The 72,089-nt window shown below is 31.0% G+C and overlaps 6 protein-coding genes and 1 long non-coding RNA gene across 8 annotated transcripts; 4 read left to right on the top strand and 3 right to left on the bottom strand.

Annotated features, from left to right (window-relative positions):
• Nucleotides 1–12,620: 12,620 nt before the first annotated feature.
• Nucleotides 12,621–19,906, top strand: LOC133031964 (uncharacterized). Its single transcript, XM_061105766.1, has 3 exons — nucleotides 12,621–12,892; nucleotides 13,206–13,789; nucleotides 19,820–19,906. The coding sequence occupies exons 1-3, from the start codon at nucleotides 12,621–12,623 to the stop codon at nucleotides 19,840–19,842; spliced, it is 879 nt and encodes a 292-aa protein (XP_060961749.1). The 3' UTR covers nucleotides 19,843–19,906.
• A 3,525-nt stretch (nucleotides 19,907–23,431) lies between these two features.
• Nucleotides 23,432–25,369, top strand: LOC115706195 (ylmG homolog protein 2, chloroplastic). The gene is made up of 3 exons (XM_030633765.2): nucleotides 23,432–23,964; nucleotides 24,054–24,256; nucleotides 24,884–25,369. Exons 1-3 carry the CDS (start codon nucleotides 23,668–23,670, stop codon nucleotides 25,152–25,154), a joined length of 771 nt encoding a protein of 256 aa, XP_030489625.2. The 5' UTR covers nucleotides 23,432–23,667; the 3' UTR covers nucleotides 25,155–25,369.
• A 449-nt stretch (nucleotides 25,370–25,818) lies between these two features.
• On the top strand, nucleotides 25,819–27,222 carry LOC133031720 (uncharacterized). Its single transcript, XR_009684807.1, has 2 exons — nucleotides 25,819–25,958; nucleotides 26,055–27,222. It is a non-coding gene; the product is annotated as an uncharacterized LOC133031720 (long non-coding RNA).
• LOC115706203 (uncharacterized) lies at nucleotides 26,844–28,910 on the bottom strand. The gene is made up of 2 exons (XM_030633777.2): nucleotides 28,700–28,910; nucleotides 26,844–27,598 (listed from the first exon to the last, which is right to left on the bottom strand). Exons 1-2 carry the CDS (start codon nucleotides 28,797–28,799, stop codon nucleotides 26,994–26,996), a joined length of 705 nt encoding a protein of 234 aa, XP_030489637.2. The 5' UTR covers nucleotides 28,800–28,910; the 3' UTR covers nucleotides 26,844–26,993.
• Nucleotides 28,911–30,407: 1,497 nt separating this feature from the next.
• On the top strand, nucleotides 30,408–33,213 carry LOC115706228 (uncharacterized). Its single transcript, XM_030633809.2, has 7 exons — nucleotides 30,408–30,650; nucleotides 31,508–31,547; nucleotides 31,637–31,707; nucleotides 31,851–31,945; nucleotides 32,348–32,415; nucleotides 32,594–32,704; nucleotides 32,822–33,213. The coding sequence occupies exons 1-7, from the start codon at nucleotides 30,473–30,475 to the stop codon at nucleotides 32,961–32,963; spliced, it is 705 nt and encodes a 234-aa protein (XP_030489669.2). The 5' UTR covers nucleotides 30,408–30,472; the 3' UTR covers nucleotides 32,964–33,213.
• A 171-nt stretch (nucleotides 33,214–33,384) lies between these two features.
• On the bottom strand, nucleotides 33,385–40,425 carry LOC115706219 (F-box/LRR-repeat protein 15). Of its 2 annotated transcripts, XM_061105307.1 has the most exons (18): nucleotides 40,292–40,425; nucleotides 39,535–40,182; nucleotides 38,852–39,113; nucleotides 38,618–38,750; nucleotides 37,350–37,449; nucleotides 37,071–37,268; nucleotides 36,720–36,990; nucleotides 36,520–36,618; nucleotides 36,344–36,432; nucleotides 36,152–36,251; nucleotides 35,890–36,060; nucleotides 35,426–35,578; nucleotides 35,099–35,259; nucleotides 34,808–35,006; nucleotides 34,282–34,730; nucleotides 34,134–34,197; nucleotides 33,870–33,956; nucleotides 33,385–33,766 (listed from the first exon to the last, which is right to left on the bottom strand). In XM_061105307.1, the coding sequence occupies exons 2-18, from the start codon at nucleotides 40,008–40,010 to the stop codon at nucleotides 33,686–33,688; spliced, it is 3,093 nt and encodes a 1,030-aa protein (XP_060961290.1). In that variant the 5' UTR covers nucleotides 40,011–40,182; nucleotides 40,292–40,425; the 3' UTR covers nucleotides 33,385–33,685. The 2 variants fall into 2 exon arrangements, with proteins under 2 accessions (XP_060961290.1, XP_030489658.2); XM_030633798.2 differs by having other exon boundaries at nucleotides 39,535–40,414.
• A 13,773-nt stretch (nucleotides 40,426–54,198) lies between these two features.
• On the bottom strand, nucleotides 54,199–59,221 carry LOC115706237 (cytokinin dehydrogenase 7). Its single transcript, XM_030633821.2, has 4 exons — nucleotides 58,354–59,221; nucleotides 57,988–58,263; nucleotides 57,103–57,365; nucleotides 54,199–54,937 (listed from the first exon to the last, which is right to left on the bottom strand). Exons 1-4 carry the CDS (start codon nucleotides 59,029–59,031, stop codon nucleotides 54,613–54,615), a joined length of 1,542 nt encoding a protein of 513 aa, XP_030489681.2. The 5' UTR covers nucleotides 59,032–59,221; the 3' UTR covers nucleotides 54,199–54,612.
• Nucleotides 59,222–72,089: the final 12,868 nt, after the last annotated feature.

A 72,089-nucleotide genomic window follows, 5' to 3' on the forward strand; every position in this document is an offset into this window, starting at 1 on the left:
TAACTTCCAATTTTTTGTATGGTTTTATATATATACTATTACTATTCCTAATTCAATTCTAATTATCATTTTGAATTAATTTAATTTTTTTTAATTTAATTCAAGATATTAGTGTAATTTGAATTTGAATAGAACTAGTATTTATCTTTTTGCTTAAAAATCTATCTTATTTTTAAATTTGATTATATTTTTTTTAAATTTAAGGTCAGATTTTTTTTTTTTATATTTAAAATATCTTTTAAGATATTTATAAATATCTTATCTTTCAAGATATTTATAATATCTTTAAAAGATATTTATAATATCTTATCTTTTAAGATATTTTAAAAATATCTTATCTTTTAAGATTTTTTAATTAAATCTTTTTAGATATTTTGACCTTATTTAAATTTAAAATAAGATATTTATAATCATGTAATTTTAAATAGATATAAGATATTTTGCTAACTTTTAAATTTTATTATTTTATTTATTTAAATTAAATTTAAAAATCTGAAAAGATATTTTATTTATCTTTTCCATTTTTATTTAATTTTTATTTTTAAAATAACATTTAATTTTTAAAAGTAGTTAGCAAATTTTGAAATGATATTTAGGTTGGTTGAAACCTAATTTTTCAAATAGTAGGTTTAATTTTAAATATTTATTTTTAAAATAATTTCGAAATTTAAATTTATTTTTATTTTATTTTCGAAATTAATTAATTTTTTTTTCGAAATTAATTAAAATTTTTTTTTATTATTTATTTTTCGAAATTATTTATTTAAAATTAAATAAATCCTACTTCCAACTATCCAGCGAACCTTGTTGCAGGAGTATGTGTTTGTAGCTTGTGTGTAAGTTTTAAAAACCTATTATTACTTGATTGCAAATAGCCATGGATACTTTTTGCCAGATCTAATGATCTGATGGCTCCCTTGGTCAAGTAAATAATTTGTAACAGGTAAATTTTACAATCTTCTTTCATCTGTGTATGACCTAGCAACATGATAGGATCCATCCAAAGTGTGCCTGTGTGAGCCTATATGTTTATTTTGTTTTAATATAGATACATATAGGTTGTTGCTAAATAAAATGTCACACCATGATAGATTTTATTTAGGTCCATTTAGTTATTGGACCTATTCAATTAATAACAGTTATTCATTTTAAGGTTAAATTCCTCTCTTTTGGGCCTTGTGTGAGAGTTGGGTGCCATAGAAGTGGGTACGACATACTGAACCCAGCACCCCCTCACATAAACTACCCCAATTGTGAAGGCCCATTTGCCTGATTTGAATAACTGTACTAGGTTAATTACATTAGTTTGACCTAATAAAATTGAATTAGCAACATAATTAACTTTTAAAATATATGAAAATTTATTTTCATTTTAATATTTTAAAGTTAATTTTAAGAAAAACACTTTTAGTTTAGATATTATTTCTAGATAAACTATTTGTATTTTTCTTGTATTTAATTAAATATAGAATTTTAACTAACTAAGATTCTTTCTGGAGCTTATTTAATTAAATATTCCTATTTAAGTTATAAATTAGTTGTATCAACTGATTTTTCTTAACTAACTTAAATTTGAATATTTGATTTAAATTTTAAATCAAGTTGAGGAATCTTAGGCATTAGTTATTAAAGATTCTTAAGATATTTTTTTTAAGTTAATATCTTTTCAAATATTAACTTGAAATGGAATATCTTAGATATTTTTTTTTGGTTAATATCTTTTCAAATATTAACTTTAAAAAGATATCTTCAAATTAAGTGGTTACAACTTAATTTGTGATATTTAATTAAATCTAAATTTGAAATTATTTAAGTTTTAGATTTTTTCTATATAACTTAAATTAGATATTTTTCAAATTTTGAAAAGATACTTAGTCAAATAAGATATTTTCTAGATAGTAATTTCTAGACTACTTATTATTTCTAATATTTAAATAGGAAAATCATACTTTGTGAAATTAATTATTTAAATAATTAATTTTGGTACAATTTTATTAAGTATATTTTTCCTAGTATTAAATAGAAATTAATAATTAAGCCTTCTCTACACTTAATTATTATTTCTTGAATTTAATACATTTAATTAAGTTAAAAAATCTAAATATCTAAGTTGATTTTCATAATGATACTTAAATATTTATTGATTTTTCATGACACTTAATTAAATAGAAAATTATTTTTAGGTTGAAATTTAATTTTTCAACTTAAATTTTAAATAATTTTCAATATATATATTTTTCTTTATTTCATTAATCAATTTCGAAATTTGCATTTTAATTATGCAATATTTTCGAATTTTTTTTTGAAAAATAGATTGAGTTGTAAATTAATTATTTATTTTAATTAATTCTTGGACCAACTCAAGTCAATGATTTTTTCATTTAATTGATTAATTTAAAATAAGTGAATTTAAAATATATATATTATTAGAAATTGAATTAACTAGTCAAAAGAATATCTAGATAGGTGATATTTTTGCTTGAAGTATTTCTTTTCTATTTTTTTATTATTTTCGAAAATTGTATATTTTTATATACTTTAAATTTTCGAACCCAATAAATATATTCTCAAAGGAAATTTTTAAGTTGCTAATTATTTATTTAATTCAACTTAAATTAATTTCCTTAATATTTATATTTAAGATTATTACTAAGATGGAAATAATTAATTTTATTTCAATCACCATCTAAGTATAATTTTATAAATATTATATTAAATTCTTATTTTTTTTTTAATTTTAATTCTTAATTTAGAATTTAATGAGATTTATTTATTAGAATAATAAAGAAAATACATTTTAAACAATGAGCTTTATTATTATTAAGATATTCGATCTCCATTGTGGGTTTTACACCGCATTTGTTTTAGTGAGTAATCCTCCCTAATGGAGGAACGTTCATTAGCAATTTCGCACCGTTTAATCTCGCATGATAAGTGGTTTGTAAGTGTTTTATATGGTAAAGATCACCCTAATGGTGGCGACCATATTTGACTTGCAAATTGCGAAACAATGGTAGAAGCTCATGAGATAGAATAGCCTTGACTCTCGCCTAAACGGGACAACGCTGGATTCTGATCTTGATCGAATAAAAGGTTGCTAGAATGTTTAACATTTTAGATGAGCTGACAACTCTATTCAATGGATGGTAGCTTTGACTCTCGCCTAAACGGGACACTGATATCAGTTTGTTGAAAACCTTGGAAATTATTTAGGATTGAATTTTTAAGTATTTTCTCATATCATTCCTACTTGCTATGTGCTTATAATTTCTGAATTGATTTTGTGTGTTAAACTATCATTAATTTCTATTTGTTGATTTCTATTATTTTGTAGTATCCTGTTTGTCAAAATGAATCCCATGTTATCACTGTTGACTGAAAATAAGCTGAATGGATCTAACTTTAATAAATGGAATGAGAACATTAATATTGCTCTCATAGGAGAAAGTGCCTTGTTTGTTTTAACTGAGCCGTCACCTGAAGTGCTCAGGACAATGCAACCAAAGCCGTGAAAGAAAAGTATGAGCGTTGGCGAAGGCAAATGACAAAGCTCTATACTTTATGCTTTCTAGCATGGTTGACACCCTCAAAACTCGGTTTTCTAAAACCGAGAAGGCTGCTGAAGTTATGACGAAGTTAAATGAGCTATTCGGTAAGGCATCACTTCAGTCACGCTTTGACGCGACTAAGAAGTACATCAATGCACGGATGGAACCTCATCAAAACGTGCATGATCATGTCCTCCTCATGTCCAGTTATTTCCAAGAAGCCCAGGATCATGGTGCTGAAATGGACAGTGCTACTCAAGTAAGTCTTATCTTGAACAGCCTTACTCCAGCATTTCTACCATACACATCAAATTATGTCATGAATAAGAAGGAAATTGACTTTCATGAATTAGTCAATGACCTTCAAACTTATGAAAATTTGATTGGAGGACCCAAGAAGAAAGGGAGTAAACCTCACAATCCTGGTAATGGTAATGGGACGATGAAACCTGAAGCAAATGTCGCCTCTGCTTCAAAGCCCAAATCGAAGAAGAAGTGGAAGAACACCAAGAAGCGAACAAAAGTCATGAAAAAGGCTGCTTCTTCTGGTGATGCTACACTTAAAGGAAAATGTTTCCACTGCAATGAAAAAGGTCATTGGAAACCCCAGTGTCCTAAACTTCTTGCAAAGAAACAAGGTATTTCCTTTCATAAACTTTAAGAGTTTTAGTGAATTATTATCCAATTGGATTTATGATTCTGGACTAACTTTGTTTATTTGTTTTCTTCTTCTTATAGGCCAAGCTACTTGAACTCAATTGAGTTGGATCAGCAAGCTGGACCAAGGGTGAAATCGTCCAGATGAAGATGAAGCTCTTCAATTTATTTTTGAATTAATTGTTTTAGTTTAAAGACAATTTGGATTTCAAATTTTAGTTAGGGATATTTATCCCTGTTTTTCTCATATTGTTGCAATATTTTTTTTAATAAAGTTTTTTTTTCGAAATTCCCTATTGCAAATTATGAGATTGAGCTTCATTTAATTTATCTTCATCAATTATTACCACATTATATTTGTATGTTTGTATGTGTAAGTGTTTTTATTATTGATGCAAATTTTATAATATTTACAACTCTTCATAGAGTTATATTATATAAACACTAGAAATTATTTCTTTGTTTATCAATAATTGTTAATTCTCAAACAATTATTAAGAATTTGTTTAATAAAAGGATCTTATGATCTGATAGGGGTGGAGAAAAGTTAAGAAAACTATGCAGTTCAACGATCTTTTATATCTAATGAACTCTGGATAGTATTCAACTCCACATAAACTCTATCACACTAAGAGAATCATGATCTTTACAACCTTTAGGGGTGGATCATAATCTCTATATACTTAGGGGTGGAGGTTATCCATAGTACCCTATATGTATATTCTTAGGGGTGGAGTCTATTCCACAATTCCTTATGTAACACATATCTTCTTTAAACGTGGAAGTAATATAATGAGTCAGCTATTGTCAATATAAATTCTTGATCTTGATTGTATGTTCCATTTCGATTTTACTGTTGTAAGTAAAAGTTTGATACCTTTGAAAGTTCTTTGTTAAAGTTTCACACTACCTTAATTGAGTGGGAGAATTTTAAAGTTCTATACCCATCTTCATTAGGTTGATAATTGTGATAGGTACTTAAGAACAATACTGAAAAGCAAATCTAACCATTCACATGGATAGGTATAGCTTATCAGAATTATGAGAATAAGATAAAGAACTCTAGTTCAGTCCATTCGAATGACTTGAACCAAGAATTCTTAATCCTCATAAAATTTGATGGTATCTTAATTTTGATTACTTTAATCTCTGGCATGTATTTTTCACTTCAAATACTAGTCTGCTATGTTGATGACTTAGTCTTGACTTAAAGTTTCAGACTAATACAAAAGTCACAACTAGGTAACTCTCTAAACAATCAGAGGTTAAAAGTATTATTTAACCAGACATCTGCTATTGAGTGGGAGCTATCTGAGATGTAATCAAATAGAGAACATTAGAAGATATTCAAGAAGGATTTATGAAAGTGATCTATATGTCAGATATTAAAGAACTGTGTATCAGTTGTCTTTGTATCTCACCATCTAATTTCGATTTATATGAGATGGTGCTTACTTTGGGGGTGGAGGAATTATTGTATAATAATTCAAGCTCTACCAGAGAAGAATTATAACTTGGTCTATTCGAAAATACCAGAAAGTTATATCACTGAAGAAAAGTCTACACTGTATTATCTCAATTACATATTTTAAAATATGAGAGATATGTCTTCTGTTAATTCAGATGTACATTTAAAACAGTAAAGATTTCAGTATCCCTTGATGAGTAAAGCATATAGTAAAGGATGTTTCATAAGAGTTTTTATGAACTAGTTCCAGAAGTTTGGGTGGATTCAAATATACTACACTTGATCTGAAGATCAAGACATCAGATTGACCTATTTGCACAGTTTGTTTTATATTAGTGCAAGTGGGAGTTTGTTGGGTTTTATGCCCTAAATAAAACTCTTTACAATCTGATTAGTTATCAATATAAGAAATTTGAAGTGATTGATGTTTGCATGAATTTTACATGCTAATGGTTTAATATGTTCAATATGTTTATTACATTCATACACACAAAATCAGTTAAATCTAGATCATATGTTTATTCACAATTACAGTATCGTCAACACAGTGGAATGTGATTGTGATCATATGAATCAAAAGTTTTGGTCCCTGTTTCATCAGTGTTATTGGATTTACACTGATGTGATAATCAGCGATGATGTGTACTTACACTTGGAGTAAGTGTTATGTTCTTTCCAGGACATTAGTAAAGTATACTAGTTTCGAATGTATGGAGTATACATTGGACTGGACCGATATTGCAACTAAGTTAAGATATTACAAACTTACCGTTATACATATCTGTCCAAGTCAATATCAGTAGTTGATCTTAAGATTGAAAAGAATCTAAATCCTGATATGCTTGGGCTCAACTCAGGAGTGCTATTCATGTTCTTAGATTTATTAGTTAAGCCTACTTTCGGGTCAGGGTGATACGTATATTTCGAGAACATGATAGTATGATTGAGTGGGAGTGTTGAACATAAATATGGAATCTATAGCTTCTACTGGTGTATAGAAGTTAAGTGATGATTCCCTTCGAGCTTAGCAAATAGAAGTAAATGGATGAGCTCTTGTTTAACTGACTAATTATTAGATCACTAAACACCATTTACAGGTAGCTAAGTGTTTTAAGGGGCAAAATACATTGAGGGGTGAGAACGGTAAAGAAATCCCATCTCGATGTAAATCATCTATATAGAGGATCTTTAAATCGCAATAAGGTTATAACAATGGTTAAATGAGATAGTATATTGGTATCGTGAAACATACAATATGCTCTATATAAGTCTGAGAGTGCAATTCTAAGTTCTAAGAGTGGATTCAATGAAGAATTAATAAGTAGGAATTTACTTGGTAAATTTGGTTCACTTATTGGAAGCTCAGCATATAGATCCATGGTCCCCATTCTAGTTGAGAACATTCTGCTTGTAAGACTCATTAATTGATTCGTGATTGATCAATTATAATTCTAAAGTTAGACTATGTTTAATTTTATGAATTTTCACTAAGCAGGGGTGAAATTGTAAGGAAAAGAGTTTTCTAGGTTTATTTATTTATTAATGGACTTTTTATGTCTAATTAATAATTAAATTAAATGACAATATTATTTAATAATGTATTTTAATTATTAAATAATTAGTTTTGGCATTTAAAAGGTTAGAATTGGAAAATTGGCATTTTTGAGAAAATAGAGATAAAATTTGATAAAATTGCAAAATTAAGTGAGGCCCATTAACACCATATGGCCGGCCACTTAAGAGGCTTTTTCAAATTAATATTTTCATTATTTTAATGCCAAATAAATCCTAACCTAAACCTAGTAAGTTGTCTATAAATAGAAAGTGATGGCTCATTCACAACAAATGCTTTCATTAGCTTTCTGACAGAAATTTCTCTCTTCGGAAAAACTGAGCCTTCCCTCACTCTCTACCTTGGCCGAAATACTTCTCCCTCTTTTCCTTCATCTTTTTCGTGACCCTAGTGAAAGAGTAAGTGCCCACACACAGCAAGCAGTAACTCAATCATAGATTGGAAGACTGTGAAGGATCAAAGCTTGAAGAAGAAGGAGATTCGGGCTCAGATCTTGATTATACTCTGCTACAGAAAGGAATCAAGGGTTAGAGATCTGAGTGGAAGGAGACATTTATTCCGCTGCATCAATGTAAGGTTTTCTTAACTTTATATGTGTTTATTTTATCGTTTTAGAAAGTTCATATTTAGGATGTTAATAAACATACTTGTGAGTAGATCTAAGATCCTGGTAAAATAATTCCCAATATTCAATTCCCCCTTTCCTTTTGCGTTTCCCAGCCATGTATGATGAACCTAACCAAATTAAAGATAAACAAATTTAAACGTTAAGGACTACATATTTCAGCAAATACACTATATAAAAATAAATAATTGACCAAAACACAATGAAAATCGTGCATTGTAATCACCTAAAATCACATCAAATCAACTTAACCATTCGGCATTGAAAAAATTCAGATTTCAAACACACATTTCATGCTTCTTGCATGTTACACATTAAAGTACATTAAAATGATGTGAAACTCTTTTCAACTAAATGATTTCCACAACCAAAACAATGAACAAAACAACACTTAACTACTAACTCCCATAACCAAAAAGTGGTACAAACGATTTGGTACAATCCGTGAGAACCAAGAACATAAAGCACACACATGAATAGACAAAATTCCCCCAAACTTAACCAATCTGGGTACCTTGTACCTCTTAATTCATAATGAACAGAGTACAAAACTAGTTGGAAAACATTTAATATCAGAATTAACAAAACAATGCTTCACTACTAACTGTCATAACCAATTTCAATAACTTCTCCAATAATTGATATACACAAAAAATCCAAACTGCCATAGTTTTTATCAATAGTGTATCTCATTAACTCATGAATCTTGTGTCTAAACCATCCAATTTTTCAAAACAAATTCATAACAATAGTAAAATCCAAACTACAACTTCTAATTAAAGTACAACAATCACTCACAACAGAGAACAAAAAATATCACATTTGGTAAGTAACATTCTGAACTAAAAAATTTAAGACCATAGTTTCTTTACCTAACTCAACACATGACAGCCATCACCATTCCATTGTTTTCCTTACTTTCAAAATTTTTTTTTGGGTCAATAAAATTACAATAAAATTACACTTTCACAATAAAATTACCAAATTACCAAACAAAATTGATTTTCAAAAACAATTATTTTTCAGCAACACTATACATACCAATGTTTACATTGCTTTTCTTTCTTTCATTACATTCTTTTCTTAAAATTGTTTCATTGTATTAGGATTGTTAATCCTTCTGTTCATGATTCAAGAATCATGGCAGTGACAATGGTGAAAATAGAGAACGAAATCCAATCTTCAATAACTGAATATATTGAGTATTATTGCATATATTCAGAGTACAATAGAAGAGTACTTTATATATTCATTACACACCATAACCAAAAAAAATTAAATGCAATCTTCACTAACTGAAAAATAACAACCACTTACAGTGATGAACTAACTCTAACAGACTCTGAACAAAGACCCCTAATACACAGGGTATAAATTAATCCAAAACACTTTCACAATAAAAAAAACTAACAAAAAGGGTACACACATGTAACTTTGATTTTCAGCACTCTGAGAATAAAAATATTGTTCACGAAGTAGATTTAAAGCATGTAGAAAAGATTAAAATTACTCAATAAACAAAAAATGGAACACAAAAACAAAATAAAATGCACATACACGGTTGAAGAACAACACTTCTCTTTACAAAAGTTTAAATCTTTCTTTAACAATGTTAGACAATTTTTCACATCCCCAAACTAAAGAACGAACAAACATACAAAAGAAGAATAAAATTGGTACATTCGGAGAAACTTACTTGTACACCGAGGTCGGAGACGGAGCCGGAGAACCAGAAAACGAAGTACAGTAACTCCGAACGTACTGCAGTTTCCTCCCCCAAATTTGAAAATAATTTTAATCACTAGAACAAAATGTGAAGAAGAAAAAGAAGAAGGAACTGTGAAGAAGAAGAAGAAGGAAATGTGAAGAAGAAGAAGAAGAAGAAGAAGAAGAAGGCAATGTGAAGAAGAAGAAGAACGAAATGTGAAGAAGTGTGAAGAAGAACCAAATGTGCCCTAAATACCCCACAAACCCACTATTTAGTGACTTTTCAAAATTGGTAACTGTCACCCGTACATCAAACGTCAAACGTCAATCGTCAATCGGTGTCAGTTTTTTAAAAATTAATTAATTTAAAATACAAAAAACCAACCGGTTACCATTTTCCCCCCTAAATACCCCTACTTTAACCCCAGCCATTAGATCATGCCACAATTCAATCCAACGGCTACAGTACAATCAGGGATTGTATTCCCTATTTTGGCATAACGGGACCAAATCCTGTCCCTATATATATATATATATCATAATATGACAAATGAAGGATTAGTTAGTTTAGGAACTTTCAATGTAAATATTTGAGTTTAACTTTCAATAATAAATAAATATTTAAGTTTAATTTTTAACGATTATACTACTTAAATTATATTTTGAAACTTTTGTAAGTAACTGACCGTTAAGTGTCAAATTATTATTTTCTTATTGATATCTTTAAATTAATTTTTAAATAAAAAATAAATACTTAATGACATGAAACAATTAGAGACTGCCACAAGATAATTTACTTAATAATTAATGGTCAGATACTTACAGGAGTTTTAAAATTATAACTTAGATATTATTACCATTAAAAATTAAACTTAAATATTTATTTACACCGAAAATTAAACTTAAATATATATGTCGCAAATTACTCTATAACTCATACTATTTGACCCCAACTTATTATTTCGTATCCCAAATTACGACTTAATTTAGGTTACTAATAGTTTTTTAAACAACTATTAATAAAATCTTTTTTTTTAAAAGAAAAAGTGTTTATCAATAAATAAAATTAAATCTCGCGGCCATTACAAAATAAGTTTGCTGGAATGGAGTGTAATATCCGCTAACTCCGAAAAAGGTATTTTTGTAATTTTATTTAGCTGAGAGTATTTTTATTATGTTACATATTTATGGATTTAAATATGTATGGGATTATTTTTATGATGATATAATATTTAATTTTATTGGCATGTGCATAATGCCTAATAGATATATATATCTGGATATTATTATTATTATTATTATTATTATTATTATTATTATTATTATTATTATTATTATTATTATTATTATTATTATTATTATTACTAACGTTTTGTTATTGATATTATTATATTATTATTATTATTATTATTATTATTATTATTATTATTATTAATAACGTTTTTTTTTTGTTATTGATATTGTTATTATTATCATTATTATTATTACGATTATATTTACGTAATGTTATATACGAACTATATATACACGAACCGAATGCTTATTTTTGTGGAATGGGAATCGCTCCACTTCGGTTCAATGCGATATTTTGCTTGGGTTTAAACACGATAGAAAATAGGTTTTAAGCTCTATTTTCGTACACCCAAAACAGAGAACCAACGAGAGAGAGAGAGAGAGAGAGAGAGAGAGAGAGAGAGAGAGAGAGAGAGAGAGAGAGAGAGAGAGAGAGAGAGAGAGAGAGAGAGAGAGAGAGAGAGAGAGAGAGAGAGAGAGAGAGAGCGTATACGGCGTATACGATACCGAAAATTTTCGTTTCTTCAAGCGGAGTGCAACCTGGGTGAACGTGGGGGTTTGGGATCACTTATATACGACCTAAGGAAGCTTTTTAACGTGGTATAAGGGGCAAAAGTCGTCGTTTTAAGATTCGCCATTTTTGAAGCTTCAAAGGTGCGGCTTAGTTACGGACTCGAATTCGAACGTGTTTAAGCTTGTTCTTGGGTCAAGGGAGGTTATATTTGAGTGCATGGGACCCTAAGGATTGTTTTTGACGTAAAAAAACGAAGCTTTAACGTCCAAAACGAAAATCCAAAATTTTGACTCCATTAAAGACGGTACACCGCCAACGAAGAAGACAACCCCGATCTGCCTTCTCGGACCACTTTTCTTGATCGTTTTGAGGTCCTGAGCATTGTCGAGAGCTTCCCCAATCGAAAGGACGCTTCAAGAGCAATCGGAGACAAAGTTACACTTTACCGGCGACGAAACCGACGAGAACTCCGGCGACACTCCGTTCAGGGGTTTCTGGAGGTTATTTTTCGATTTTCTTTCAGTTCTTGACTTGTGCTAGGTGTTCTGAGACTTAATGTGTGCATGTGAGAACAACATGCGTTGTGGATATATTTATGGAATGTGAAATACTGTTGATTAATATTAAAGAGCAAATTATGTCAAGTAACTAGTTAGGAGGGTTATGTCCTACATAGCTCTTCTTACTGGGCGTTAGCTCACGGGTACTCTGTGTGCAGGTAAGGGTAAGGCTAAGCAGTGAGAATGAAGAGCTCGAGGCGTGGACCGCATGTTAGGGGGCTGGCACAGTATTTTGCTTTTAATGTTTTTTTTAAACTGCTAAACATTTTTGGAACTATTATTTTGACTTAACTAGTTCTTATTTAAGTTCACAGTACTAAAAGTATTTTGTTTTAAACAATGAGATCTCATGCTTGGATATTTTTCAATAAAGAAGTATTTGATTGTCTTTACCTTATTAAATTGTTTTATACGGACTATCCTATGTGACATCTCGGGAAATCGGGGTGTTACAATATGGTATCAGAGCAATACGGTCCTAAAGAATGTGGTTAGCCCTAACATGTAAAGTCATCGCCATGAGACGAGCTCGACTCACTGTACTGTAAGTGGTTATTACTTATAATTAAGTTGCCTTAAATTTCTGCATGTGAGAGGGTAACATTATTTTCATGTAAAATTGATGATCAAAATGATCTTGATGTGTTTTGATTTGTGTGGTTCAGGAGTTTAGAAATGCCTCCTAGAAGGTCAGTTAGAGTGAGTCGAGGTCGAGGTCGAGGTCGAGGCCAAGGCCGAGATGATGGAGGGATCAATGAACCACCTCAAGCACCACAGGGATGGGAAGAGCGCATTGCCGCACTGGAAGGAATCATTCATAGGCATGATGAAGAACTTCGTCAGCTGAGACGTCAACCGGAGCCGCCAGTCCAAATAAGGCAAGATGCAGAAAATAGAGACCCACCAGCTGCAGTGGTATATCCTGCTACAGAGGCTAGACATGAGTTGTTAGCAGAGAGATTTCGAAAACAACACCCACCTGAGTTTGAGGGAGGCATAGACCCGGTAGTGGCTGAGGAGTGGATAAGTCGCATAGAAAGCATTTTGCAGATGCTAAGGGTGGATGGGAATGACCGAGTGAAGTGTGCATCTTACATGCTGAGGAAAGATGCTCGTATCTGGTGGGAGGTGGTGGAACAAACAAAGGATGTAGATACCATGAACTGGGACGATTTCAAAAGGGTCTTTAATGAGAAGTATTATAACTCGGCCAGTTCTAAGAAGAAGGTCGATGAATTAAGCTGGGTTAGTCCAATGGAGTCTTACTGTGACTGAGTATGCACAAAAATTTGATAGATTGGCGAAATTTGCTCCAGATCTGGTACCTACTGATAGAGTGCGAGCACATCGATTTGTGGAAGGCCTGAAACCAATGGTTGCTCGAGATGTGGAAATTGTGTCAAGGGGTCAATTCAGCTATGCTCAAGTTGTCGAAATGGCTCTTACGACTGAGCGGAGTGAAAACAAAATTTGGAAGGAAAATGCTGCCAGGAGAGAATCGAAGAAAGGTGGAGCCAATTCTAATGACCACAAGAAACGAGGACAGGACCAGTCCGGGCAGCCAAGTCAAGACAAGAGGTACAAAAGTGATAACGACCAACGATTTAATGGCAGCAGTGGGCGAAACATTCCAGAATGCCCTAAATGTACCAAACGTCATCTCTGCGAGTGTCGCGCAAAAGCATGCTACAAATGTGGAAAAGAAGGACACATCAAACGCAATTGCCCACTGTGGGGACAGACTGGGAATAGAGCAGAACCCAAGAAAGATGACAAGTATGTTCCAGCCAGAGTTTTTGCCATCACTCAAGCAGAAGCTGAGGCCAGTCCTTCGGTTGTATCAGGTCAGATTCCTATGGCCAACACCACTTGTAAAGTTTTGTTTGATTCTAGTGCAACTCATTCCTTTATTGCTAGCACAATTGTAAATCATATAAATGCACCGAGTGAATTATTTACTGTGGGGTTTGGGACCATGTTACCATCTGTGGAGGTTGTAATCTCTAGAAGTTGGCTTAGGGGTATACCTGTCAGGATAGATGGTAGAGAATTATTTGTAGACCTGATTGTATTAGATTTATTTGATTTTGATGTAATCTTGGGCATGGATTTTCTTACCAAATATGGAGCATCAATTGACTGCAAGCAAAAGAAAGTTGTTTTCACACCAGAAGATGGAGAGACTTTCGAGTTCAGGGGGGTAGGAAAGAAACCCCGCACTCCTATTATTTTGGCAATGAAGGCTGGGCAACTATTGCAGCGTGGGTGCTTAGGGTATCTAGTTAATGTGGTTGATGACACCAAGAAAATTGAAAGAAAGCCGGAGGAAACACGGGTAGTTGCTGAGTTTCTCGATGTATTTCCAGAGGAGTTACCCGGGTTACCACCACACAGAGAAATCGAATTTGTGATAGAATTAGTGCCCGGAACAGCACCAGTTTCCCGCGCACCATATAGGATGGCACCATCTGAATTGAAAGAACTCAAAATACAGTTGGAAGAATTGCTTAAGTTAGGGTTTATCAGACCTAGCTACTCTCCGTGGGGCACACCAGTTCTATTTGTTAAAAAGAAAGACGGTACTATGAGAATGTGCATAGATTAGCGAGAACTGAACAAGGTGACTATAAAGAATCGGTACCCATTACCGAGGATTGACGACTTGTTTGACCAGCTTTAAGGGAAAAAGGTGTTTTCTAAGATTGATCTTCGTTCAGGATACCATCAGCTAAGAATCAAAAATGAAGACATACCGAAGACAACCTTCAGAACGAGATACGGGCATTACGAGTTCATGGTGATGTCATTTGGACTTACAAATGCCCTGCAAGTTTTTATGGACCTCATGAACCGAGTCTTCAAGGAATATCCGGATCGTTTGTCATTGTATTCATAGATGATATACCGATTTATTCTAAGACAGAGGAGGAACATGAGGAGCACTTACGCTTGACCTCCGACCGAGAGAACATCAATTGTATGCCAAGTACAAAAAATGTGAGTTCTGGTTGTCCGAGGTTGCATTTTTGGGCCACATTGTCACTAACGGGGGAATAAAAGTAGATCCTGCCAAGGTTGCTGCAGTGAAAGAATGGCCTAGACCAAAGACCGCCTCAGAGGTTCGAAGCTTTTTGGGTTTAGCAGGCTATTATAGAAGGTTTGTTGAGGGGTTCTCAAAGATAGCCACACCCTTAACAGAATTAACTAGGAAGAATCTAAAATTTTCCTGGTCAGACAAGTGTGAGCAAAGCTTCCAAGAGTTGAAGAATAGACTTATTTCAGCACCAATCCTCAGTTTACCAACAGAAGAGGGACAATTTGCGGTATATTGTGACGCATCTAAACAAGGGTTGGGTTGTGTTCTAATGCAAGAAGGGAAGGTTGCTTACGCTTCAAGGCAATTAAAAGAATACGAACAGAGATACCCGACACATGACCTAGAGTTAGCCGCAGTGGTTTTTGCACTAAAAATTTGGCGTCATTATCTCTATGGAGTGAAATGTGAAATCTACACCGATCATAAGAGTTTAAAGTACTTTTTCACCCAGAGGGAGTTAAACATGAGGCAGAGAAGATGGTTGGAGTTGGTCAAAGACTACGACTGCGAGATAATGTACCATCCCGGTAAAGCCAATGTGGTAGCGGATGCACTCAGCCGTAGAGGTCCCGGACTAGTTTCCACTTTACAAGGAGTATCAAGGGAATTAGTGGAAGACATGGAACGAGCTGGTATAGAGTTTATTACAGGGCAACTTGCAAATGTCACACTTCAATCCACTTTGTTAGAAAGAATTAAGGAGGGGCAGACGACAGATCAAAAGCTCAGTGAACTAAAGCAAGAAATTTTGAATAGTAACGCCAAAGATTATGAAATATCAGACACGGGATTAATTCGGTTCAAGGGACGAATTTATGTGCCCGATAATGATGAGCTCAAGAAGGGGATATTGGTAGAAGCTCATACTGCACCTTATTCAGTTCACCCCGGGACCACTAAAATGTACCATGACCTGAAAGCATTATATTGGTGGCCTGTATGAAAAAGGATGTAGTTGAATTTGTGGCCAAATGCTTAACATGTGAACAAGTTAAAGCAGAGCATCAAAGACCAACAGGATTACTAAAGCCACTAAAACTCCCTGAATGGAAGTGGGAAGAGATTTCCTTGGATTTTGTGACTGGGTTTCCTAAGACTACAAAGCAACATGACGCCATTTGGGTAGTCGTCGATAGGTATACAAAATCTGCCCATTTTCTACCAGTACGCATGACTTACTCCATGGACCATTTTGCTGAACTTTATGTGAATGAGATTGTGAGATTACATGGGGCACCGTATTCTATTGTTTGTGATCGAGATGCTCGGTTCACTTCGTCTTTTTGGGAAAGCTTACAGAGAGCAATGGGAACTCGATTGAAGTTCAGTACTGCATATCATCCAGAGACAGATGGTCAGACTGAGAGAACAAATCAGATCTTGGAAGATATGTTGAGGGCATGTGTGATAGATTTCCAAGGATCATGGAGCAAATGCCTGCCTTTGATTGAATTTTTCTTATAACAACAGCTATCAGTCTACTATCGGTGTAGCACCCTATGAGATGTTGTATGGAAGAAAATGCAGGTCTCCACTGCATTGGGATGAGTTGGGAGAGAACAAACTCCTAGGGCCAGATGTAAGCTTCAAGACACCAACAAAGTTATTCAGAAGATCAGGGCTAGAATGATCACAGCGCAGAGCAGACAGAAATCTTATGCAGACCTGAAGCGGAGAGACATTGAGTTCGAAGTGGGTGATCATGTGTTTCTTCGAGTGACACCACGAAAAGGACTCTCGGTGAAGAGATTTGGCAAGAGAGGGAAACTAAGTCCCAGATATGTTGGTCCATTTCAGATAGAGTGGGCAGTGTAGCTTATAGAATAGCTTTACCGCCATCATTATCTGGGGTGCACAATGTATTTCATGTATCTCAACTCCGAAAATATGTGTCAGACCCATCGCATGTTTTGAGCTATGAAACACTGGGTTTGCAGGAAGATTTATCCTACAATGAACGTCCGGTAAAGATTCTTGATCAAAAGGATAGGATTTTGAGAAATAAGACAATTACCTTGGTGAAAGTCCTATGGAGAAACAGCGTGGTTGAGGAAGCTACTTGGGAGCTAGAGTCTGATATGCGAGAACAATATCCAGAATTATTTGAGTAAAATTTCGGGACGAAATTTTCTTTTAGAGGGGGATAATTGTAATATCCGCTAACTCCGAAAAGGGTATTTTTGTAATTTTATTTAGCTGAGAGTATTTTTATTATGTTACATATTTATGGATTTAAATATGTATGGGGTTATTTTTATGATGATATAATATTTAATTTTATCGGCATGTGCATAATGCCTAATAGATATATATCTGGATATTATTATTATTATTATTATTATTATTATTATTATTATTATTATTATTATTAATAACGTTTTGTTATTGATATTATATTATTATTATTATTATTATTATTATTATTATTAATAACGTTTTTTTTTGTTATTGATATTGTTATTATTATCATTATTATTATTACGATTATATTTACGTATTGTTATATACGAACTATATATACACGAACCGAATGCCTATTTTTGTGGAATGGGAATCGCTCCACTTCGGTTCAATGCGATATTTTGCTTGGGTTTAAACACGATAGAAAATAGGTTTTAAGCTCTATTTTCGTACACCCAAAACAGAGAACCAACGAGAGAGAGAGAGAGAGAGAGAGAGAGAGAGAGAGAGAGAGAGAGAGAGAGAGAGAGAGAGCGTATACGGCGTATACGATACCGAAAATTTTCGTTTCTTCAAGCGGAGTGCAACCTGGGTGAACGTGGGGGTTCGGGATCACTTATATACGACCTAAGGAAGCTTTTTAACGTGGTATAAGGGGCGAAAGTCGTCGTTTTAAGATTCGCCATTTTTGAAGCTTCAAAGGTGCGGCTTAGTTACGGACTCGAATTCGAACGTGTTTAAGCTTGTTCTTGGGTCAAGGGAGGTTATATTTGAGTGCATGGGACCCTAAGGATTGTTTTTGACGTAAGAAAACGAAGCTTTAACGTCCAAAACGAAAATCCAAAATTTTGACTCCATTAAAGACGGTACACCGCCAACGAAGAAGACAACCCCGATCTGCCTTCTCGGACCACTTTTCTTGATCGTTTTGAGGTCCTGAGCATTGTCGAGAGCTTCCCCAATCGAAAGGACGCTTCAAGAGCAATCGGAGACAAAGTTACACTTTACCGGCGACGAAACCGACGAGAACTCCGGCGACACTCCGTTCAGGGGTTTCTGGAGGTTATTTTTCGATTTTCTTTCAGTTCTTGACTTGTGCTAGGTGTTCTTAGGCCTACTATGAAGTTTGATAATTTTCTTGCAATTATTTGATTTATTATGAATTATTTGGTTTATTTGTTAAATTAATTATGGAAAATACTTAAATTACTCAGAAAAATCTAAATATATTTTATATGATTAGTTATAAGATATAAACTATTGCAAAATTGGTAGATTCGAATTTCGGTTAATTTTGTATTTTTCATGAATTATTTGTGTTATTTATTAAATTAATTATGAAAAATACTTAGGTTGCTCAGAAAAATCTACATTTATTTTATATGATGGACTATGATATATAAACTGTTATAAAATTGGTAGATTGAATTTTCAGGTGATTATGTATTTTTCATGAATTATTGATGTTATTTCTTATTTTAATTATGAAAAATACCTAGGTTGCTTAGAAAATTCAAAGAAAATTATTTATGACTTATTACAGATTATAAAGTGTATTAGAAGAGTTAGATTTGGTTTTTAATCAATTTTGGTATTTTTCATGAATTTACTTAATTAATGCTTAAGTTAATTATGAAAAATAGATAAGTGTTGTTAAAATAGTAAAATGTATTTTTGTAATACGATTCACTGCCTATGATATCAAATGGAATAGGTTTTATTATTTATTGTTTGCTGTAGGTATTTATTATAATTATTGGTGATTAATTAACTATTTATTTGGACTTTAATAAGAATAAATAGTATTTTAGTAAATTTTACGTAAAAATGTATTGTATGAATTCATGTTTTACGTTAAGAATGTTTGTTTGAGTCCATGCAATATGTTTGTGTGAATCAAAATAATAAATGCTTATGTATGGTGTGTCATGCAAGTGAAATGGACCTATGTGTTACGTATTTTTACGTAAGTTTCTGTATGAGTTTAGAGATTCATACTTGAATGTATTTTGAGTGTATTGTTGTGTTAATGAATGTCTAGGATCTTGTTCTCAACAAGGAAATTCGTTGAGGTGCTCGAGGTAGCAAGTGTGGTTTTAGCAACTGAGGTAAGAAGAGTGGACATCTGTGCACAGGGTGTATGTTATGCATACAACTTGGGATGGTTTGTTATTTAATTTGATTGTGTTGTGATTTTCTTATATTTTGTGAGCATCGTTAGCATGAGAATAATATTAGGGTCTTGCTGCTTGTGTGAGCATAACACTTGCAGGTTATAACATTATCATGGATGAGTACAACTTATGGTAATTAATTGCCCTGTTGGATGCCAAGTGTGAGAATAACACAAGGCAGGGTAGGTACCTCATGTCTGATCAACATGAGAGAATAGTTGATTATCGTATGTGAGTATAATGTGCGGTATGAGACTTAATGTGTGCATGTGAGAACAACATGCGTTGTGGATATATTTATGGAATGTGAATTACTGTTGATTAATATTAAAGAGCAAATTATGTCAAGTAACTAGTTAGGAGGGTTATGTCCTACATAGCTCTTCTTACTGGGCGTTAGCTCACGGGTACTCTATGTGCAGGTAAGGGTAAGGCTAAGCAGTGAGAATGAAGAGCTCGAGGCGTGGACCGCATGTTAGGGGGCTGGCACAGTATTTTGCTTTTAATGTTTTTTTTTAACTGCTAAACATTTTTGGAACTATTATTTTGACTTAACTAGTTCTTATTTAAGTTTACAGTACTAAAAGTATTTTGTTTTAAACAATGAGATCTCATGCTTGGATATTTTTCAATAAAGAAGTATTTGATTGTCTTTACCTTATTAAATTGTTTTATACGGACTATCCTATGTGACATCTCGGGAAATCGGGGTGTTACATGGAGGAAACAAACAAACAACCAAACTGTTTGTGAGTAGACCCACATTGTCATATTATGGGCTACAAGTTACAAGTTCTACTGGTACTAGAAAATAAACAACCGAAAAAATAAGGAGAAGTCATATTACAAAAAGAAAAATAGTTCTCAAGCTCCTAACAAGAAACGTTGCCATTAAGAGTATTGATCACTACCTTAGAGTCGCACTCCACTATGATAAACTTGCAACCTTTATCCTTTGCCATTTCTAGAGCTAAGCAACAAGTAGCCGCTTAGCCACAAAGAGCATCCGAGAATGCAAACTAACCGTGCTAACCCAAACCACCTCACCATTGTGGTTTCTAGCAACAACCGCAATACACATGCTTTCCACCAACCTCACTTTTACATCACAATTCAGCTTTAGCCAATCTTGAGGAGGAGAGCGTCAATCCTCTAACAAGATCGGAGTAGGAGTAGGGAAACGAGAAGCTCTAAAATCTGCATAAGAGTAATGAATAACGTCAATACAATGTTTTGCATTATTCAAATTATGATTGTGTACCTTATCATTTTGGACCCGCCAAATGGTGTCAACAACTATTGAAACATAAAGAAAGACCTCATCAATATTAATGCCCTTATTTTTTAAGCTCCATACGAATTTGATCTAGTCCCGCATACAAATACTTGTGTCATATTATCAATTCATCCCACTAAAAATAACCAAATCACTCAACATTAAAATTTTAAAATGATTAATTAATATATTTAAATCAATAATCTAATTTAGAATAATTAATAATTGAGTTGAATTAATAACATTATTTTAACATGATTAGGTTTGCATGGTATTATAATTAGTCTCACATTATTAAGAAGTAAAATACTATATATAAGATGAATAAATTATTTATTTTATTGTCAATTAATTTTAAGATGAAATCCCTCCACAATATACTCCTCTTAATATAATTTATATAATAAATAATTTTATATATAATCACCTCTTCTTTCTAATTATTACTTAAGTAGTCATATTGAATGTAGTATTAAGATAAAAAAAACAAATTACCCTTAAAACAATAAATATTTTTCTTTTTATTTGGTAATAACACTAAAATAATACATATTTTTTAAATATAATATTTATAAACCTTTTCATAACAATTAAGCTTTCATAAAGTAAAAATTCAATGTTTACAATAAAATTAAGGGATATTGGCGGCTAAATCACTTGAACTTTGCAGTTTGTAATAGTTAACCACAAAAACTGAAATTTTGGCGGCTAAACTATCTAAACTCTAATTCCGTTTTGCTGTCTAAAATCACAGTTAAGTGCCACAGTGGACTGTCCACGTGTACACATGTGTACACGTGGTAAATTTGTAGTGTTCCACGTAATATTAGTTTTTAAAAATAATTATAAATATTTAAAAAAAAATAAAAAAGAAAAAAAAATTAAAAAATCAATTTTTTTTCTTTTTCTTCTTCTTCTTCTTCTTCTTCTTCTTCTTCTTCTTTCTTCTTCTTTTTCTGCAGAAACCCTCCCAGCCCTCTTTCTCTCTCTCGTCTCACCACCAGATCCCGAAGCACCGTCTCACCATCGGATCCCGAACCCTCCCAGCCCTCTTTCTCTCTCTTGTCTCAGCACCGGATCCCGAACCCTCCCATCCCTCTTCTTCTTTCTTCTTCTTTTTCTCCAGAAACCCTCCCATCCCTCTTTCTCTCTCTCGTCTCACTACCGGATCCCGAACCTTTTCAACCCTCTTCTTCTGCTGGGAGGATTTCTGCAAAAAAAGAAGAAGAAAGATGAAAGAAGAAGAAAGAAGAAGAAGAAAAAGAAAAAAAAAAGTAAAAAAAAAATTATTTTTTTAATTTGTTTAAATTAAAAAAAGTAAAAAAGATTTTTTTTTTTTTTAAATATTTATAATTATTTTTTAAACTAATATTACGTGGACCACTAAAAATTTACCACGTGTACAAGTGTGTACACATGGATAGTCCACCGTGGCACTTAACTGTGATTTTTGGACGGATGGGTGCAGAACAAAACGAAATCAGGGTTTAGATAGTTTAGCCGCCAAAATTTCGGTTTTTGCGGTTAATTATTACAAACCATAAAGTTCAAGTGATTTAACCGCTAATATTCCATGAAATTAATTATTTTTATAAAATAATGTTCATGCTACAAAGTTATAAATATACATGTGATAGTAGTTTTAAATAATAAATACCATAAATATGTTTCAAATAATAACTATCAAAAGTTTTTATTGTTAAATTTGATAGTCAATTAGAATATAATTAGTTGTATCAAAATATAAAGAATTTTAATTAAGATATTTTTTCTAAACTTTGACATAATCTAAATTATATTTTATAAATATTTTAGGTCGTTAAAAATTTCATCCGAGCTATTAAAATTGCTAGATTCAAAAATTTTCATTCAATTTTACTAATAAATGTCTCATCGCCACTTTGTCAATATTCTAAATCTATCTCTCCGAACAATTTTTAAATTGAATAAAAGTCTTTAAATTTAACAATCTTAAAAATTTATTGGCGATTTTTGACGACCTAAAAAGTTCAAAGAACGTACAATTCGGTACATGTCAAAATTCTTCAGAGAGATTAATCCTAATTAAGCTCCGAACTATGATTTGTATATTATTGTGCCCCATAAATCTTTGAGTTTGTTAAAAGTAGTCCATGAATTATTCACAATGTTGTAAATTAGTTCTTCTGTCAAGTTTGTCATCCGTAATAAACAAAATGACAACTTAATTACTTAGTCAATTGCCACGTGTATAATTTAAAATAAAAAATAAAAAAAATATGCATTTTTAAAAGATCATTGAACTAAAGATCAATAAATGATTAAAAAAATTACGCAAAATTAAATTAAAAATAAATAAATTATTTTTTAATTAATTATTCAAACTGACTTATCAATTATCTAAATAACTATGTCATTATTTTGTTTGCTACATGTAACAAAACTTGATAGAATGACTAATTTACGACACTATGAATAGTTCAGAGGCTATTTTTAACGAGTTGAAAAATTCAAGGGGCATAATAATATATAGGTCATAGTTCAGGGACACATTTGATACCATGTGTTTTATCTAAATACATAATCGAGTTAAACCCAAATCCACCCAAAAAAAAAAAGGGTCAACCCAGCTCGAGCCCGATCAAAACCCATCCAAACCCAATTTAACTTGAACCCGACTGACCCACACCCAAAACCCAAAAACCCTATCACACAACCAGGTAGGTTCGGATTACTAATTTTATACACCCGAACCCCAAAACCCACACGATCTGCACCCTTATTTTTCATCAAAACACATATTCCCTTAAAATTTTCAAAAGAAATTTATAACTAAAACGTCGTCGTATTTGGATGAGTGGGGGAAAGTGCCACGGATCACGCTTTTACTGATCCACGCGTTACACGAGAAAAACAAAAAATCGTTATCCTCTTCAGCTCTTCACCTCAGTCTTTCATGCACTCATACTCACCGAGTCAGACTCAGTGAGTGAAAACTGACCGAGTTAACCAAACATGGCTCCCATTCCGAACGATTCATCATCTTCATCAATGGCGGAAACTTCTAAACTCATCTTCCTCCCTAATTCCGGTACATTACTACTATCTTCCCCCAAATTCTCTCCATTTCTCCAAGCTTCTTCTCCTCCTCCTCCATCATCTTCAAGAAAGCACAATTTCATTCAATCAGAAATTTTCGCCATTGCTCAAAATCTTCGCACCTCAATTCTCTCCGCTGCTCAAAATCTTCATTCGTTCGCTTCTCAGAATCCTCTTCTCAACAAATTGCTCTCTCTAAACTCCTTCAATCAGGTTCACTAATGGCAATTACATACATTTTGATTATATATATGTTGTGTTTTGAAATTCAGTGAGTTGATTTTTGTTTGTGTGTATTTCAGATTCGTGAGAGAAGAAATTATCGGTGTGTTAATTCGCTCTCTACACATAATTTCGCTGCTGTTCTTCCAGGAGATTCGGTGGCTGGACTTGTGGTGGCTAATGGTTTATCGAACTTTCTTAATCTCTACAATACGGTTTTGATTGTGAGACTTGTCTTGACCTGGTTCCCTAACGCTCCTCCCGCCATTGTTAGCCCTCTCAGGTAAAAACCTTATTTCTCTGCAAGTAAAACCCTATATGAAGACTATTGTTCATTCATTCCATTGCTTATTAAGTTTAATTTTGAGTTGAAAAATAAAAAGGAACTTTACAAGCTAGTATTATCAAGTCCTAATTTAGGATTATTGGAGCCATAATCTTAAGAAATAACTCTGTTAATACTTGACACTAACATCAAGAATTATGTTTATTTGTTTAATTTTTTTTTTTTGACAAATTAAGTTTAATTTTGAGTTGAAACAAAAAAAAAAAGAAAAACAAAATTTAAATCTTTACATGTTATTTATCAAGTTCTAATACAGTATTAACACATAATCACTTAACTTATTGCTAATTAATTTAGGATTATTGGAGCTATAATCTTAAGAAATCTATATTCTAATTCTAATCAATCTCTATTGATACTAATATCAACACTATGGTTAAGTTTAATTTTGAGTTGAAAAAAAGACAAAAAAAAAAAAAATTGAATTTTTACATGTTATTTATCAAATTCTAATATTGGATTAATACATAAATCACTCAACTTATTGCTAATTAAATTAGGATTATTGGAGCTATAATCTTAAGAAATCTTTATTCTAATCAGTCTTTATTGATTAAATTTCAGCACCATATGTGATCCTTACTTGAACATATTCCGGGGAATCATTCCTCCACTTGGGGGCACACTGGACCTGTCTCCCATTCTAGCATTCCTTGTTTTGAACGCCTTTACAAGCTCAGCCGCTGCTCTTCCGGCTGAGCTACCAGCTTCAGAGACTTCTCCGGTGAGATTTTCTCATGCCACTACTACTACTTCATCGCACAAGAAATGGTTGAGGAGAGTTCAGGGTCATGGCAATGGAATCAGAACTAAGAGTTCTAGTGATTCTCATTAGCTTACAAAGTCCTTTAATGGGGTTTGCTTTTTTCATTGATTTCTGTTAAATCTTTGCCTAATTTGTTTTGGTAATGAGATGAGATATTAATGGCTTCTCTTCCTTTAAATTATGCAAGAGCATCACTATTCACTACCTTTCTTGTTACATTATTGTATTTATATAAATATGTATATGGCATTACTTTATATGGATATGTAAGAATTTTGATAAAATCATGCACAGCATCTGATTCCAAACAGTTATTTAACAGTGGCCAGTATAAAACATTAAAAACCTATATATTCTTGCTTAATGGAGAATAGTCTGATTCTATCTATTTAGAAAAAAACTAGTTTATGTTTATTATGTCACTATGAAACTTCAAGTTTAAGCTTGAATGGTCTTACCCCAATTGTCAAATAACATTATCTCTTCATTTCTGGAATGATTCCTTTGATAGTATAAAGTAAAATAAGCCTTATCACTTTGTTCAGTTTGATTTGGTTACATTATGTGAATGAGTACTGTTTCATATTCTTGATGGGTGGTGGGGCATCATGGTGAAACTGAGTTCCCACATTTTATTGTTTTTGGTGGAACAAAGTTAAACATCAAGAAGAGTCTAGGTTTATTTTCGGTTTCTCCAAGAGGTGTGGTCTGAATGGATCTTGGAGCTACATGGAGGAGAAATAGGTCTTCATCTTGTGAGAGATTGGCAGTTATAGTCATGGGTCTTCTTGCTGTGATTTCTCCTCTCTATATCGACCGAAGAGAGGTCATCGATCCAGAGGAAGAAGAGGCTAGCTTAGATTTCGAATCTTGGTTACCTCTTTTGCTCTTAATCTTGATCTTAGCCATTGCTTTGTCTTTGTTCTTGGATAAAGGCTTAACCAAGTTTGATCCTTACTGGATTCATAGGGTTGGTGGTTCTTCTGGTGGGATTCTGGTTATTCTCTTGATTCTGGCTTTGGTTTTGAAGTGTAAAGCGTCTTTCGGAAACTAAAGAGGTTTGAGACTTAAGATGAGGAAAGAACCCTTTTAAGTCTTTTTCTCTATGGCTTGTTGATATATGCTTCTCACTTCTCAGTTTTACATATCTCATAGTTCTTCTAATATCTCTTATTAGAGAATAGTAAGTAGTTAATATTATTAACTTAAATGTTTATTAATCTTGCTTTTGCTTTTTGTTTATATATATTTATCAAGTAACATATATGCATAGAAAACATAATTAGGATTCTGATTTTAAAATCTTGTATTGGGTTACCTCAAATGGTTATGTAGTTTTGCCTCCATAACTAAAAAGTGTATCATAAATGAATTTAACTGGAGCTCGCGATGGTGAAGGAATTGGCTTGAAAAGAAGAGAAATTCTAGTTGTAAAATACCTATTGGACTAAGTCTTGCAATGAGCGTAACTCTCGTATTTAGTTGCCACCATTAAGTTTGGAATCCTAAACAGACTGTCGGAGAAAGGTGAGGATGACCTCAAGTCATCATGCCTCTCATGTCTTGGGCGACACACTTGCTACAATAGCTGAGACAAAATGGTCGCATTCCCAAACACCTGGCTCTCAAATATTGTAAGATTAGTCAGAGACCCGAGTATTAAAAGAAAAACAAAAAAAGTGTTAGCTATCAGGTTTTTTCTTTTTACATAGTTTTCACAGAAGGTGTGTGAGTATATAGCATTGTTGATGTTAACAATTTTAACCAAGAACTCATCAACCTTAATGAAACAAAGTCTCATAAATTTTACACCGTGAAGGAAAAATGTAAAGAATGAATAGCTCTCTACATCCAATAACAAAAAACAACAAATAAAACAAGATCAAGCCTATCAATACAACACATTGATCACAATCCAAACACACAGCCCACTGCCACCAAAATTGTAGCAACAAATATTAACAAACGATTGCTACTGAAGCGATCATCGGCGCCATTACAAACGTCGTTGGCGCCACTAAAGCAGCCGGGTTTCGTTACCTTAGCAACACCTCCATCCAAAACAAAGCTACTATTCTTCTTCCCACTGCTAAACAACACACACCAGAAATAAGGACCCCCACCATCTGAACCAGACACAGCAGCACCCACTTCAGTATGATTCTTACTATACAAAATGTCTAAGCTCTTTTGGTTTTCCATAAGAATTTCCGAAAACGCTTTGGGTGGTTTTGCATACTTGGACTGGCAACCAAGTAAACGACCTGTAATTGGTGAAAGGGTTGAGACTTGAACACCACAGGCTGGTGCAAAAGTTTCTGCGAATTCCGAGTCGAATGGCTTCTTGGCTTTTGGTCCTCCTACTGCTTTACAATCACCTTGATAGGCTTTAATGTACTGAAGAGCAATGCAGGCCAGACCTTGGTTACTGTAAAGGGATGAAGATTTGTGTGCTGTTCTGTTAGTGTTAATCACTTCTACTAACTCATCCGCAGGGTTATCAGTTACTTTCACTGCAATGTTTATAAAAAAGAAACTCATCAAATCTTATGCATTATGAGATAATCTGTACATAAATGCATGACTTCGAAAACCCCAGAAGATTAATTGTCTGTTGGAACATACAACAACCAGTTTGTGAGCAATATATGTATATATATAAGGGCTTAATCCAAAGTAGACGAATTAAACTAAATGATATAGTGCAAAGAATATATTTGATCTTGATGGCATTACTTGTTGAGAGAACAAAGCTTTATATAAAGGGTAAATAGCATAAATTTAATCATTTTTTTTAACGGTATAAATACTCAATATTTATAAAATTGTAATATTTTTCCAGTTTTATCAGTACAACTCTGTTATTATCTCAAACAGAGCACATATAATACCCAGATTTTAAATTATTTGATCTGGACGGAAATATGTAGTATTCGTTACTTCCAAATCTTCTTTTAATAAATTTAAACGAAGCTTAATGAAAATAGAAAGAAATTACAGTTTTACAAATATTGAGTACTTATGCCATTAAAAAAAATCATTAAGTTTATACCGCTTACAAATTCAAAACTTTGTATACTTGTGCTGCTATTTACCCTTAAATAAATATTATAGAATACAAATTCATATATACTGCTTTGATAGTTAAACAATATGATTTCCTATACACTTATAGATATCTACCAAAGAGTTATTTTTGTAATGGGGAAACTGCTTACATACAAAAAAAACAAACATAAATTACAACTATAAGAGTCAAATAAAAGCCATATACTTTCAATTTCAAAACTAAAAAAAAAGACTTTTCTTACAAGAAAGAACAAATCTTTCCAACCAAATTGCAAATAAAATTCTCATTTAAGTAATTTTGTAGTTATACACCTATAATTACATGTAAACTCATACATAGAGATCTTAATCAAATAGATCAACATAATTCTATATATATAAGCAAAAATATCAAACAGATCTATACATTATTATTATTAGTAGTAGTAGTACATTATGGGTTCCAATCCAAATCCAATACTTTTAACACATTTCCCATAACAAGAATATAAATTAAACCATTAAAGAGAAGAGAACAGAGATTTTTCTGAAAGAAAAACACGTACTTTGGGTACTCATAATAGTATCAGCAGCAGCAGTAGTAACGAAGAAGAAGAAGATGTAGTAAAAGAGCGGAAGCAAAAGAAACGACGCCGTTTTCGCCATTGATGATTTTAGATCAGAGTTTCAGAGTTCAGTGGTTAGTGCAGTTCAATCAAACAACAGCTGTGTTTTTATATGGTAGAGTAGACCGGGTCGACCCGACTTGAACCCGGTAATATGAGTCGGATTTCGGACCAGAAAAACGACAACGGATTTTGTATCTTTCTCTTTGTGTTTGTTTTTTGTAAGGGTAAATTCGTAATTACGATGCGATGACGCGATTACAAACAACAAACGGATAAGATCTTTTATTTTGCAAGTATTAGTCCTTCCACTACATTACATATTATAATTTGGTCCCTTAAAGCTTTAATTTTAAACAATTGAAATTTATTATTTTTTATTCAGAATAATTTGCGGTATAAATATCTAAATTTAACTCAGGTTGTAGATAAATATTTAGTTTAATTTTTTACGGTAATAATATTTAAGTTGTATTTTTGAAACTTTTATAGGTATCCGATCATTAAGTGTCAAGTTAATGGCACATGATTGTTCTATATAATTAAGTTTTTATTTTTATTTAAATAATTTAAATATGCCAATAAAAAATAACACGTGAATGATGACTTGACACTTAACGGCTAAGTACTTATAGAAGTTTCAGAAATATAACTTAAATATTTATCTACAACTAAAAATTAAACATAAATATATACACCACACAATACTCTTTATTTATCAATTGCTTTAGAAATATTTACAGCATAATTACATAATATTTTAAGTTTGTAATTGGTAAGAACTTAATGGTTATTTATTTTATTTTTAAAATAATTTAGTTTAAAATTAGAGTTTTTCGTTTTTAAATCTATAGCTATCAGAGGTTTTTTTTTCCCTGACCATGCTTGTCGACCTTTGTTGGGCTAATTTACGGCTTGGTCGGAATTGTATTTTACTACTGCAATGTGATTTTCGCTACTGTGATTAGTCTTATCACTGTGATATAATTTTGGGTATTTTAGTCTTGTTTCTATGTCATATTTTGAGTGTTTTAGTCTTATTTGTATGACGTGATTTTGTTTTGTTTTATTTCGTTGTTGGTTCTTCTTTGTTTTTTGATGGCTCGCTATCAAATCATTATTAGTGATTAGGAATAACAAGTTCTCTACAACTGAAGGGATTGTTAGTAATGCAGTTACGCACATTACACAATAGTTGAGTGCTCAAGTTACGAGGTTGAATGAACCTGCTGCAATAATTTCTAATGTTATGTCTTCTGTGCTGTGGATGAAATCAAATATAAATATTCTTAAGGTTAATTGTAATATTGCAATCTTTCTCATCTAATTTTATTTTAATTTTTTGCTAAATAATTTGGGAATTAAACGGTTAATTATTTTGCTCGTTTTTTTAATTTTAATCCTAATCGTAATATCCTAATTAAATTGTAAGATATTATTTTAATTGATTACCATTAATAAAATTCCAATTTAAAAAAAAATCTAAATAATTTTGCTAAACAAAGTTATGGTTGAAGAATGAGTTTTCATGTATTATCTAATTCAATTAGTAAGGCAAAGGACTTAATTGTCAAGAAAAGAAAAGTTGAGGGCTTTAATTGATAAAAAAGACTATAAGGACTAAAATATAATATCAAGATTTTATCTTAACTGTAATAATCTCTTTAACTAATTTGGGAAATAGAGAAAAAGGAGCTTCGTTTCAGTGTGATAATGGCGATGGCGCGCGTAGCCACCACTCTCTTTCCTTCCACAGCTTTCCCCATAAAACAACCTAACCGGAACCGGAGTAATCCGCCGCCGGTAAGATGCTCGTCGATCGCGCCACCTCTGAGTAGAAGATCGGTCTCCATCTCCATACTTCTCTCTCACTTGCTTCTTATCCCTAATCGTACGCTTCTCTCACTCTTTCTCTTCATTTTGTTTGGTTAGCGAGAAAATTTTACTTTACTAAGGATAATGACAGGGAAACTGAAATAGCTTATTGAAATTTTTTAACGAGGGAGTTCACTAAACTCGATTACGATTTATGTATGAGTAATTTCGATATAATCAGATTGAATTTTATAGTTTATGTAAATTAAATTAAGATAAATAAAAAATAAAAGTTTAATAATTCTTTTCTAAAATCCGTAATAAAAAATATGATAAATTAATTTAATCAAAAATTAATGTATTTAATTTGCTGGTCTTAGATTATTAATTTATTTTTTATTTAAAAATTAATTTAAATACTAATAAGAAAATGATGTAGACTTCACACTTAACAATCAGTAATATAATTTATGTATTAAATATTAAATTAGTATTTATGCTATAAATTACTTTATTTATAAATGTAATTTATGGTGTTTGATAAAATTTAATATGAGCTTATGAAGAAGAATTAAAGCAATTTAATATATTTGGTATGGTCTGTTTGGTTAGTCTTAAATTGTCTCATCTTAAGGGTATGTTTGGAGAGTTAGAAATTAGTAAGTTTGGTGTATTTATTTAATCATGTAATTAGAGATAATTGGGGGTTTCAATTATAATATCTAATTCTCATGAATCATTACGAGAGTTGGATGTAATTACGAAATGTATTATGATATTTTGCCATGTGATTAAAATAATATTGTACATTAAAATAATGTAATTACCATGTTGTGTAATTAGTATTTATTAGACTGCCTATCTATTAATTAAGCAAGTAAAGTAAAGAATAATTGTTTTATGAGTTTTGTGTTGTGTTCATATTTGTTACAGATGCCATTGCAGCTAACTTCATGGATAAATATGTGAAAAGGTAAAGGACTGAAATTGAATGATTTTTTTTTTAGTATTTTCTGTTTTTAAAGCATTCATATTTGTGACAAATTTTATATTATAAATCAGGAAAAAGCTTGATCCTTTGGAGGCTTATGTACCAGCTGTTATATTGAGCCAGTTTCAAATCAAGGACTTGGGTAATTAACTAATTTAAGTTTTTGATTTTCCAATTTTCCCATGAAAAGAAAACTAATATGTTTGCTTAGTTATAATCATTTGCTCTTAACAAAACATACATCATTGTTCTTAAAATCTAACATAAAACAACGAAAAACTGCAGAAAAGACATTGGAAGCTAATGAACCTCAGTATGATTCTTGTCGATCTCTTCTTCGTTCTGGCCCTGCTGCATCTCTTCGCATAAATATTCGTGCGGTAACTAGTTCTTGTGCTTATCTTCATCTTTAAAATTTAGTAACAATATTGATGACATTCAATCTAATGTTTGTAAGCTTCTTTGTCCATGAAGATTTTCCTTTTGTTCTTTTTTATGCATTGCTTGGAAGCTAAGTTACTCCCAAGACATATGCATATGTTTAATTTATGTGTGTGGACTGTGACATTATACATTTGCAATCATTTATGGCAATATTTTAAAACACAAGCCAACATTCTCTTCAGTTGTCATCATGTCATGTGATCATCTGGGTGCACTATTGAAATTGAAATCATATGATTCATTCTTTATGCTCATTAAATCAGCTTGATGACAGTTTTTGTTTTATATTTGATTGAGAAAGTTCCTAATATGTTTGGCAATTTTCTTCGGAGGTTTAGGTGGCACAATATGCTTCAGAAAATGGAAATGGTAAATCCGCTTCCGATGACGTCGATCAATGTCTCAGGTATCCGTTATCAGCTCCATCGCTATAAGTCACTTTAGGGTCTGTGCCAACAATCTAGAACATGTCATATCGCTATTGGTACAATTTAGTAATAAGGTTCTATATATTTATAAAACAAAAATTATAACTTTATATCTAAATAAAGATTTTAAAATCAGTGTGTTTGAATTGAATGAAGGGCATTGGAGGAACTTGACTCCTTACTTTTGCATGCATCAAGAAAAGATCCAGGAGCTTCAGTTAAATCGATGAAGGCACAGATTGTTGTTGCTCTTGATTCACTAGAAGGGTAATATAATCCCTGCATTGTTGTGTTTGTTAATTATCTTCTTTAATCAATCAATCATGTGTGAACAAAAAAGGATTAGTTCTTTAATTAATCAAATGACAACAAACACTACTACAGGCTCCTCAAAACGGTGCCTCCGGACGTGCTCGATAAAGGAAAAGCCATTGCTGATTCATATAGGAACACAGAAGAAGAAGAAGAAGAAGCTGGCAGTCAGGTCTTAGACCCCCAACTGAAGCAGCTCCAATCAATTTTGTGATATTGTAAGTGACAATTCAACTTTTATTATCATGTACATGAAAGACAACCTTGTATCTTAAAAGGGAAAGGGGGAAAAAAAAAAGACAATTCAAATTCAATCTTTAGATAAACCAAAAGTGTATAATTACATTTTAAATGAGGCCATTTTGCCAATAATATCTTACTCATGGGATCTTATATTATGTAGAGATTTTCCCATATGGGATCTTGTATTATATTTATTCAATGGATGAATTTTATGTATAAAATAACATAATGATAACAACCATATTCTCATATAGGTACATGATTTTTTTCCACATTTTGATAATTACATATAATATATATATAACAAAAACACCCAAAGAAAATATGCATTAGATTGTCATTGTATGGAGTGTTATGAAATAATATGTCCAAAAAACCAAAAAGAAAAGAGAGACAAACAAACTGATTTTTATTGTAACATATTACATATAATAGAGAAAAACTACTACAACAACATCATCATTATGATAATTATAATAATCATCAAATACCCTTATATATACTCAAAAACAAATAACAAAATACATTCCATTTACAAATACAAATACAAATACAAATACAAGAGAACCCATCCCATCCCATCATCATGAATAAACTAGCCAAGCCGCTTCGCCGCATTTTAAAGATTAAAAGAAGAAGCAAAACAACAACAAAACAAAGAAAAGAGAAAAATTGAGACAAGTTTCAGTAAATTTACGCATGCGACAAGCTGCTGAAAATTCTCTTCAAACTCAAACATGCACCACGTAATCTTCCCATGCTCATCGCGCATATCTGATACAAGTTTTTCAACATACAAACCCCACAAGTCAAAAAATTGCTCTTTCTATATTTTTATTAATGACAGAGAGAGAGAGAGAGGGTGTTTTGTTCTGACCTTTGGACAAAAGCGAACATCGAGCGTCTCCAACATGCTGCATTTCGATATGGCCACCTCGACTGCTGCTTCATCAATATTGCAGTTCTAAAAAGAACAACATTTAGAAAAGAACAGGTAATCAGAAAGGGCTGTATAGAGGTAAATAAAATATGCCTAAACCGATTGTGTGAAAAACAATAACAGATGCTAGAATTCAATGGGCAAACAACAGATTTTTTGAGTCCATGTAAACCGGCATGATGATGAAGGTATAATGCATACCTGAAGAAACAGACTAGTTAACCTAGGACAATCGAGCTTCAACACCTCCAAAGAGTTGCAGTTGCTGAAACATCGAGAACAAAAGTTAATAACAAGAAAAAAGTCATCAAAAATTGTTGTACAATAGATTTCAAGAATAGATGCCAACCTCAAATTAAGAAAGCAAAGATTGAGACAAGCAAGATCAACTTCCTTTAGATAATAAGAGAGAGATAGGTTTAGTGATGACAAATGGCAACACCGAGCCGCTGGGGGAATATGAACTTTTTTAATACTTTGACAGCCAACACAGTTGAGGTTCTGAAGTAAACGATTAGGCAGCTCAACAGCTTCGGGACCCTCAATCTCGAGTGAAAGCATGGTGGATGTAACGGAAGTGCCAGTACTGCAATCCCAGATCAGGTCATGCATATTTACACAGCCATTCAAGCTCACATGAGTAAGGTGTGTGCAGCAAGAGAGAAGCTCCTCTATAGCGGATTGACAGAGGGTTCCATAAGACAAATCGAGTTCTTCGAGAGCCGGTAGAGCGCCTTCCTTGTAAAGAGGTTCCAATGATGAATCGTTCAAATACTTGCACGCTTGTAATTTCAACACCTAAAATGAGACGCAAAAGAAGAAATTAAGTTTTTGCAACCGAAATAATAGTCAAACTAAGTGTTTAAGAACCTTACCTTGAGTTTTACACACGAGTCATAAACCGGTTGTAAATTTGTTAAGAAGGTGTAGGATAAATCAAGCACAGTCAAATGCTGAAGAGAACTTAATGAGTAGAGCCCGTCAGAACCGACAGACGGGCATGACATCAATATTAATGAGACAATCTTGGAACAAGAAGCAGTTGTAGCAGACAAACAGTCATCCTTGAGTTGGCTGACCCGAAATAGAAAACAGAAGAAGTATTAGCTTAAGTTGCAAGGGAGAATTGGGGAGTACAAAGGAAAAAGAATACACTATAAAATAACCTGCAAAACGATGCGTCCAAAGATGTTAAGAGTGGACAATTTATGGAGGCTTCGGACAACACACCGCATCCTTTTAACTCGAGCAACTCCATATTAGGTGCTTCAATGCCGAGTACATTCAGTTTAGGACATATTCCAAGATTGAGTGACCGAAGACCAACCTGAAGAAAGAACGAAACATTTTAGTCAAACTCGTTAAAAGGCGATAGGAAGATATTTAGGTCTTCCAATGTTCTTATTTCTGTTTTCAATGTAAATATTAATTTATTTATTTTAATACAATAATAAAATCAAACAGTCTACATAGCAAACTAACTGATAACTTACAGGGAAAAATTCGGCTCTTTCAAGGTGATCACAACCATCCAAAGAAACTTTCTCGAGATTAGGACAGTTGAGATCGAGAGAAGTAATTGCCCGGCAACCATCTAGCGAAAGACTGGTTAAGGAAGTACTAGAGAATTGCACTGCTGTCAAGCTCTGGAAAAGGGGTAACAAAATCATCACATTAAAACGGACAACGGAACATGAAATCCTAGCCAAGCCAAAAAAAATGTCATTTAAGAAACAAAAAGATAACAACAGTCACTTCTTTCCTCATATAAATAGAGTTAATATCATGTATCATGTAGATTATACTTTAATCCCTCTAAAAGTTGTATATCTTTCATGGACCATTATGAGCCCGAAAGATCAACATATGCATACAAACATAATAAGGCCCAAGGCATCAAATTCGCGAGTTTCAAAGAAATTAATTCGTCAAATGTAAAGAAGAAACATTCACAAACCTCACAATTAGCAAGAATTAAAGATTTAAGCATAGGACATCCACCGCCATCATTAAAGACATCACATATAGAATTTGTCAGAGATTCACAATCTGTAAGGTCCACTTCTTGCAACGATTGGCATTGCAATGCTAATTGATTTAAGCTCTCTTGCTTCTGTAATGATAGTTTCTGCAATACAAAAAAACCGCTCCTTAAGAATTTTATTTCTCGAATGGATGTCCTTAAAATCCGTTTGGATATAAATCTTATCAAAACATACTTGAAGTGAACTTGAAGTTAGGTTGATGCGCTGGAGAAGAGGGCAATTGGAGACCATGATAGATGACAGCACAATACTCCGTAAATTAAGCTCCACAAATCTGGAGGAAATAAACATTAAACAAAACGGAAGAATAATAACAAATAATAAATCATTTTATTTGCGTAAAAGAGGGACCATAAAAAAACATACTTCCGACAATGTACTAGTCTTATATTCTGCAACCGTGGAAGTTCCAAGGACACAGACGTCAACAAGCCACAATTGTCTAGCTCCAAAACCTGCAAAAGTCTATGTTAGATTAAACACGTCGAAACCATTCCCAGTCGTCCATAGATCATCCACATCGGAAGATAGATAAGTCAAACCTCCAACATTGTACTGAGAGCTATTGCAGCCATTGAAGCTGAAGTGATTCCCTCACAGTTGTCAAGTTTGAGAACTGTCAACATTGGTAGACTCACAGACTTCAAAATAGAAAGAAAGAAAAAACAAATACATCAGCTAAAGATCCTTCGAATGGTTGCTGAACTGAAACAATAGTTAAAAAAAATCTCTAAAATCTAACCTCCAAAGATATATTTGGACAATAGGAAGCATCAAGAGCACGGAGATTGCCACAATGACCAGCTATTTCACGTAGTGTTTCATCACTCACGCATGAACAATTTGACATGTCTAAAGACTCTAATTGGGTACAAGAAATAGCTGCCGAACGAATTGCAGCATCTGAAAGCTTGTGGCAAGCACCTATATCGAGTTCATGCAAAAGAGGGCAATTGAGCGCTGCTTGTGCCATTGTACTCCGCTTCAAGGACAATGTTTCAAGTTGTGGACACCTGCAAGAGATAGAATTTAGATTGAAAGTTCGACAACATGAAGTCACGGGATAACTAGTGAGAACTAAATCACTAATTACCTTATTGATATCCGCATCATCCGACATTTTGTCAGTTGAAGATGACGCAATCTGTCATGGTTCACGGATATCTCCTGAATACCATTACCGAGTGTAGCATCATTGACATTCAATCTCCTCAACACATGACAGTCTGCCAAGGAATGGAAAAAGACTTCCCCTAGTACTCCTTTCCCAAGAGATAAAACCTCAAGATTTCTAAGAATAAAGCAGAAGAGAATATATTAGGAGCAGTGAGAGAACTATGTAACCATAATACCAAGAGTTATCGGAATCTACCTCAATGAATAAACTGCCTTCATAACAAGCAACTGGATAGCAGGAGTACCAGAGACATTCACTTCTGTCGCATTAGGATATCGACGACACATATCCTCAACTGTAGTTGTAAATTTCCATACGTTTTAGTACCAAATTTTCATCAAAAAAAAATTCAGATATCACAAATAAAACACCACATTAGACAAATATAAACTACTCCTGAGACCGCGTTCTAAATACTGTTCAGGTTAGTGAGTCATCCATTTGGAAATAAACCTATTTTTGTAGGAAGGAAAGAAAATGAGGATAGTAGGAGATTTAATTTATGAAATTGAAATATATTATCCTGCTTTAAAAATTAAGTGATATTTATAAAAACTGTAAAGGAATCTAATGCAACATTAGAGTGAAGTGGAGGTGGAATATCCTTCAATGAAATACAGTTATTATGAGTCTAAACCATGTGCAGCTTTTTAGCATAACAAAACACATGGTCTCATTTTTGCATCATGAAAATAAGCTAATAAACTAGGAACAGCAAGTAGATCTCCAAACTCATCAAGAGAGCTTAACCCCCCCACCCACAAATTTTCCCTCCCTTTACGTCCCCATTTCTTTCCAACCAAATAACCCTATTTTTCATTTCTTTCATACTTTCTCCTACTCTAACTTGGTCTCTCTATGAAATATTGGTGGTAAATGATTAATTCCACAAAAGAAAAGAATATCTACTATCAATTTGTACTTGTAGTGTCCATGGTACCCTTTTAAAAACTAATATCATGATATCTTTTTTCGCTTGGAGATTGTTAAAGGGAATCCCATAAAGATTCTTTATGTCTGATAGAAACTAAGATCTATTGTATTTTTAAAAAAATTAAAGCTGAAGTTACATCATCATAGCCAATTCAAGATCTATTGCTGTATTATATGTATCATGTGTTAGTCTTCAAATGTGACAGTAATTGCATACAAATCAGAAGTCAACTGTGTCTATATTTAAATTTGTATGTGGTTTTGCAATTGCCTAACATGATGTGTCTAAACTCTGCATGCATTAATGTCCATGTCCCCAATACATAAATCCTCTTTTCAAACGTAACAAAAGCACATGGACTCCAGCCACTGATTTTCTATTCTCTAGTAACCTTTATGTCTTTTTCTCAGGAAAGATCACATCTTTAAGACATTTTTTTAATTAAAAAAAATGTTAAGAAACCGGAACAGGGATGTCTAACAAATGCAATAGAATAATACTATAATAAAGTAAATAAAAATGCACTCACATTGTTCAACAGATATGTTCCGGTTCTCAAAATTCAAACACCTCCAAAAATCCTCATGTGCACTAGCAGATCTCCACTGCCTACAAACTATAGCAGCTCGGCAAAGATTTAAATGGTCCAAGAATGAAAAAACCTGATCAAAAAAGAAGAAAAAGGTAAATAAAAAATACAAACTTATAAGCAGCGACGACAAATACCTCCCATCAGAGGGTAGAATTCCAAGGCAACACATACCATATGCAATAAATCATCAGTAAGATCCATCCGGATTTCCAAATCTTCTGTTTTTGAAGGGCCACTAGTATCTCCTTCATTGTCATTCCCACCAATAAGATCAAATTGATTCTCTTCACCAACATTATTCAGCATAAAGGTGTGATAAAAGATCTCATTTTTAGATGCAACATAAGAGCCATGAGTAATATCGTAATGCTTGTCTCCAGATGAACTAGAATTTCCAGCAACTGAAGAAATTGCAGTTGAATAACAGCACTCGCTGCAAGAAATTAGAGCAAGTTATATCATTGCAAAGCAACAAACATTCTTAACTTCTTGGCAAAGCTTCTTAGATATAGTTTTCGGCTTGCTTGCAACAATATCAAATAAAAAATCATTAACAGAGAAAATCAATCTGTTGCTCGTACATTATTTTCCTAAAATAAAAACAACTTCCTTGAACATATTTGATTCTAATATCTAACTGCATTACCATATGATGACAAAACCCTTTGGTTAATAATTCAAAATTAAACAATATGATCTTCACATGATACCTAACTGAAATTATCCTAATTTCAAGATTCTACAATACAATGCACATTACTTTAATTCATTTATTCATTTGAACTTTTTTTCAAACCCAAATACTATCAATTCATAATCAACACTGAAGATTATCATAGTAAAAAGAAACTCACTGAAAATCAGAGTGAACTTTGGCTCTCTTATGATGTGAATCATGATCACAATCTTCAGAAGCAGCAGCAGCAGCAGCAGAAGAAGAAGAAGTCGTGCTACTCTCCCCTTTAGAACGTCTTGAGGTTCTCATCGAAGCTTTCAAGGAAGCAAGAGCACCAACACTAACAGAATCATCCCAATGAGCACCAGCACCAACACGCACAGCTTGAACCATCCCTTCAAACAATTTCAAATGCTCATCTTGCTCTGTCTCACGTTCTTCAGTAGGGTCAAGCTCATCACCATCACCATTCTCACCATTCTCACCGTCATTTCCAACAATGACCTCGAAATTACCCTCATTTTCGAAATCAACCTCATCCATGGCTTCCTTCTTATAATAATAATAATAACAATCTTCTTCTTCTCCACCTAACTCTTCTTCTTCTTCTTCCTCTTCTTCTTCGCTGAAGCATAGGCAACACCAAATCTTCATACACTCTAGGGTAAAAGACTCAAACTTTTTCACCCAAACCCTAGCTAGCTAAGCTCTCTCTCGATCGGACACATCTCGAATCCCTCCCAACAACTCCGAAATCAAAACCCTAATTTTGCGATGACAACATATCAGAAATGAACAATCTTTCTGAATACAAACAACCAAAACCCTAGAATTCAAAAATGTCAAAAATCAAATGGGGGAAATTGTTAAAAATCGGAAAATTGACTACAATATATATATTATTACATATATTACACACACAGATATATACATACACAGAGAGAGAGAGAACGATGATAGAGAGAGAGAGTTTTAACGGATCTGATCGGATCCTGTGAGTTGCTTTGCCGTTGATGTTTTTTTTTTTTTTTTGTGTACTCGAACTGAAATTTCAATTTAGATTATTATTATTATTATTTTTTACAGTCAATATTAATAATTAATAATAAATCTTCAATATCAGACTTGTCTTAAACGCAGTTAAACGATGTCGTTTTTAATGTTATGTAACAGTTAAACAACGTCGTTTTTCGCGTTATTAAACAGTAAAACGACATCGTTTTTATACTGATTGAGTAATGCTGGTGGCGCCTGTTTTTGTAAATTCAGACAATTTTATGATTTTTTTATATGCAATTTCTTAATTTTTTTAAAAAATAATGAGAAATGGAATTGTTATATATTTTGAAGGGAAATTTCTTCATAAATTATTTTTTAATTTTTTTCTTTCGTTTTTATGTAAATTTGAATTATTATTTAAGTTGCTCCGATTGCTATGTGGTTGTTACCTTAATTTTTGTAAAAATATAAAATAAAAACTACTTTGAAATATAAAATAAAAAAATCCCTATTTTAAAAAATTTTCTTCCATTTAAAAAAAATGTGATTTCCTTCCATAATTAGTTTGTTGATTTTTTTTAGTAATGAAGTTATTTTTCTTTTTTGCCCAATGAAAAAAAAAACAATGAAGTACACAAAAAAAAATATTAATCATATTTATATTACTAGTAAAAAAAAATTAAGACATTAACTCATGCTCATTAAACATGTAATTTTCTTTTACTGTACAGTTACATTTTTTCATCATAACTACCTTTAATTTAATTATATATCAACATTCACATAATTTAACAAAATATTATCTTATCAAATTGATTTTACATCATTTAACTTTTATTTCTTTACAAAGTTTGCTTGTTGTTTATGATGTATCGCAATTATTTTCAATTTTAATAATAATAAAAAAAAACTTTATTTTAATTACATATTATGTATCTAATCTAATGTGTTTAAATATCAAATTTCAAAGTTAAATTTATCAAAATAATAATAATAATAATAATAAATAAAGTAAAAAGAGGTACTAAAGTGGGCTTAGGTGTAGCAATGAAAGGGCCCACTATGGAAAGAGTCCAGCCCAAAACAGCTTTTCCAACTCTTTCATTCCTCCTCGTACCATTGATTAGCAGTGGGTCCATCCAGAATTTAAGCAAACAAATACACTAATTAATAATAATTAATAATTAATAATTAACATTATTTTTAATGATATTACTTAAATTATTGTGATTATTAGAAAACAGTCTAAATTGTCTTGTAGTGATTAGACTCAATGCACACACAAATCAACCCACCCCCCCCCCCCCCACCTTTTCAAATTTTCTAATTTATCAAATTAATAAAAATAATCAACCTATTCTTAATTATAAAAAAAAAAATTAAAAGTAATTTCTGGTATAAATATTTAAATTTAATTTTTAATAGTAATAATACTTAAAATATATTTTTGGAACTCTGTAGCTACCTTGCCCTTAAATGTTAAGTCATTATCTACGTATTATTTTCTTATTAGTATATTCAAACTAATTTTATTTATAAAAATAAAAATTCATGACATGAATTAATCAGGGATTGCCACATGTCAATTTACTTAACACTACAGTCAGGTACCTATAGAAGTTTCAACCACGAAAAATTAAATTTAGATATTTATTTACAAACAAAAGTTCAACTTATATATTTATGCTATAAATTACTGAATATTTATAAACACATAAGAACACCATTCATATTTTAAGTAAGAAAAAGAAAGTGTGTGAATCCACTTGTTTTTAATAGATTAAACAAATAGAGTCTAGTATTGCTATTCCAAATAATTCATATAAAAATATCTTTAAGAAATAAAATTCAAAAACACCTTTTTTAATTTAATTTTTATTGAAACTTTCATGAAATACAATTTAAATTATTATTGCTTTTCTTTATGGGATAGTGCGGCACAGCCATTCCAACCAAAGTGCTTAAAACCCAATTTTCTTTACACTTAACAATAAAGGGAACAAAGCACTATTCTCACTCAATTTTTTTATTTATTTTTTTATTATTTTTTGAAAAATAAAAAAGACCCAAAAATGAAGGGGGGTTTAGTGAGAGTTAACCCTAAGAGTTTTGGTAAACAAAAATGATTAGGATTAGTAAGACAAAGTAAACAAGGGAACATTTAGTGGAGCCCATAAGAGCCCAAAAAAGCCCTTTGAATAGTTACTCACTCACACTCTAAAAAATTGAATCTAAAATGGCCGACAATGGATTATGTATTGTATAATAATATGTATCCCAATTAGGGCATTCATTTACCTAAAGCATAATACTATATATATTATGATGACTTAGGAGGACTACTTTTACTACATGTCTTAGATGTTGGTTTGGTATTGTATTGTGTCAACCTCTTTCACTCTTTTTTGTCATTGGGCCAAAGCCCAAAAAGGGAAATCTAGTCCACATTCAAGAAAGGTTGAAAGCCATTTTTCAATTGTAGAGCTTAGGCATAATCTTGGGCCAAAGCCCAAAAGGAAAACCAATCTACATTCAATAAAGCTTTCCTTAAAAGATAAGAATAACAAAGACCTTTTCTTTTGTAGAGCTTAGGTATCACATTGGGGGTAGGAAAACACAAAGGTTATTACATTGAAGAATTTACAATGAATATATGGGTTTTAATTTTTTTTTCTACTTAAGTATGACAAATTTTTTTTAATTTTTAAACTATTTTATGGTATTTACTATTCCATGTATATATAAATTTAATTTTCAAAACTCATATTTAATCTTAGATAAATTGCTCACCAAAAATCTTTCATCAAGAAACTAATTTTTTCATTAAGAAACTAATTTTTCATTAAGAAAATGATTTTAATTATATAGAAGTAAAATATATATAGGATTTTTTAAGTTTTTTACCCATCTGGCAACGATCGATCAGAGCGAAATTCACCAAAGATCTTTCATTTAAGAAATTGGTTTTTTCATCAAAACGCTGATTTTTTTCATCAAGAAAGTAATTTTTTCATCATGAAACTAGTTTCTTCATCAGAAAACTGGTTTTGATTATATATAAGTAAAATTTATATATGATTTTTTTTTAAGCTATTCCTTCTTATCTACGATGATTTATCTCATGTTTTTATTTTAGTTTTTTTGAATATCATATTTGGTACAATTAAGTTTACATGCCATATATATTAAAATTTTCTTTCTTTTTTTTCAGTATTTTTATAAATAGCCTTATTACATTTGTAGAGCTTAGGCATCACATTGGGCAAAAGCGCAAAAGGAAAACCTATCCAACTTCAACAAAGCATTCCTTACAAAAGAAGGAAGAAAGCATCAATTTTAAAAGGAAAATCAGTCCACATACAACAAAGCTTGGAGACCTTTTCCTTTATAAATCTTAGGCATCACATTGGGCCAAACCCAAAGGAAAACCAGCCCACATCCCACAAAGCTTGAAGACCTTTTTCCATTTGCAAAGCTTAACTATCACATTGGGTTGGGCCTCATATTGGACCATATTATTAGATAGGATAAGTTGATAAATGTATCTTTTTTATATCCATTAATCAAAAATACTCTCATATTATATTTCATTAAAATGTACCCATTTTTGTGAGTGAGTTGTCCAATATACTTTCACTCTCCTCTTAAATCTAGCACATAATTTTTATTAACTTAAGGGGTATATTGGAGACATCATAGTATATCTTAAAAAATATGAAAATAAGATAAAAAGTAAAACATTTAAAGTAAAGTAAGTATACAATTTTTTTACAAAAAAATGATATGTAATTATCCTAAATAAAAATCCTTCCAACTATAAAAAGTATTCCAAATGTCCCCTATTTACTACACTTTATTCATTATATTAAAAAATTTACTAATATAGCACTAAAATGACATAATCTACAATTTTAGAGTTAATATTTATATGTTAAGTGCCAATATAAAGAATCTCAAATTTGATTATATTAAAATAATTATTGTACTGCAATTATACTTGTCCCCCACATAAGTCAATTGTAAACAATGAACAAAATATAACTGAATAAGCACATTCGCAAAATCCTTATGAGGATAAAAGTCTACAAATATCATAATTCGAGAAATGGAGAAAATTCATATTATTCTTTTTTTTTTCCACTTATGTTGCCATTTTGTTTTTAGTAAGCTTTCATACTTTAGAAACTAGTAAATATGTTTTTTCTTAGCAATAAAGTATGTGTGTTCATGTATAACAAATAACTAATATTTTAGGTTTTTAAAGCATAAATATTTTGTCTCTCCAAAATATTTGTTTCACTATTGATTACTATTCTTAGTTTGAAGTTGTGAAATTAGTTACTAAAAGTATTTTTAAAGAGTGTTAATTAATTACTTTCATCATATTTAACTTAACACTTCACCGAATTTTATAATTCATTATTTTTAACTTTAGGCTAAGGCATGCTAGATCTAGTCGCATTCTCGAAACTCATAATGAAAAGTAATTAAAATTTATATAATTTTACAAAAGGCTAGAAGTGAGCCTAGAAGTTAAAATGGCCGAAATTACTTGTTAGTTGGATCTAATAACCCATTCTATTATGATTTATAGTTATGATAACCCATTTTGTATTATACGAACTTAGTTAAGTTAATTATGCAAGTTGGGTATGTAGGGTATATTTTCGGTCGGAGTGAAGAAAATAAATATTGAATAAGAAGATAAAAACACAACACATACAACTAGTAACAATTAACTTTGTTTGAGGAGGCTTCGGGTCAGAAGGTAAATCTTAATAAGTCTTCTGTATTTTTTAGCTCCAACACACTTGATAGTGTTCGCTCTGGTATTTTGTCCACCCTTCATATGCATGCTGCTGATGAGAACAGTTTTTACTTGGGTCTGCCAAGTATGGTTGGTCGGAATAAGAATGCGGCTTTTGGTTTTTTGAAAGAAAAGGTTAGGAAGCGTATTCAGAATTGAGATAGTAAACTTCTGTCGAGAGCGGGAAAAGAGGTTTTATTGAAGTCAGTGATCCAATCCTTACCTTCCTATACCATGAGTGTCTTTTTAGTCCCTCTTGAAATTTGTAAAGACATTGATCGCCTCATGGGAAGATTCTGGTGGCATTCTAAAGCTTCTCAAGGAGGTGGTATTCATTGGAAAAGCTGGGATAAGTTGTGTCTTCATAAGCATAAAGGTGGTTTGGGCTTTCGGAATCTGAGGGATTTTAACTTATCCATGTTGGGTAAACAAGGTTGGCGGCTATTAACCAATCCGACTTCGCTGGTGGCACGTGTTTTTCAAGCTAGATACTATCCTCATGGTTCTTTCCTTGATGCTGAATTGGGAGCTAATCCGAGTTATGCGTGGCGAAGTTTATTTGAAGCTCAGGATGTGGTCAAATTGGGTGCTAGATGGCGAGTGGGTTCGGGTGCCTCAATTTCTGTGCTTCACCAGCCGTGGCTCCCTTCTGAGGATAATCCTTATGTGATCTCTTCTCATGAGGCTCTTCAGAGTTGTTCTGTCTCTAATCTTCTTCAGCCTGATCGGATGTGTTGGGATATGGAGCTCTTAGAGGACCTATTTGATTCCAGAGATGTGGAGCTCATTTGTAAAATTCCTCTGCCTGCATTGCCAGAAACTGATACTTGGTATTGGTCGTTTGAGAAATTTGGTGGCTATTCGGTAAGAAGTGCCTATCGTGCTTTGCAAGTGCGAAATGGAAGATGGAATGCACAGGATAATTCTGGCTTTTGGCGAAAGTTTTGGTATTTGAAACTTCCTCCTAAAGTTAAGAATTTGCTTTGGAGAGCTCTTACTGATTGTCTTCCAACTCTAGTCTCGCTTCAAACTAAGCGGGTTCATGTTTATAGTGTTTGTTCTTTGTGTAATTTTGAACCTGAAACCACTTTCCATCTCATGGTCGGCTGTTCTTTTACCAAAGCTTGTGTGGAGCGCGGGTTGGGGCTGGTTATTAATAATGGGGAGGAGGATTTTGGTGCCTGGTTTGAAGCTTTCTGTCATTCTCATTTGACTGAGAATATTGAGAAGTTGGCAATGATTCTTTGGAGTGTTTGGGGGGCCCGTAATGATCTAGTCTGGAATGATAAGGCTATTTCTGTGGAAAGAGTTGTTTCATCTGCAATTACTTACCTTGATCTTTGGAAATCTGCTCAAAATAGTAATGGAGGAGCTTCGTCTTCTTCTAGTCAGCTTCGTGCTGGTACTGAGCACTGGATTAAACCATCTTTGGGAGAGTTGAAGGTTAATTGTGATGCTGCTCTGTTTTCTGGAGAAAGGAGTCATGGTTTGGGTCGGATTGCCAGGGATCATGCTGGTCTGTGTGTTGCTGCGGCTGCTGTCAAACACCGAGGAGATATTGATCCTGTTGTTGCTGAGGCGCTGTCCATGAAGGAGGCTTTGAGTTGGATTAAGTCCTGTTGGGAAGATAGCAGGACTGTTGAGGGCTTGTGTCCTACAGCGGTTTTATTGGAGTCAGATTGTCTTGTGTTGGTTAATGCTATTAATAGCAAGAGCCATATTCTGTCTCCTCTTGGTCTTATTGTTTCGGATTGTATTTCTCTTATACAATCCTTTTCTAGTTTTGATATTTCAGTTCAGTTTGTTAAACGATCTGGGAACCAAGCGGCTAACTGGTTAGCTCGTTCTTCTGGTTCATGTCCTGATCGTATTTCCAGTAGGGGGTCTGTCCCTTCTGGTTTGGAAGCTATTTTGTTAGCTGATTTGCTTTAATGAAAGTTGCAATCTTTGTTTCAAAAAAAAAAAAAAGTAACAATTAACTTTTAGTTAAATGACGGCAAAACTCCTAAAACTTTCATTTTGATTTCACTTAACCCCCAAAATCCAAATTTGGACGGTAAAACCCCCAATACTCGTATTCTGTTAGCAATTTACCATTTTCGTCCATCTTAGATGTTAAGTGTCATGTTGGACTGGACATAGTGTACACGTGACATAATTTTGTTGGTCCACGTAAAAAATTATTTAAAAAAATTAAAAAATTAAAATAAAATTAAAAAAATTATAAATAAAAAAAATAAATAATTTTTTTTTCTTTTTTTCCTTTCTTTCTTTTTCTTTTTCGCTCTTTTTTTCTTTTCTTTTCTTTCTCTTTCTTTTTCCTATGAAACGATTCCCTCTCTCTCTCTCTCTCTCTCTCTCTCTCTATCACTCTCTCTCTCGATCTCCTCTCTCTTTCTCTCTCAGTCCAGATCAACTTCATCAACTTCTCAACCTAATCAACTTCTCAACCTCATCATCTTCATCCTCCTCTTCATCTTCATCACCAAGGCTCTCTAATTTTTTATTGGGACGAACGCCACCAGTGCCGGAGATGGAAGCAGCATGCGACTGAGACAAGGAGGCTTTGAGTTTGGCGAATCGGACGGAGAGGTCGTCCCCAAGAGCGGCCTGGAGTTCAGGATCTCAGATCTCACGAGCCCCCCACATCGACAGAACCCTTGTGATTTTCAGTAAGCTATCTCTCTCTCTCACTCTTGCGATTTTCTTTCTCTCTAATTTGAAGTTTTTTTTTCTTGTGGATTTAATTTGTATTTGTTTGTTTTTATGGAAGGATCCGAATTTTGGTAGGTGTTTAGGTTTCTTTGATGTGTTTGGATCTGAGATTTGGGGTTTTGTTTGGATCTGAAAAAGAGGTCTCGGTGATGGTTGTGGTGGGTAGATGTGGTTTTGGTGGTGGTGGGCAGTTCGGTTGTGGTGGTCTAGGCAGTGGTCTGGGCGGAGGAAGGGTGGTCTGGGCGGTGGTCTGGGCAGAGGAAGGGTGGTTGTAGTGTGGGCAGTGGTGTGGGCAGATGTTGCCTCTGCGTATTAGAGAGAGAGAGAGAGAGAGAGAGAGAGAGAGAGAGAGAGAGAGAGAGAGAGAGAGAGAGAGAGAGAGAGAGAGAGAGAGAGAGAGAGAGAGAGAGAAGAAAGAAAAAAAAAAGAAAAAAAAATAAATATTATTTAATTTTTTATTTATAATTTTTTTAATTTTAAATTAATTTTATTGTAATTTTTAATTTTCTTAAATAATTTTTTACGTGGACCAATACAATTGTGTCACGTGTACATCGTGTCCAGTCCAACATGACACTTAACACCTGAAATGGACGGAAAGGGTAAATTGCTAACAGAATACGAGTATTGGGAGTTTTACCGCCCAAATTTGGATTTTGGGGGTTAAGTGAAACTAAAATGAAAGTTTTGGGGGGGTTTTGCCGCCATTTACCCTTAACTTTTTACTTTTTATGATATAATTCTTTACAAATTAGCATTTTCGACTGACAAAATGCATCAAGGTTTGAGTTTTGTTAGTCTTTAAGAAAAATATAATTTTTTAGGTCCTTATTAAAAAAATAGGTGATATTTTTAAAAATCTCTAAAAAAAATGATCGTGTACTTTGAAGATGATTTTCTTTTTTGATCTTTTAATTTTTGGTGGGCCCTAGACACGAGCTTGCACCTAAGGCTGTTTGCGGTGCGGGTGGTGTAGTTTTTGACTATTTTTTAAAATCCGTACATGCAGTTTTTCCAATCTCTAAAACTGCACCCGCACTGCGAAACTAAAAAGCTGTAGAGACTGCACCGTAAAAAATGGTGCGGTGCGGTTTTCACGGTTTATGCGGTTTAGACTATCACTGAATAATTAAACTATCACAAATACAATAAAACTTGAGCTACACTTGTCAAAAATACCATAAGGGTTGAGAATATATATTAAAAAAAAAGTTTCAAGTTTCAACAATACAATAATTAGTGGATTTTGGATTGGACATTCACATATGGACCTAAATAAATATCAAAATTTGTATTTTTATAATATGCAGTGCGGTGCGGTTCAGTATTAACAATTCAAAACTGCAAACCGCACCGGGCAGTTTAAGAAAAATTCAAATCGCGCTGTACCGCAAATAATTTCAAATACCATTTTTTTGCGGTGCGGTCGGTTTGAGCGGTTTGATGAACAACCTTACTTGCTCCTGATCGACATTTTCAAAATACTATAAATAATATATATACTTCATAAAAAGAAGAGTAAATACCATTTTAGACCTTGTGTTTTACAAAAGTTACAAATTAGACCATCTATTTACAGATTAGACCTGCACTCAATTTTTGATAATTTTTTTAAAATAACCAATACTTAATTGAAATAATTTCTAACACAACAAATGCATAAAATTTAGGAATAATTACATAAGGTACCATTTTTTGTAAAATAATTACATTTTTACATTCAAAGAATGTTTTTTTTACATTTTTACGGTTTTCTAAAAAATAACACGAAAACAACATAAAATCAACAAGAAAACTACATAAAAGTAATATGAAAATAACATCAAAATAACATACAGATAACAAAAAATTAACAACAAATTAACAAGATTACAACATAAAAAAACCGTATTTTCTGTAAATAAAATCAAAAAAATCGTAAAAATGTTTAAAATTCTTTGAAACCGTATTTTTGTAATTTTTTTGTTGTTTTTATATTTTTATGAAATAATTCTTAAAATTTAATTAGTTTTGTCATAATACCTCTAGGTCGGATTATTATTAAGTTTTATTTGACAAAAAATGAGTTCAGAGTCATATTTGTACTATTTTGAAAAATACAGAGTCCAATCTGTAACTTTTGTAAAACACAATATCCAAAAAGGTATCTACCCTAAAAAGAAATAGGAATTTTTATAAAAATATTGAATTCTGGACAAAAGTTTACAATTTTACTACTACAAGAAATTTGTTACAAAAATAGTGTATTTTTATAAAATAACCGTAAAACAACAAAACAAAATAATTAAAAACAACAGTAGAACAACTAAAATATAACTGTAAAATAACAATGAAAACTTATCATAGTACACAATATTTTTAAAAAATATTTTGCCTTACAGTAAAAAAAAAGTTAAAAAATTTAATATGTGGTGTAAAAATCAAAAGAAATAATGCCACTTGCTAATTAGTAAAATTAAATTCTTCCAAGACATGGATCTCCATATCTCAAATTCTCAATGATCTTCACGACCATATATATATCTTTATAGTAACTTTGAACACATGAACACATGTCATGGCACGTATAGTTAGTTTTATTTTAGGTTTTAGTTATAGTTATGATTTTTTTTCAAATGTCATACGTAATTTTAAAATAAATAATGCTCAATATAGAATGACAATTGTAGAAAGAATAGAATGATAATTGTAGAAAGAATAATAATAATTTGAAGAAAGAGAATGTATAATTATGTAATATATTGAAAAAAAATATATATATATATATTGTGTAAAGTTTTGAGAAATAAAAATTAAACTCAAAATGTTAATAAAATATTTAAAAGCAATAATAATAAATTTATAAAATTAAATTTTAACATTGTTAATATATATTAGAAAAAATAATGCTTAAGGTTTATTAAATTAAAGAAAACAATGTAAGAAGTTTTCAAAATTAAAAAGAAACATATAATTTTGATAATTAAAAGAGAAGAATTATTAAATGACAAGGAAAAAAAATAAAAAAATTCATTATTGAAGGAGATTTTATTTCATATTCATGTACGTTATAGCTATTTAAGATATCCTACAAAATTTTGAAAAATTCGGAATAATTTACAATATAGAAAATAATGTTCAAACAATCTATTTTACACGCGTATAAAATAAAATAGTCACGCGTGCAACACACTGTTTGAACATAATTTTTGGTGTGTTAAACTTTTTCAAATTTCTTAAAATTTTGCAGGATGTCTTAAATAACTATAACGTACATGACCATAAGAAAAAATTTAACTAAAAAAAAAGAAATCGTTAGATAGACACTTTTAATATATAAAGATATATATATATTTATAGTAACTTTGAACACATGAACACATGTCATGGCACGTGCCAACCAATAGAACTAACACATACTTTAACCATAATAATAAAAAAAATATAATGACAAGAATGATTATTTATTTTGCATTTATTTGTGCTAGAAATTGTTCCAATTAAATTAGTTATATTAAAAATTAAATTTAGAGTACTATTTTGTGAAAATATAAGATTTAATATGGCATGGAACAAAATTGATTTATAACTTTTAAATCAAAAATAGTATCAACTTTAACACTACAAAAAATAGTTATTTTTAATGATAATTTTTTAATCAAAACATAATTTTTTTATGATCAAATGTGATTTTTAGTCACAACAAAAAGTTACTTCTGATTAAAATATAGTATTTAGCTACAATTTAGTTTTAATATATTGTGACTAAAAATACATTTAGTCACAGTAAATTGTAATTTTTGTGACTAATATTTTTAGCCACAAATTTTTTAGTCACAACATAGGAGTAATAATTTATAATTAGTTACAACTTTTTTACTTTTATTCATAATTTTGTTGTGACTAAATGTAAACGATTTTGTAGTGTAATAAATTGTATGAATATAATAAGATAACAAGTAGTGTGTGCATGCATGGGAGATAGAATATGATATATTAAAGGTTAACTAATTAAAAAGCTAAAGAGATTTTTACTTTTTCATAAAAAAAAAAAAAAAAGTATAAGAAGATATGATAATAAAAAGAAGTAATTAAGGGGTTAAAAAGACGTTCATGCATGACACATTTATCAAAATTATTAACGTATATAAAGTGTGATTATTATTCTGCATGGGAATAAAAAAACAAAAATAAAAAATAAAATAAAAAATAAACTATCTATTGAGTCTTCTTGGTGCAACTTACAAGAAATCATGATCTTATAATTGCCTTATTCCTTAATAAATTAACTCTAGTTGAATAATTGGGGACCCCCTTTTAAAAACTTTTCACTTCTTTTTATAAGATTAGATTAAAAAAAATATGTATATAAAAAAGAAGAAGAATAATATATATAGATATAATATAAATATTTATGAAGAACCCAAGTAGATTTGATTTAGTCTTTTGTTTGGCTTCAGGAACCAAAACAAAAATCAAACGAAACCCGAGGTGAAAATCATATCAAAATCAAAGTGGAAAAAAGAAAAAAGAGAAAGAAAGAAAGAAAGAAAAAGATAGAATAGAAAGATAGACTTACTTTTCTTTTTCTTCACATATTGATTATATAAAATTATAAATATAGAAAATTTCTTAATATACCCTTTTAATTTTACGGGGTAATATGGTAGATCTCCGTTTGTTTTAGTATTCGGGAATTTTTTTTTAATTGTGTTCGTTATAATTATTTAAGATTATTTATAAATTGGTTAATTATAATTTTTACCCATTGAATTTTGACATATTCTAAATCATGTCCCTTGAAATTTTAAGGTCGTTAAAAAAACTCATGAACTATTAAGATTATTGGATTTAAAGATTTTTTTTCTAATTTGATTCAATTTTACTATTTCAGCTGTGATTGTTTATGTACTAAACCATGCTTTCCAAACTTTGATATATACCAAAATCATACCTCTCGAACTTTGAAATATACTAAATTATGCCCTTTGAACTTTCATCCATATTAGACTTTTTTTACTAAAATTTGACAAAAGTCCTTAAATCTAACAATCTCAATAGTCCAGGAGGTATTTTTAACGACCTTAAAAGTTCAGGAGGCATAATTTAGTACATGTCAAAGTTTAGGGGACAAAATTCCTAATTAGCCTTATAATTAAATTTATTAGAAAATTTCGAATAATTTACAGTACTAAAAATAAAATTCAAATAATTATTTACCATGTGTATAAACAAAATTAATCACACATCTAACAAAATATTCGAAGCATAAAAAAATTTATCTAAATACCGAAACAGAAACACATCTTAAATATAGGCTTACCCTAATATATAAATGTATATATGTAAAGAGATATAGAATCTGATACCTAACTCTCTTCCATGCAAGTCTAATTTTGAGCTTATATATAATTGATTACTTTTTTTTCTCAACTTTTTATGTTTGAAAAAGAGATTGATTTATATAAATATAGAAGTGACTATATTATCAAGTTGAAAGTAGAGTCATGTTATGTATATATATAATCTTGAACTGAAACATCAAATAATTAAAGGTCAATTACAATAAATAAGTTAAGATTGTTAATATAATAAAGGTTTTTTTGGATTAGACATATCAATGTACATATGCTTTTTTAGTTTATAGAGTCTTTGGATTTGGACGGCTCTAAATTAATCTATTTTTTCTTTTATTTATAATTTAAGTTTGTAAAAAAGGGAAAAAGAAAAAGGTCCATATATGTAAATCAAAAGCAAAAGAGGATGTATTGGATAATGAGCACTAAGCCGTATATATAGCTATAGTACTATATATAAATATACATAAATATATCAATATATATAATGTGTGAATATAAGCATGATTATAAGGATTATATTTCAACCAATGAAAAATTCCCATCTAGAACATCATGGATATCTAGCTAGGACAATTGTGACCTAATTACTTAGAGATTAATCATAAAACATTGTAAGAAATATTCTCAGTTTTCATAAAAATTATATTTGGCACTATTATGTGTTTTTAATAATATTTAATCGGTATTTTATATTTTTAAATTGTATATATTTAGTTTTTTAAAATATAATTTTATTAATATAATCAAACAAATCTCAATTATACGTAATTAAATAATTTTATTTAAATTAAAAACCATAAAATTTTAGACAGTTTTCAATTTAAAATACAAAGTACTAAATGAACATTATTAAAAACACATTATACCTAACTTATTCAAAAATAACTTTTAAATTATAATTATTTATATATTTTTTAAGTCTCATAGAAAATATACCTCAATATAAAAATATATAAACCTTGTTTTTCATTCACACAAATAATTAACATTTACTTTTCAAAAGCACTGTTCTTTAATAATTCTTTGTGATATTCACTTTCAAAATAATAAATAATAAGTTCGGATTACATAATTATTTCATATTTGATTTGTTCTAACAAGAATGGCAATATTTATAAATTGAGTTATTTCAATATTGTGAGTTGAGTTACTTCAATATTGTGGAATCGAGATCTATATTTTTTGCTTTAAGTCCAACAATTATTTTTTTTCTTTCTTTTTTATAACATGATTTTTCTTCTTATTGTCAATTGATCGATATAACATTTTGACCCACCAACACTTGATTACATTTACCATGTTACATTAAATTAATAGTACACTATTACACATAATTAATTAATAAAGAACCATAATTGATCATGATCAAGACTAATTAATAACAAAAATAATAAGACTATTGAGGAATATTATTAATCCTCCTTGAAAAAATTTTCTGACCGGGAGCAAGGATCGCCTTCGGGTCGAAATTAAGTTTCCTCTGAACAAATCTCGACCACTGATTTCCAAAATGTCTTTTCCACTCTTTCTCCGTTCGATAATGAGGTAAATACAACTTGAAATCAAAACCTTTTGCAAAGCAATAATTAACAATGTCTTTATTCTGATCAATTAATTTATCAACTGAAGGACCTTTTGGGTACGCAGGGCTAAATCGTAATAACGCCACCAAGTAAAATATTTCACCATCCGGTAACACGGTAGATGTCCGATTATCCCATCTAAACAATAATTAAAAAAAAAATCATATTAATTATTATTAGAAAATGAAAAGATAAGGTTCTCATTTCTTTACAAGTCCTTATTAAACAATGCAAGAAAAAAGGATAAGATGACATGTCACCATTCTGATCAAAGCTCTTCTTTTTTCTTAGTATTCTATGATTTGATTTTTCCAATTCTTTTTTTGGTTTAGTATTATTTTATTTTATTTATTTTCACATCTTCATATAAATATATATATTTTTGTAAAAAAATAAAAATAAAAATTAATAATAGGACAATAGAGAAGAGTGATTTGGTATGGAAGCCAAGACAAAATATAATGTCACTATAATCCCGTTGGCGAATAAATACTCTTGTCGTTTTATTCCCAAGTCCAAATGACGAAAATACCCCTCACCAGCTCATTCAACTCTAACACCCATAACATAACCGGCATAATCTCACATCATCCGGAGTAGAGGACAGCTACTGAATTGACCAATTTACCCTTTTCCTTAAACCTTTCTTAATTAGTAAATTTATATATTTTATTTAATCACACCTGTGGGCCCCCCTGTATCTTTGTCCCATAAAATAACATTGCACAATTAGGTATTATAGCGAGCTTAATATCAGCCTCCAATCACCTATTATAAGAGTAATTTTAAGACTAATTTGGTACGCAAAGATTTATTAAAAAACACTATTAATGTCGAATCTCATATAATTTAAGAAAATAATTTTTAAAAAATATTACTAATTAATTGTTGGACACTACTGGTAACTTATAACAATATTTTTTTATATAATACTATACAATAAAAAAGTGTAAATGAACTCGAATTGATTTAAAATTTAATTTTAAATTAATTTTACTAATGATGATATAATATTTTAATTAAACATAATTACTAGACAAATTACTAAACAAAAATCTAGCATAATTTAACTACTTCTTGTACTAAACTAATAAGCTTTGGCAATTTTCTAGTGAGTTTGGTCCACTACGGTAGGGTCCAGAATAATATAGTACAACTTTTATTTATTTTTTTACTCTAACTAAGGTGGGTCCCACTCAAAGTAGAAAATATTTGACCTAATATGAGGAGGATCTTAACAACCAGGATTCAGATAGTGAAAGTCAGGTGAGTGAGTGACTCAATGTACCTGTGGACCCCTGCCCCACATGCTTAACACGTGTCGATTTTATAGGTTCTTAGTATTATTGCTCACTCATCTCAGATGTGGCACTATAATTATTTGGCATGACAAAAGTTAATACAGGATTCATATTTGGCCCAGTAGAATTAGTTAAAGATAGTATTAAATTATAGGAGACTCAATACTAAAATATATTAATAGTTATATAATATATGAAAGAGTGTTAGATACTAAGTGTTTTTCAATATTTCTCAAAGTTAAAAAAGTTTATATTAGATTAATTAAGTATAGAATATTATTTTTATATATTTTAATTTAATAAGAGTAATTTTTTTTGAAAGTATTTAATAAGAGTAATTAGTGATATAAATATTTAAATGTTTGAGTTTGTAAGCATTATAAATTCAATATTTTCTTTAGCGCTAATATAGAATGTTTGTGAAAAATGTAATTTCTCTTCAATTTTATCAGTACTCACTCGGTTATTATCTTAAGCATTATACATATAAGAACCAGATTCTAAATTACAAGATCTGTACGAAAACATGTAACATCAGTTACTTTCAAATCTTCTTTTCATAAATTTAAAATGGAGTCTTACTGACGAAAAAAAATTAAAATTTTATAAATATTGAATACTTATTTCACTTATAAACTCAAAACTTTGAATATTTATATCGTTATTTATCAATTTAATAACTATTATAAAACCTCTTACTTATTCACAAAACACCACATTATAGTTGTAGTGAATGCTACTAATATTAATAGCAATTTTTATTTGCTAATTACTATGAGAAATGTAATTAAGTTAAAGAAAATTTATATAAAATCACTGTGTAAAACAGTGATAATAACTTTATTGCATTTTATTCATATCGAATCATTCTTCTACTTTTATTATTATCCTTAATCACTAAGTCCCATGTATTTAATATTCAACTAATCAAATTCTTAATTTTCACAAATTAAATAAAACAAAAACAGTAAACATAATTAATAATTAATTATTAAAACTTACTTGCTGCGAAGTAAAGGGTAGATCAACATGGGCCCACCAACGCCTTCCTTCAATAAGTTTTTGAACACCACGCGATCAAATTCTGCCACGTCAGATTTCGACACGAACAAGTTCAACCATGGGTGTGGCGCGTCCCACATACCGTTCGCCTTAGCGTCTTCCTCCGCACGCTTCACACGTAACAAGAATTCCATGTAGCTGAGGTCCACCTGGAACTCCAACCGTTCCACGAATCCCAGCCTCGCTAGCTGTCGAGTCACAGCCTGCAACCAAGGCTATTTTAGTCAATTCAATCACAATTACAGATTCCAGAAAATGATGGCTTTTTCAGCCAATTTGTAGGAACTTGCGGGGACCATTGCGTCAGCAAAATCACAATGATCCAGCTATTGTGCTGGTATAATTACCATTTTACCCTTCTCTCGAATTAAAATTACGAAAGTGACCTTACGGGAACAATGGGAGCGAAGTACAGTACCACTTTCGTAATTAAGAACTATATTTTGGGCTTTTAAATAGCCGTACTTGTCAGAAAATCCAATCGAAGATACATTATACCGTATAGTCAGTTTCAAATTTTATTATTATTATTTAAAGTAATAATTAAAAAAAAATAGTCAGTTTCATGTTTCAAATAATAATAATAATAATTAAGCAAAGTATTAGTCGGGTCCTCCATCAACGAGGTTTAAACACGTGTTATTAAGTTCAAGTTTGATTTTGACTTTTTCACCGTGCAGTGGGACCCCCTTCTTTACTGTCAAAATTTCGTAATCGTCTCGGTCAAATCCCGGGTCGCCGAATCCAACGGCTACCAAGTTAGGGTGCAAATTACAATTTCTGGCACGAATGTACAGGAATATAGAGAGAGATAGAATTAGTTACCGTATCAACCGTTGAAGGGTGGTCAGTGTTGTTGTAGTGAAGAGCTAATTCAAGACAGTAGAGAACCGATCCGGTACACCGTGGAAGAAGATTCGGGTCAAATTCTTGGGTCGGGTGTAATGGAACCGTGGGTCGACCCGTTAATGGGTTATCATTGTTTGAGAAAACGAAACCTTCCACGTAATCAAACGAATCGTTTTCCGACCGAGTCACAAGAAACTCAGAGTCACGAGTGAAATCTTCGAACTCAGTATACACTAATCTTATCCATCTCACCTAAAATAATCATAATTAATTAATAATTAAACGTAAATTTCTTGCATTAATTAGATTTAATTAAAGAAATTAGTTAGTTTAGTTAAGTACCATATCAGGAGCTGGCTGTAGCAAAATCCTAGCCCGAGTAATAATCCCGAACTGACCCAACCCACCCAATGACCCGAAAAATAGATCCGGGTTTTCGGATTCGGAGCAAATTAGAGTCTCGCCTTTACCATTAACGACTTCCAATTCCGTTACGTTTGACGTTTGCGGTCCGTAACGAAAAGCTTGACCACTAACTCCACCGTTAGATAACGTCCCACCGACCGTTAAACTTAGATAATCGGTCCAAGACCTTGGAGCCAAACCAAACTCCAAACACCGTTTCAAAACTTCTTCCCATAATGCCCCTCCCGAAACGTCGGCGTAAGCCGAGCCGACGTGGATAGAGCCGATGGCGAGAGAACGCATATCGAGTACGATTCCACGATCGGCCATCGCCTGACCGTTGATCGAGTGACCGTTACCGCGAGCCGCGACGGTCAGATTCGGCGAACTCGACGCGGCTCTAATTAGCCGTGCCACGTCTTCGGTGCTTGAAGGTTTCAAGAAAGCTAAAGGCTCGACGGAATAAATGCCGCCGAAATCTTTGCTGGCTGAAACGGCGGCGGCGGCGTCGATTGTTGATTTGAGTTCGAGAGCATTGGAAATGGTGGAAACGTCGTCGTCTTGGTTCGATTCGGCGTCGTTTTCGTGGACGAATCGCTCTAGATAAGCTATCATCTTTGATTTTGAGCCGAAAAGAAGAAGAAGATAATTTTTAAATTTTTATTTAAAAAAATTGAAAAATAAAATAAAATTAAAAAATAAAATAGTTTTTGTCTTTGAGAGTTTCTCTCTCTAAAATATATGTATTTTTTTTTTTGGTTTCTCTCTCTAGATTCTGTTGATTTGTTCTCCTCGTTTATGGTTTGGACAGTTTTGGGGGGTTTAAATAGGTCTTTGATTTTTTTTTTTAAATTTGTATTAAATTAATTGAGTTTAAAATAATTAAATAAATAAATAGGGGAGTGACGTCAGCAAGCTAGGTTCGATATCCTGTTTGACGTTTTGAATCCTATGGACAACCTCTGTCTGCCACTTCTATTTTCAAGTATAATTAATTAATTAATTAATTAATTATTTGTTAATGCTTAATTAATTCATTGATTATTTCTAGGGTGATTAATTCTTAATTTGAAAATTTTGGAATTTTTTTTGGGAAATTTGATTTTTTATGCTTACATTTGGTTAAAATTTTTTTTCTAAACAAATAATAACTAATATTTGTAAAATATGACAATTTTTATGATATCCTTAAAATACCCCCATTTACATCACCCCATTTACACCATCGGACCACCCATCGGACCATCCATCGGGCCACCCCATCGGGCCACCATCGGACCACCCATCGGACCCATCGGACCACCCATCGGACTACCATCGGACCAAATCTGCTACCAATTTTTTTTTTTATGTTTTTGTACATACAAAAGTAGCATCAGGTGACCATCGGACCACCATCGGACTACCATCGGACTACCAATTTTTTTTTTTTTTAACTAAAAAAAAGTATGAAAAATTTGAGAGGGGTATTTTTGGGTTTTAGATAAAGTGGTCATATATTTTCAATGATGATATGTATTAGTTTAGAAATAAAATATTAGGTATATGTAAGTATAGAAAATCAAATTTCCCTTTTTTTTTTGGAAGCAATAATTAATATTATTGAAAACTTAGTAATGTTGTACTTTTTTTTTTTTTTTTGAAACATAGTAATGTTGTACTTGTAGGGGATAAAAGACAGTAGGCCACAGGCATGGCGGGCTAGGCTCGTGCCTAGCCCACACTTTAGGCCCAAAATAAAAAAAATAAAAAAAATATTAGGCTTTTATTTAAGTAAAATTTAAGTGTAATATAAACAACAAATATTTATAGCTTAGTTGGTTGAGGTGGAGGACATAATGTCCAAGGTCATGGGTTCAAATCCCATGACACTCTTTTTTTGATATATTTTTGAGGGCCCCAAAATTTAATTCGTCTTGGGCCCATAAATTTTCAGGGCCGGCCCTGATAAAAGACTATATAATTTAAAGGAAATACATAAAGTTATTTAGTCAAATATGTTATATGTTGTTTATTTGTTTGAAAAATGAGCAATCACAATTAATTTATGTGCAATCATATTAATAGTTTGTATGACCCTGAGTTGAAATGGGCTTTAAAAAAAAAAAATAGACTTGATTATAAAAATAAATAGTATTTTTTAATAATTTTTTGAAAAAATTGTATGTATTTCAAAAAATATACTTTTTATTTGAGCCCTTAAGATGGATGAGCCATAAGTGTAGATTTAGCCGAATTTAGTCTAGAATTGGCCCTGATTAGGGAAACTCTTGAAAATTCAGATAACAAATTCACGAGCAAACAAAAAAATTTGTGAACTTCATTGATTACTAGTTCATGCTGTGTTGTTGTATACAGAATAAAAGAGACATAATTTTTTTTAATTTATTAATTTTTTTTATATTTTTTCTAATTATATTCTTAAAAGTATAAAATAAAAATTAAAACATATATTGTTTATTAAGATTAACATATTTAAATAAAAAAATTATATGAAATTTAATTAGAATTTTTTTTAAAAAAAATTGTGTATGATTTTTTTTTTAAAAAATGTGAAAATAAAATAATAATAATAATAATTAATTTAAATATATTTTAAATATTAAATTAAAGATAAAAATATCATATAAAATTTTATTAAAATAATAAAAAAACTTATAAATTAAAATAATTATTGAGTAATACAAAATAATGTAAAAAATAATTTTCTTAAAAAAATGAAGAATTATTTCAAAATTAATTTTTTTTTCTTTCTAAATTAAGATATACTTAAAATTTTGTGAGATATAAATAAAACTTTTTATATATTTTGAGTATATGTATTGAGAAAGATTATGACCATTCAAATTAAAATAGAGTGAACTCTCATAACTAAGAGGAATGAAATGTCGACCACAAAATGGAGAAATTTTCCATTTATATCAACATGAAAATAGACCCAAAAAGAAAACTTATTGATTATTATACTTTTATTAATTGGATGCAAGTGGAATTATTTTATTCTATATTTTTATTAAATATAATATTGCATGAAAATTGTAATTAAAAGGCTAGTTAAACTTTAGACTATCTATATAATAACTATGCAATTTAATTTTATTATTATTAGATTACTAATCAATAACCATAGTGATTGGGGGATTTTAACTTATTAGGGTGTTTCAAAATTATTTCGTCAATTAAAATACTAAAGCGGAGAATATAATTATTTGAAAATTTATAACTATGTTGGCTTATATATTAAAATATTTAATTAAATTACTGGCTTATATATCTCATAATCCCAAAGTCAAAACTATATAAATGTTTTCCTAATTAAGTCCGGCCTTAACAAAGTAGTCTCTCACAATTAATTAATTAATTATTATTATTGAGTAAAAATAGTTGACAAATATTGTAGACAAATAATATACTAAAGGAGGCTAGTACTTTATTTAATTTGACTCTATAAGTTTTTTTTTTTTCATTTTAATTGTGAAAATAATAAAAATTTAAATTCAATTCAACACTTGAGAATGTCAACTATATATATATACATAATATTTGAAATGAATTTTGGGTTTTTTTTAGTGTGTGTGACTCTATGAAGTGTGAAAGGGTGTTGATAATTAGTCCAGTAAGAATTGAGTATATAGTGATAAATATTATAGTGGAAAAATAAAATAAAGCAAAAAAAAGGCCGTCCTCAACTATATAATAAAAATTTATTTATTTATTTATTTATAAATATAATAAATATATATAAATCATTCACGCATGGCATAATATAAAATCATACAAAAATTATTTATTTAAATAAAACAAAAATTCCTAACTGTCCAATCTAATTTCAAATCGTAATAATTTAATTTATAAATACCTAACTGCCGTAGCATGAATATTTTGTAAAAATGTTGACATTTGAATATTTATTTTTGTATATTTTAAGTCAACAATAATGAATAATAAAAATGAATTTTTTTTATGAGTTGAGTAAATAATATTTTTTCACTCACTTTAAAAATAAAAGAGTTAATTTTAAGGTAGAATTTGAGTTTGACTAAATTTATTATTAATAATAAGAAAGTAAAAAATGTGCGTACCATTAATAAATTAAATAGAAGAAGAAATATTTTAAACAATTATAAATTCAATAATTATAGCACAAGTTATTAAACTACATGTGCTACATCATCAATTTGCATAATTTTTATGGATAAAAAAATATGTAAGTTGTGCTTAGTTATTTGTGACTATTAGAATCTGGTGATTTTTAATGAGAAAAGTTGAGTAAATTTTACAATTTTACTTTGTCTAGAAAATATTTAGTATGATGATTAATCGTGTAGATATGAGAATCACTATTGAAAATGAATTAAATAGATTAATGGGTATTACTATGCCAACAAGATGTGTTTTCCTTTTAGTAATTCATTTTTTAAAAATTTCAAAATTAAGCGTGTTAAACTGTGTTAGAAAACATCAAAGTAACGTAAAAAAATGATTCTTAATAATTTAGTAAAAAAGTTATTAAAATTTATATCTTTATTATTAGTGTTTTTTTTTAAAGATAAATCTTGCACTTTACTTCTATTTATTATTTTTCTTTATTGATTAACCCAGTTAAAGTCGCGACAAAGACATAAATATAAAACTCGATTTTAAGAAACTTTGCAAATAAGTGAGATGCTCTAAGTTATCTTAGTAACTTTAACCGTGGTTGTAAGGCTGTGACAAACCAAATGTTCCGAGAAACAGGTGTTAAACACCAATATTCTGACTCGTAAAACATCCTCAAAGATGCCACTTAAAACAAGCGGCCTCCTCCAAGGAGAGGATGAAAGTGAGTAGCACAACCCACCCAATAAGTCGCCCAAATGATAGATATAGCTCTGCTCTCAAAACCTAGCCATACACTGCTAGAATGCACTACACCCAGTAGAGACATTGCTGAACGAAAAGATGTTGAAGTTAAGTGAGAAAGAGAGAGAGCGTCACACACCTAAATAATTGAAATTCCATTGGGGTTGTGACGTTACACATATTATATTCAACTAATTAAAGTTATTTAAGATAACTTGGTACTAGTTTTATAAAAAATTATTAACTTATTATAAATTATTAAAATAACAAAATTTTTATTATCTAAACAATTTACCGAAATTCTTTTATTTAAAAATATTTTTAATTAATAAAATATTATATTTTTTTTATTAATATAAATATTTATTAAATTTTTTTATTGTAAGAATTTATTTAATATTAAATTCATTACTTTTTCAATTATTAATTATTCTCAACTAATAAAAGTTATTTATTGATTCAAAAAAAAATAAAAGTTATTTATTAAATATTTAATTATTTATTATTATTTTTTAAACAAAATACAAATTTCATTTCTAAACTTTTACTTATTAATGAAATTTTTATTGTGTTAGGTGTTAGTTGTAAAGGAAAAGATAGGAAAGACGTTGAAGGGTATGTGGAAGTTCCCTACTGGAACTGCTGACGAGGTATACAATATTTTTTTACTTTAATTATAAAAAAAAAGCTGATTTTTTTTAATTAATTATACTCTACACATTATTATTACTTGTATATATATATATATATAGCTTTTAATTTTTTATATCTCACCGCTGCAGGGAGAAGATGTATGTGATGCTGCTGTGAGAGAAGTGAAAGAAGAAACTGGAGTAAGCACATTAATTTTTTTGAACTTTAGAAAAATTCTCATTATATATAATAATCTTATTTTGTTTATTAATTTATATACTTTATGGTTGTGTAAATTCAGATTGACACGGAGTTTGTGGAAATACTTTCTTTCAAGTATGGGTGGGGTTTTGCCTTAATTTCATTTTATAACTACTTTTATCTATGTATATTATATATATAGTGCAGTTCTTATATTATATATTTCTAGTCTATAACAAGAAATATGAATTCATTTACGACAGGCATTGTTTGGGAAGTCAGAAATTTTCTTTGTGTGCATACTACGACCCAAATCACAAAAATAGTGATTTTCATGGATTTTCACAATCACAAATCAAACACAACAGCCCACCCACTCTTTTTCTCTATTTTCACCCTTCATTTCTATATGATTCAAACAATGAATCTGAACTTTTTCTAAAAATCTATATTAAAAAGAAATAAAAATCAGATTATATTTTACAGATATATTAAAAAGAAATAAAATTACAATAACTTAAAACAATACATACATTGTCAAAAACACATACATATATCTCAAATACATATATATTTAAACATATATCTAAAATAAATACAAACACTTAAACAAAAAAATTTATTTAAACATATAAATACTTTCCCAACAACAAATTTATATCAGATTATAAAAACAATATATGCATAATCAAAATGAGGGTATACCTCAAAAATTGCCGCTGTGGTATGCTGATGAAGCTTCAGGCGGAGGAGAGACCGGTGTGGGCTGAGCTGACGCGCGACGCTTCAGGGCGGTGGGACGTAACTTCAGGCGGTGCTGGAAAAATAGCAACAACTCAGATTCATTGTTTGAATCATATAGAAATGAAAAAAAAAAAATATAAAACCACTTATATAAAAACTAAAACGAAAAAAAAAAAAAACAAAAGATGAACAGAGCAGTTAAAAGGTACACAAAATCAAAATATAAAACCACTTATATAAAAATCAAGCTACCCAAAAATTTTAGGAAAAAAACAACTACAGACCATCCATATTAAAATGACAACATTTATGTGTTTGTTTTTGAAAAGTATTGAAATAACACCATCTGCTATATTAATGAAAACAATTTTATTTTATTTTTAAAGGAAAAATTCTCGTTAGACTTTCATTCACAGTTTATATAGCTACATCAGCTATATAACCCCAATGAACACAACAGTTATATAACCATAGAAACACAAATATTTTAACAATAATCAACACAATATTTTAAAACAAACAAGAGAGAGGAAATGGACCAACGCCGGCGTTACCAAGAGAGAGGGCTGAGAGATGGTTGCTGCAGCTGCTGTGAGACCAACGCCGGCGAGATATGAGAGGAAATGGACTGATATTTGGGGAGAGAGGCGAGATGAGGCGGTGATGAAATGAGGGTTTCTGCTTAATTTTTTTTTTTATACAGAAATGTCCCCAACGACATGCCCCAACGACATAGTCGTTGGGGCATGTCGTTGGGGACAATTTTGGGGGGAAAATTGCCGCCCAAATTAACGGCTCCTTTTCAAAAACCTCCCCCACATTCCCAACGACAATGTCGTTATTGAATATTTTTTCAATAACGACATTGTCGTTATTGAAAATATTTTAATTATTTTTTTTTTAAAAAAAAAAAATTGAAAAGCTTTCCCAACGACATTCAAATGTCGTTATTGATACCTTCATTTTTAATGAGGACTTTTAGGCGTTGGTAATAGTGGCGTTGGTATTGACCATAATTCTTGTAGTGCATATATGTCTCTTAAACATGAGTGTTTCCAACATGTTTTCTCTTTACTCGCACGTTTTTTGGAAAAATTTCTCAAAAAATCACCCATCCTAAGATTACTCTAAATCAAGCACCCTTAACTTTGAAATTATCAAGAGATGAACTACCGAAAACAACATGCACTTTGTTGATATAAGTAGTATTTTTCAATTCATTTAAGTCATCTTCAATTATGTAATCTTATGCCTACACAGTCTCAGAATCATCACACTCGACATTCTTTAAACAATATGAAATTATACAACTTAGCTACTATTTTGAAAATGATAAATTTTACAAGAATTCAATATGAAATATGTTAATATTAGTGCTATTAATTTAGGGTAAAACCAATACAAAAATCTAAACAAAACCTTGTTTATTAAAGATCATCATTAACAAAAGAAGAAGAAGGAGAAGTTAGAGAATATTAATTGTTAATTAAGACTACTCGTATTATTTGGACAATATTATTTTCTTGATAGACTATATGTGTGGTAGACAATAAAGTCCATAAATATTCTAAATAAAACTCTATATATAATTAAATTAATTGAATCATTCTCTAATAATACATAACTTTGTGTTATGTTAAATGAATGTAACAATATCCTCATCAAAATGTTACTTTCCATTCTTAATTATTAATAATGTTATGTGACATTACGCCATTAATTAAATTGAAGGACCACTTATATAGTTGAAATTTCAATGTGAAAGTATATAAATATTATATGTATATAATATATATACATTTATATATATAGTGGATATATATATATATGATGTTATGAAGGGCTGAGTAGTGTGTAATGATAACTATATGTACTTGTTATAACAGTACTTAGTTACGTATGCATATAATCAAAGATTAAACAACTTATTAATTTATATTAATGAGAAAAATGTGCAGTGGTACATGACACACACCCCACATAATTTTATATAGGAATATTTGTTGTGAAATTAATTGTAATTGTTATACATATGATTCTAATAAAAAAAATGACGTTAAAAATACAGTAAACTTGTTATTAAGTGTAGTCGTACATTTTTTAGTTATTAAGTGCCAATTAAACCTATTAAGTGTCAGCTCAAAAACATGTGGTGACATATTTCTTTAGTTTATTTAATACATAATTCAATAACATGTCGCCACGTGTTTCTGAGTTGACACTTAATGACCAAAAAATGGTACAATTGTAACAAAATCGTAAAATAAAGTACTTTTGCCGCTACTTTTTTTTATTAGGATCATATGTGTAACAATTGTAAATGTTAAGGGTGTTCTGCCACAAATATCTCTTTTATATAATATAAGATAATACTTCGGTAGAGATATAAAAAATGACTTCATGTAGAGTCATCTTTTTTTAATGTGTCGTTATTTTATTCTAATTCCTTATTTATTTGATATAATTATATTAAAAGAAAAATAAAAGCCGAGTCAAAAAAATAATGCAAAAACCTTTTTTGGTGTATATGATTTGAGAGGAGACAGATCGATGTACAATTTTTTTTTTTTTTTTTGCATTATTTTTTGACTTCACCAATAGAGAATTCCTCGGTCTTTTTAGTCTCAATCTCTGTTTGTCTTTTAAAATGAAATATCAAAGTCGGTCCTTTTAGTCTCAATCTCTGTTTGTCTTTTAAAATGAAATATCAAAGTCTGTAGTTTTGGTTACAATTTTGAGTGCTAATTTGAGGAGCAACTTTTAAAAAATTTTAGAGAGAGAAGAAGAAGAAGTGCTAATGATAGTGTTTTTTTTATAAATAATTATATACAAAAATTAAGTAAGAAAATAATATTAAATATGGACATAAAATGAAGTAATAACACATATTAAAAAAATAATTTTACATAAAATCGTTTTTAATAACTCTACCAAAGCATTATTTATATAAAATATGTAACTACTTTAATTATATTTATTTTTAGTTGTTGAATTATTATAAAACAGTTGTGATTAATTTATTAATTAACTTAATAAATTACTTATAACTGATTGTAATCTATATTATTTTATTTTTTGATGAATGAAAAAATTAAAATATTTATAAATATTAAATATTTTAATAAAAAATTAATTTATTTTAAGTATATAATTAAGTTTAAAAATAAAACTTTTTTACCGATTAATTACCTATATAAATTATTAAATAATTTAACTATCATAATTATATTTTTAGTATAACTATTAAATATCTATATATTTATATAAATAATAATACACTGAATTTTTACATATTATTTATACATAATAAATTTCAACTACAAGTAATATGATTAGTTTCTATATAAAATTATCTGTGGTACGTGAAATTAAATAAATACATTTTTTTATATAGAAAGTGTAAGAAATGTCTCTTTATTTTTTTTGCTATTTTCTTTTTCTTTTTGGATAATCAAGTGAAAATAATAACAATTAAATCTTTCGGATAATTTTTAATAAATTAGAAGATTTTTAATTTATTTTATAATAATTATCTAGTTATTATACATTACTTTCAAATGATTTAACCATCATAAATTTTGTCTTAAATAATAATATAATCATAATAACAAAATTATTATAAATTGTTAAAAAGAAAATTATTAAAAAAAACTATGATATTTTTAGAAAAATAGAGAATAAAACTTTAATTGCAACACTAGCACTTGATTACTAATTAAACAAAATGGTTTTTTTTTTTGGAAGGAAACAAATAGTGAAATTAATTAGAAGCATTTATAATTAGAATTAATTAAGCATCTATAGATAATAGATTAGCTATTAATTAGGTCAAACATTAAATAAAGAGATTACTTGAAGTATAATTAATGAAACCTTATCATGAGTTAAAATATATATATACTATAATCAGAAATATTAAAGTGTAATTAATTAATATTAATCATAATACATATATTTAATAAAGAAGACAAAGTCTTAAACCCAATAAAGTCAAATACTATTTTATTATACATATTTATTTTGAATAAATATAACTAAATTTTTTTGAAAATTTAATATATATTTTTTTCTACGTACTTCTAATTATTGATTAGTAAAAGGTTAAATATATATGTTTGGTGCTTAAATAGTGTTGTTAAGCTCAATTACTCAATGCATGAAAATTTTATAATACACCCTCTTTAAAGAGATTCATTTAAGGTTGGCCCTGAAATTGAGTGGATTTTAGAAGAAAGAAAATTATTGAGCATTTTATTTAAAAAAAATATGTGGTATTTTCAAAATAATTAAAAAAATATGTATAATTTTAAATAGAAAATATTTTTTTGGGCCCCTAGGTTGGGTGGACTCCAAGCGTAGGCCTAGCCCGCCTTAGCCCATATCTGATATGCATCAATGCACTCCTATATTGTAACGCCCGTATTTTATAATAATAATAATAATACACGAAGTCTAAATTTCAGAATTTATATATTTAATGATTATAAGGATCGGGATCCCGGGTATCAAAATTCAGGTTAAAAGTACTTTACTATTACATATATATATTTTTTTAAAAGCTTTGCGGACATGCATCTTCAAAATACGAATTCAAAATAGTAAAAGACCGAAACCCTCCGAGTTGCACTGCCGCGATATGTACAATCATGTCGAGTCCCGCCTCACTGTTCCTCCAGCTTTGCCTTTCCTTTACCTACACAAGGTAGCAAACTGATGAGTCAACAGACTCAGTAAGATATGCAAGAAAATACACGAAAGTAACACGTTGCCAGCTTTATGATCAAGCTGCCCTGAGCTTAACAATGAAGCTCCCCAAATGGATAAGAACGTTCTTAAGGGTAGTACGACTACTATACCAAATGCACTAAAGTACCAACTCTGTACTTGTGTTGGTAGAGCCCTAACTGTACTCCCAGAAATTACTAAGTGTTGTACCACAAACACAACGTACCCTAGGTACTCGTGTTGGTAACACCGTAACCACATTAATATTCAAAACAAGCATATACATTCATATATATATTCTTACGCTATCTTACCTCGTTCCTTGCTCAAGTGTGCCGGTCAGCCTGAGTGGAAGTGCAGCTCGACGTTTTACAGGGCCCTAAACCATAATATTCAAAATTCGATGAGAGACTCGCTAAAACACTTATTGGGGGTTTAAAATACAAACTAAGCTTAACCCTATCGATGAAAAGGATGACAATACCCTAAAATACTTAAAAAACGGGAAAAATTAGGGTTCGGGAAAAAGCCCCAACCGGCAGGCCGGTTCCCAACCGGAAATCCGGTTCCTGGGACCAACCGGTCGACCGGTTGACACAGGCTCCCAGGAACCGGAATTCCGGTTCTGGTCTGGGAACCAAAAATCCAACCCTAACAACTCAATTTAACCCCAAACTTTCCAATACTTTCCAGAACACCTGTATGCATTAAAATATACCAGTTCCAAGCAACAAATCTCAATAAATCACTCAAATTCCAAAAACACCATTGAAGACTTAAAAAGAACATTCAACCTCCAATTTTGCATAAATCATATAACATCAGCCATAAAAGCTTTAAAATAACCATTAGGAACCTAAACTAAACTTAATAAACACAACTAAACAATCCCCAACATCACAGTAACAAAACCCCAACCCTTGCATCAAAACTAAAAACAACAAACAAAGAAAATAAAGGGAGAGAAGGCTAGGATGGGATACCTTAAGGTGAAGCTTCACAAATCAAAAAGGATTATACAAAGTTGCTTGAAGAGAAGATGGATTCTCAGCTGAATCCTTGGGGTTCGAAAGGGAGAGGGAGAGAAAAACTTAGAATTTTCTAGGTTGATGATTTTTTTTTTCTAATTTTCTTTCTTTACTTTCCTTATTTAATTTAACCTTTAAATTAAATAAAACTAAATATAATACTTACTAAAACAAAGATAAAGATTCAGCCCCCAAAAAGCTACTAAAATCCAAATGAAATAATAATAATAACAACATGAAATGACCTATTTGCCCCTAACTAACATAAAGATAAATATTCACTATTATGACTAACAAGGGTAAAATGGTCAAATAAAAAGATCCCGAAAATTCTAACACCTCTACCATTTAACAATAATACCCCGATAATCTAAAATAAAATGCGACTCTCTAGGCCCAACGTCGCTTTCCACAGCTTCCGAACACAATCACAGAAATTAGGTGATTAAGTATAAAATAGCATAAAAACATATATGATATATAAAATATATATTTCTAAAACATGCATTCCATAATTGTTAATACATACTCCTACAAAGTATTATTCATAGGCGGTCTTTACAATTATCCCCCCGTTAAAAAGGATTTCGCCCCCGAAATCTACCTGAATAACTCAGGATGCTGGGCCCTCATATCAGCTTCCAATTCCCAAGTGGCCTCTTCCACTTTACTGTTTCTCCAAAGTACCTTGACCAATGATATGGTTTTGGTTCGGAGAACCTTTTCCTTTTTATCCAGAATTTGCACTGGTTGTTCATCATATGATAAATCAGGTTGCAATTCCAATGCTTCGTAACTCAAAACATGCATTGGATCAGACACGTATTTCCTTAGCATGGAAATATGAAATACATTATGCACTGCTGATAATGCTGGAGGTAAGGCTAACCTATAAGCCACTTGCCCAACTTTTTCCAGAATTTCAAAAGGTCCAATAAACCTAGGGCTCAGTTTACCTTTCTTTCCAAAACGTCTGACTCCCTTCATCGGGGATACACGCAAAAAGACATGATCACCAGGTTGGAATGTAACATCCCGTCGCTTGGGGTCTGCATAACTTTTCTGCCTGCTTTGAGAAGCAAGCATTCGAGCTTTGATCTTGTCTATTGCTTCATTTGTTTTCTGGACTAATTCAGGGCCCAAGTATTTCCGTTCTCCTGTTTCGTCCCAATGAATTGGGGAACGACATTTTCTTCCATAGAGCAGCTCATAGGGAGCCATTCCTATGGTACTTTGATAGCTATTATTATAGGAGAATTCAATCAGAGGCAAATACTTACTCCATGACCCTCCAAAGTCCATAACACAAGCTCGCAACAAGTCTTCAAGTATCTGGATGGTTCGTTCAGATTGACCATCTGTTTGAGGATGAAAGGCTGTGCTGAACTTCAAATTAGTTCCCATAGCCTTTTGCAAACTCATCCAAAACTTTGAGGTAAATTTAGGATCCCTATCTGAAACGATTGACTTCGGTACCCCATGAAGACGGACAATTTCTTT

Source organism: Cannabis sativa, chromosome X (assembly GCF_029168945.1).
Source record: "Cannabis sativa cultivar Pink pepper isolate KNU-18-1 chromosome X, ASM2916894v1, whole genome shotgun sequence".
NCBI lineage: Eukaryota > Viridiplantae > Streptophyta > Magnoliopsida > Rosales > Cannabaceae > Cannabis > Cannabis sativa.

Bases quoted from the DNA above. Each gene is read 5' to 3' on its own strand.
- LOC115706228 (XM_030633809.2), top strand. From the start codon at position 30,473: ATGGCGATGGCGCGCGTAGCCACCACTCTCTTTCCTTCCACAGCTTTC. The intron at 31,548-31,636 runs GTAAAGGACTGA...ATTATAAATCAG, and splicing joins ATGGATAAATATGTGAAAAG to GAAAAAGCTTGATCCTTTGG. The intron at 32,705-32,821 runs GTAATATAATCC...ACACTACTACAG, and splicing joins GCTCTTGATTCACTAGAAGG to GCTCCTCAAAACGGTGCCTC.
- LOC115706237 (XM_030633821.2), bottom strand. From the start codon at position 59,031: ATGATAGCTTATCTAGAGCGATTCGTCCACGAAAACGACGCCGAATCG. The intron at 58,264-58,353 runs GTACTTAACTAA...TGATTATTTTAG, and splicing joins TACAGCCAGCTCCTGATATG to GTGAGATGGATAAGATTAGT. The intron at 57,366-57,987 runs GTAACTAATTCT...CCTTGGTTGCAG, and splicing joins ACCCTTCAACGGTTGATACG to GCTGTGACTCGACAGCTAGC.
- LOC133031964 (XM_061105766.1), top strand. From the start codon at position 12,621: ATGCCTCCTAGAAGGTCAGTTAGAGTGAGTCGAGGTCGAGGTCGAGGT. The intron at 12,893-13,205 runs GTTAGCAGAGAG...AGTCCAATGGAG, and splicing joins ACAGAGGCTAGACATGAGTT to TCTTACTGTGACTGAGTATG. The intron at 13,790-19,819 runs GTCAGATTCCTA...CTCTATGTGCAG, and splicing joins CAGTCCTTCGGTTGTATCAG to GTAAGGGTAAGGCTAAGCAG.
- LOC115706203 (XM_030633777.2), bottom strand. From the start codon at position 28,799: ATGGCGAAAACGGCGTCGTTTCTTTTGCTTCCGCTCTTTTACTACATC. The intron at 27,599-28,699 runs GTACGTGTTTTT...TAAACATTGCAG, and splicing joins TACTATTATGAGTACCCAAA to TGAAAGTAACTGATAACCCT.
- LOC115706219 (XM_061105307.1), bottom strand. From the start codon at position 40,010: ATGAAGATTTGGTGTTGCCTATGCTTCAGCGAAGAAGAAGAGGAAGAA. The intron at 38,751-38,851 runs GTATGTGTTGCC...TTTTTTGATCAG, and splicing joins CTGATGATTTATTGCATATG to GTTTTTTCATTCTTGGACCA. The intron at 35,260-35,425 runs GTAAGTTATCAG...TTCTTTCTTCAG, and splicing joins AAAGAGCCGAATTTTTCCCT to GTTGGTCTTCGGTCACTCAA.
- LOC115706195 (XM_030633765.2), top strand. From the start codon at position 23,668: ATGGCTCCCATTCCGAACGATTCATCATCTTCATCAATGGCGGAAACT. The intron at 23,965-24,053 runs GTTCACTAATGG...TGTGTATTTCAG, and splicing joins CTCTAAACTCCTTCAATCAG to ATTCGTGAGAGAAGAAATTA. The intron at 24,257-24,883 runs GTAAAAACCTTA...ATTAAATTTCAG, and splicing joins GCCATTGTTAGCCCTCTCAG to CACCATATGTGATCCTTACT.